This window comes from Lucilia sericata, unplaced genomic scaffold, assembly GCF_015586225.1.
Source record: "Lucilia sericata isolate MDLA Ls3-8-SP2 unplaced genomic scaffold, ASM1558622v1 Contig000122F_arrow, whole genome shotgun sequence".
NCBI lineage: Eukaryota > Metazoa > Arthropoda > Insecta > Diptera > Calliphoridae > Lucilia > Lucilia sericata.
In genome coordinates this window covers 611577-672934 of record NW_023994154.1, presented here as the reverse complement: position 1 = coordinate 672934, position 61358 = coordinate 611577, and the positions used below count along the sequence as shown (strand labels likewise).

Genomic DNA, 61358 nt, shown 5'->3' with positions numbered 1-61358 from the left:
TTTTTTTATTGTAACTAAACGAATTTATTTATAATTTTTTTCTTTCCAAAAAAATAATAATGAGAAAAACTTTTAAGAATTTGTGCCAAAAATATCAATACTTTATGCTTCTTACTTATAAATTCCGTCTTATTATTAAATAAAATTAAACGAAAATACATACATAATAATTATGTACAGAAATTTGTTTAAAATGTTTTCTTACTTTTTTATTTGTTTTGCGTTTTTGTCGGTAAATACTATCTTAACAATTTATTCCTACCATACCTACATTTAGTCATTTTTGTTTAACAATATATACAGTCCTTTTGATATATGTACGTCCATACAGCCACGCAAGTATTACAGAGAAGATATTGACTACTGCACTCCACAGAAATTTCGGTTATACAACCTTCGAAAACTGTGCAGCGAAGGAATACTACTCCCGGAGAACTCTTTCTGTTTACACTGACCTTTTCCAAAAAAAGGGGAAAGAGTGGGAAACGGCATTTTCATCCTTGAATTTGGGATCAGGATAAGTTTTAGAATACAGAATGAATGTAGTCCTATGCAGGCTAAAATATCAGCCATAATAAGAGCAAATTATACCGATGGCCAAACTGCTATCAAATCTCTGATTGGTGTATAAATTACATCCATGCTAGTCCAGGAATACTGGGCTTCCTTAAATAGAATAGCGAGACATTCAATAGACGTGATCAAATGGGTACGTACGGTAATTTGATTGGTAACTGTGTGGCTGATGAATTAGCGCAAATAGACGCCTCAATGTCCGTTAGGAACATAGATATCTTTTGTAACATTCCGTTAAAAACATGCAAACAACAACTGGATAAAAAAAATTTATGAAGACAATATGGCACAACGAGCCAACTTGCACTATTGCCAGAATGATATGACCAAATTTAGATAGTAAATGCACGCCATATCTCCTTCAATTTTGTCGTCTTAATCTCAGCAATCTAGCTGCTGTCATCGCAGGACACTGTTTATTTGGGAACCATGTAAGAAACTTGGCCTACCCTACGACTTCTGCAGGTGCCAGGACGACGAAGAATCCGTAGAACATCATCTCTCCCATTGCCTGCTTTAGCAGACATTTGCTTCGATATTCGAATTTTCGACGACCAGTCAGAAATCTCCAGTAACAATTAATTCTTAACTCACACAGCACTAACCAATGGTACTTATATTATGTTAAATTAACTGATGCACCAAAGGCAATTTAAAAAAGGAATACGTAAAACATCGAAGAAAATTTTTAAGTGATTAATTTTTACAAAAAATTTACAAATAAAAAATCGAAAAATATCCAAAATTCTGCATAAAATTATCTTCTTTAACGGTGGTAGTTACAATTATAAACAATTCTCAATTTCACTTTAGAACCGGAAGTAATTTTGAATATAGCCCCTTGATAATCGTTTTATCAACAAAATATTTACATGATCTATATCACGGTAAACATACAGCATAGAAATATCTCGATTATAACCAAATCCAATTAGAATCTTGTGTACGCTTATGAAAATACCGAAATTTTTTCTATTACATGCCAGAAACTGTCTTATTTAACCCTAATACCTTCTTATAACATCATTAGACATGGTGGTCAAAATCTTTCTATATTTACAAAAACACACAATTTAAATGTAAAAAAATTTACACATATACTATTTTTTTATTATAAAACTATAGTTTTATTAAACACCATTACTAATTTACTTCTTCTTGGCATTTTCTTCTTCATTTTCAGCGTTTTCACGGGCTTGCTTGGCACGGATGCCAACAAGACGAGCATCAGAACGAGCCTAAATAGAAAAAAGTAAACAAAAATTAATGAAATTGTCCCAACATTTAGTTTAAAGAAAAATAGTAATATGTTAAAAAAAAGCAGGGCCATCCATACCTTGCGCAAAGTAGCGAAAGCCTTGAATTTCTTCTCGTCCTTGGTAACTTCACGGAATTCAATGGTGGGTTCTTCCTTCTTAATAGGCATAACCTTGCCCTTAAGTTGGGTAGCCAACTTGCATTCTTCAAGAGAAGATTCACCCTTGCGGATCTTCTTCTCGTTGATGGGGAAGAGAATCAATTTGCTCTTGTATTCCTTCAAGCGTTGGATGTTGCGTTGACGGGATTCGATGGATTTGTTCTTGCGTCTGCGATCAACAGCGATGCCAACAGTTTTGGCAAAACCAGCAGTAAGACCGGCACCCTAAAGAGACAAACAAAAATATTTAATGTTTACATCTTGCTGGTTGGGGGGAAAAGTGTGTCAATATTTAGACACCTACCTTCAATTCTTCCAAAGTGAAACCGCGACCAGCACGCAACTTGGTGTGATAACGGATGGTGGGGCATCTGACTACGGGACGGAGGGGACCAGCAGCGGGACGGGGGAAGACTTCCTTGGCTTTCTTAATGCGGTTATTGCGCCTGCGGATCTTGCGGGCGGGTTGGTTGAACCAGGTCTTAACATGACGTTGCCACCACTTGTGGAAGTGAGCATTTGGAATCATATTATTTCCCTTACCCATTTTGTTGTTTAGTCTGCAATAGTTATAAACAAAAACGCACTGATTAATAACGTTACAATACAAATTCACTTAATAGGAACACATTTACGTTTATTCTCCATATAACCACAAAAAAACAAAAATAATTTTCGTTCAAACACCACGTGGTTGTCTCATGAAATTTTAACACAAATTTTCATTTTTCTTTACTAAAATCCATTATGTTTTATGCTTAGTTTATTAGTAGGCACTTCTTTCATTTAATTTCATTGAAATTTCAACCAAAACTTTTTTAATTTTTACATATTTTTTAAAAAATCACCAGCAGAAATTTTTTACAAACCTTTTCTTCCCAACAACGAATCAAAAAGGAAAAGTGCAGCCAACTTAGCAATGTCGAAAAAACATTTTTCGAATAACAGTCGATTATTTTCGAACTTAACATACAACCCTGTGTAGGTATAGGGTACGAAAAATGCAACTATGTAAGTAACCGATAACTAAAGTTTTTTGAAAAAAATAACTAGTAGATTCATGAATTTTTAACAAAAATGTATTTTAAAATAAAATTTACTGTTAGTCAGTGCCTGTGTTCTGTAACTTTCGAATCGACAAAAACATCGGGTGAACACACGTAATTCAAATATGTTTTGGTTCAATTTAAAAATTATCTGAATCATAGAACTAACAAGGGAGAGACTCTTTCAATGTTTTTTCTCGACTCGAAAACTACAGAGCACAGGCACAGAATAAATCGAATTTAGTCGAAAAATCATAATTTTTCAGAATACGAAGATTTTCGGCTATTTACATGTACACAACACGATCATAGACGAATTTGCCAACAAGAGCATAAAAATACAAACATTCATTTCTGGGGGACTATGTTCTAAAATATGTATATATAAATTGACTGTCGAACTAGTTAGAGTACAATATTCGGAATCTGAATCTGTGAGAAACTATAATTGTGTATCCGAAGTCGTTAGTTACAAAGCGCCACTTTAATTATATATAAAGTAAAAACCTGAATCTATGTGATAAAAGTTAATGAAAATTCTTGCAGAAACCCTGAATTGTTACAAATTAATATATTAACGATATTTCAATCTAGCACAATTATACCAGAGTGATAAAGGCATTTATTTAGAGAATAAATTCCTATACAAACAATTTTTGGATTTAACGAAAGGGCCTGAAAATATATCTGTCGTTATACTGGGCTTTTCCTGTATTGTTAAAAGTCGAATGATCCGTTTGGATTATTGCATTGGCAATATCAACATTATTTATAATTTTGTTTACATTTTTATTACTTATTGCTATTTTGTATTTATAAAGAAAGATTTATTATTAAAAAATTGCAAAAAGTAAATACAATTCTCATACATAAGTAGGGTTCTATAGTTGAAACGAAAAGTCGACTTTTCGACTTTTTGCATTTAGTTAAAAGTCGACTTTTCGACCTTTCGACTTTTTCCATTTTATGAAAAGTCGATTTTTCGACTTTTCGACCTTTTTCATTTATTTAAAAGTCGACTTTTAGACTTTTCGACTTTTAGTATTTTATAAATGGTCGACTTTTCGACCTTTCGACTTTTTCCGACTTTTCGACTTTTTCCGACTTTTCGACTTTTTCCGACTTTTTTCGACTTTTCGACTTTTTTCGACTTTTTCCGACTTTTTTCGACTTTCCGACTTTTCGACTTTTATTTACAAAGTCGACTTTTCGACTTTTTTCATAGACGATAGTCGAGTTATCGACTTTTTTGGAACAAAATAGTCGACTTCGACTTTTCGACTTTTTTCGACAAAAAGTCGATTGTTCGATTATTCGAAAGTCGATTTATAGAACCCTATACATAAGTTAATTCAGGACTTTTCGAATTATTTACAAAAAGTGTTTCTAAACCACAGTACTAAAATCTATGTTATGAAAAATATGAGCCTTTTTCATTTTAGTGCTTTTCAACCCTGAACAAGTTGACAGCCCTGTCGATATTGATAAAATTCGATGACGCGATTGCAGACGAAAAGAAAATTATCTATTTTTTATAAAAAAAATTTGTGTTGACAGTTTAAAAACAGTAAAACGAAAACATAAATATTGTGGAAAAAATGTCGGATCCTTTGCAAGATCCTCCGGTGACCCCACATATAGCACAGCTAAAATTTGCTAAATTACACAGTCCCAAAATGAAAAGTGTGTACTGGCGTCATTTTGGATTTCCGACAAATGAAGACAACTGCATAATAACAAAACAAAATGTAGTTTGCCTTATTTGTCATAAGGTTTTAACTAATCACGGCAATACCACCAATCTACGTGCTCATCTGCAATATCGTCACAAGGAGGTTTTCAATCAAATCATACAAGACAACGGAATACAGGTGCCACCGCGTAAGCCACAAACAAAAATGTCACTTAATGGCAGTGGGGCGGGCGGCATGAAAATCAAACGTGAACCGGTCGATAAGAAACCGAAAATTAAAGTTGAATATCATAACTCGATGATGCAGCAGCATGACACCTATTCGAATGATGCCTCTGTAAGCGGCAACGATGACCATTCGATATTGTATGAAACCGTGGTGCCGATGACTTATGAAGACGATGACATAGTGGACAGTAATCATTTTACAAAAATCGAAGTTAGCAGTGCCAACGATGTCAAACCAACTTGTAGTGATTTGCTACAGGTGGGTGGCAGTAGTAGTAATCGTAATGTGGAACGGAAATATCGCATTAGTACTGTCAATAATATGTCCACAGATTTGGCAACAATAGATAATTATCAATTGCAAGAGGCGCTAACAAATCTGGTGGTCGATGACTTACGAAATGTGGAGAGTTTATTTGATGCCAGCATGTCGAAATTTATTCGAACTATATGTGGTAATGTGTCCATACCTTCAGCGAAAAAGGTAAGTAAAGACGGTTTGCAAATGTTTAAAAAAATTGTCAAATTTTATGAAATCCTATTCCAGATAGAATTGTATATAAAAGAATTGCACAGTGATAAATATACCACTCTAACGGATCAAATAAAAGTTCATTCACAAATTAAACCCTATTCATTGGGTTTCGAACTTTGGTCTAATGTGGAACAGAAAAACTTTCTATCAATATTTTTTAACTATTACCACAGATGCACCGCTATAATTTGGTAAATCAGATCTATTGTACCATAGAATATAATAAATTTACCGCAATTGATACAATATTTGAAGAGTTTAATTTACAAAATTGTACAGCGGCCATATAAATTGTGATGATTATTATTTAAAGCATTTTCTGGACGGAAAGGTAAGATTGAGTTTAGTTGTAATATTCGAAAAGTTAAAAAACCAATTTTTTTTGCAGATATACCCATTATCTACTCGTATGATACAATTGTTAATCATTGTATTAAAAATGTTATAGCATTACCAGCTGTAGCCTCTATTATTGAGGAAATCAAAGATACTATAATGCGTTATAATGTGGAAATTAACTCCAAGGTTAGTATTAATCTTCTTTTTTGATTGTTTTGTTGTTATTTTTGTCAATTTAGGAAGTGAAATTCCCCCCCCTAAATGATGACTTCCCATGGACTTATTATGAGTTACTAAAGTTTTTTGCGGAACTTTATTTTGGCCTGAGGAATTAGAAGTTTTAGTAGCCTCGGCTAAAGGTCTTTATGATATACTAAGTACACTTTCTGTAAGTGGATTAAAACGAAAACTATTTTTTTTATTATTGCTTATTTATTAATATAAATTGTTTGATTTTAGGTGACTTTGGATACATTAAAGGGTGAAGATATACCACTGAGTAGTATGTTGTCACCGATTACATCTAAGGTTTTAAACGAAAAAGCTGGCCATACATGAAAGTGATGACAATTTTGTGGAAATTATTAAAAACACCATCAGTAATACACTTCATAAATTGTGAGTATTTAAGTATTAAAGCTAAATGTTAAACACAGGCCAACAAATGTTTAAGCCAAAGACTACAACTGACATCAGAATTTACTCATTACATTAGGTATTCGAGATGTTGTTTCATAAGCATTCAAAAACCCCCTTTTGTGGTAATATTTTAGATGTTATAACAGACCAAAGGCAACATCGTTTATAAATGGCATCTGAAAGTCTAATCTGCCGACATTAAAATAAAGCTCTCATCTCTATTATATCTGCTTCCTTCTTCGAGATATCTTAACTTAAAGTTTCAGATAGCATAAATAATTTTATAAACAAGGGTATCACTGTCATATAACGTCTCAACTAATGCCAAAAATGGGGTTTTTTCAATCTTTATGACACGATATCTCGAAAACTCGGATTCAGATCAATCTTGTAGTAAGGACTACACACTTTGGTCTCTGGGTTAACAATTGGCAAACATTTTAAGCACGTTTTTTTAATCATCATACACCACTACTGGCCATCTTCTTTATTTTCAGGGGTCTTATCGGATAATCACTTAACCATTTCAGCATTATTAGATCCTAGATTTCATCGTTTAATAAACATCAACAATTTAAATAATTGCATTAAAATTTTAACCAGCAAATACGATAAGATTACAGAATCACAAGGTATATCGCCAAGTATTTCTTCACCCAGATCCACACAAAATCGAGTAAAATCTACAAATACCAATAATGCAGTAAAAAAATCTAGTATGTTTACTTACTTCACAATCGTTTAAAAGCAAACACTTATAAAATTTCTACTTTTCCTACAGATTTAGAATTATTTTTCGATTTAACTGAAACTCCAGTGGAACAGCCAGTCACGACCTTGCCCAATAGTGTAGAAAACGACTTGAAACGTTTATCGCACCGATGTCTACTGCAGCCTCGATGAATCGCCCTTTTTGTGGTGGAATCGTATGGGTCATATGTATGGCTCTTTAAAACATTTAGCCCATCAGTATCAATGTGTGCCATGTGTGGTTAATATGAACTATAGGAAAAATATAAAAGAACAAATTTTAGACAGTCAAAAACGTTACATGTTAACTGGCAATCTTATAGATGCCATATTATTTTTGCATTATAATTGAGTAGTAAACATTTAATATATTATTAGATATTTTCTTATGTAAGAATTTTTAGTTTTAAGTTTGTTTTTGACCATTTGAATGAGGAATACATGCTAACAAATACATATGATTAGTTTATGTACGGCTGCTTATTAGTATGTATGATGGTTTCTTAGTTTTAATACAGATATTGTCCATATTTTTAAATAAAAATTCTAATTAAATTTGAAGAAAAATATATCATTTCTTAATAAAATAAATTTCTTAGTTTTATTATTTACAGGATCAAAATATTAATTAACAACATTCTTATAACTACTTTAACTTAGTCTTATTATTCTTCTTTTAAAGGTTGTTGTGGCACAGTCTCAGGATTTGTATTAGTTACAGTTTTAGCTTTTGTCTTAGTCATGGTTTCGAAAGGTTCACCAATAGTTATAGGCAAACGATCACCCCAACGACCAGCTTTGGCACATCTATAGGCGGGTCTGTAATATTAAAAAATATTATTAAATGAACATGATTTCCTAGAATAATTCCACTAACCTGCCATGTTTAGATTCGGTAAATATAATTTCTTGTAATTTGCCCTCTGACGTGCACATTCTGCAAATGGCATGTTTCGAACGTAATAGTGTAGGACGTACTATTCTCGGCCATGCTCTTGTACTATCTTCTGGTAGTCCTTTTTTAAGTATCACATAACTAAATCTGGCTGTTGCTGTACGTTTGCTATTTTTGTTTTAAATTTGTTGGCACAAAATTAATTTCGAAATTACAGGGAGTACGATCTTCCGGATTCGAAAGGCGCGGACAAATGTTGTCGTGTGGACACTAGAAGTTAAAACAGTAACATTACATATTTGTTTCACTATTTAGGAATTTTCTACTTACCGGTGCAAAACATGACCCACTAAACTATGCTCTTCAAAGGATAAAACCAAATCTCTGGCCTCATTTACCAATTGGGAACCACGTCTTGTGCCCTCTTCTACTATAATCATATAACCATCACATTTCTTCCACAAATTTAATATCACACTTAAACGGTTTTCTGAGCTGGCTAATTCGAACAAGGAATGGGAGCATATAACTAAATCATACTTGGTCTGCAAAAGAATAAAATAAAAACATTAAATTCTTTATTAAAAAGCCTACAAACTTTACTTACTTCTAATCCGGGCAAAAACTGACGATAGAAAACATTTTTCAAAGTCATTTGTTGATTTTCATTGCCATCCCTTAAAATTAATTCGGATAATTCATTCATATGCCTGGAACTGTCAACATTGAAATATTCGAATATGGAATCTTTCCATAGGCTACTACTGGCCCACATACCGGTGCCCACACCCGAACCAAAATCAAAATAACTTTGTGGCTTAAATTCCGAATCACGTGTCTTGATTTCCTGTAATATGCGCATTAAGACACCATACTCATGTGCCCCTCTGGCCACTGCATACACCAGTGCTTCATATTCTCCATACTGTACCGGTTTCCAGGCAAATGTTCGTTCCCTTAAACGTCTTTGCAATAATTGTTCTCTTCGCTGTTCCCATTGTTTACGTTCCTGTTCGCTGAGATTTCCCATTTGTTCTAGCGGCATTATAGTTTCTATCTCCTCCATAATCTTTTTCACTTTTACATTAATTTCCTCTGCTTCTGCTGGTGGATGACGGGATGCTATGAATTGGTTTAATTTCTTACCGTCCTCCATAAGAGTTTTTATGGGAAAGTCACCCACTACCTTTTGCAGAGCTTTCTCGATATTAGCCGGCAAGAGCGTGCGATTAAATTTCATAACTCCGGGATGCTGCCTAGCTTTTACTTCATCATTTTCTATTTTACGCAATACATTTTCGTCAACTTCTACCGCGATTTTGCTAGTATTTCGCTTTAACTGTTTAAACACCATTAATTGTAAAGGTTTTGTAATGTTTTTCATAGATAAATTCATATTTTTTCTATTAATTATTTATTCCCTAAACACTGAAAGAATTGAAAGAATGGGGAAATTAAAATCCAACAGCTGATTGTCAGGCGAATCCACACAAGGTGAAGTCCAGCCGTAGGTGGAGTTTGACAGCCGTCATAGACTTTTGTAAACAATTATCTGCTGTTTATGTATATGTCGTCATCCTGCATGAATTTGCCTTCGTCTTGTTTGTTTACAATCGGGGTATATTCAGTGAGAATGTCAACAGAAAATTAATCATTAAATTATCGATAAAATGCACCAAAGATAACATTTCTAAATTTATTAAAAGTATGAATTAAACAAATATTAATATTATCTAAAATAGAGGACCAATGCACAAAGTATAACCAATATATAAACCTAAATATCCAAACCATCTCGTATTTTAATTATATTTTTGATTGTAAACCTAGCAGAATGAAATTGTTGTCTGTACTAGAGGCACTAGAAGAACTTTAAATTCTGATTAGAACTAGATTTAAATATTTATTTATACTTTCGTATTTTGTACATATATTTGAATCTGTCTTGTTTTTTAAAGGTAGTAGTTTATAATTAATACTATTATAAGCAACAATGATATTTTATCGTTAAGTTTTCCTTTTACAGTGTTACCAAGCCGTCTATGCGGCGATATATAATTTAATATTTTGTGTAATGAATTTGGTACGATATTAAAGAGAATGAATGCATTCTTTTAAATTTTATAACATTTAAGTAAAAGGATAAATTTTTACTTTTTAATTTCGATTTCTTGCAGATACAAAATCCTAAATTTCTTAATTTTTCATTAAATTTTCATTGCATTAAAGGCCTTTAAATAGTATTTTGGTAATTTTCTAATTTCCGTTACATTGGCAACCATACTCTATGGACAGCTCATAACAAATCTGAACGAAAGTAAAACTTTTTCATATTCCGCTATTCTCGCGAAAAATATTTGATATTTTCAACTAAACAACAAAGAAAATTATTGTTTATTTTGTGTAGAAAAATTTGAAAATTTAATTAAAACGTTCTAAAGTTGGAGAAGTTAAAGAAAATATCATAAAAATGTATTACATTCGGTATTTGTGTAATAAAAGTGCCAGAGAAAAAATTGATTAGTATAAAAAAAGTGCCACCGAGAAAAATCAGTGTATGAAGCAAAATAGAGGAAGAAAAAAAAAAGAAGAAAACAACAACAAATACTGTGCCAACCAATTAGAAATTTAACACCAATTAAAATACCACCAACAAAATAAAAAAAGAAACATTTAGCACATTCAATCAAATACAGATTAAAAACTCTGAAAATTATAAATTACTAGTTTTCACACAAACTTTTTATTTCTTTTTTTGTTAATACATTTTCGCAAGAGATAAAGGTTTTTTTTAGTTAAAAGTAATACAATCGCTTTGGCAGAAAAACAACAACAACAAAGGAAACAAATACACACAGCAGTAGCGGCAGCAGCAACAGCCGTAGCAGAGCTGAGCAGAGAGGAAAACAAACATCAATTCGAAACTTGAATAGAATAGAATATGTGTCAGAATTATTCATTGCGAAGATTCTGCGAGGAGTGGCGTATCTGGATACGACCTTTACTTATTATAACCTATGGCATATTTGCGATAATCGTAGTGCCTCTGCTCATTATCAATTCCGTCAAGGATGGTTTTCAGCGTCGTGATCAATTGATATTAATTGGTGGCTTATTTGTTTTATCAGCAGTGCCCATATCAATTTGGCATATTATTCAGCATGTTGTACACTTTACAAAACCCATTTTACAAAAACACATCATACGCATATTGTGGATGGTGCCCATATATGCCTTAAATGCTGTAAGTACTCCCTAAGTACACCAACAGCTTATTCCAGGATTTTATATTTAAATATTTTTCAGTGGATTGGTTTATTCTTTCCGAAACATTCAATCTATGCCGATTCGTTACGTGAGTGCTATGAGGCCTATGTGATTTATAATTTTATGGTCTATTTATTAAATTATTTAAATTTGGGCATGGATTTGGAAGCGACCATGATGTATAGATCCCAAGTACATCATTTCTTTCCTATGTGTTGCATTCGTCCCTGGACCATGGGTCGAGAATTTATACATAATTGTAAACATGGTATTTTACAATATACTGTGGTGCGGCCAATAACTACATTCATAGCGGTGTAAGTATTTTTGCAATTTTCAAGTTCAATTAATGATAATATTTATGTACGTTTTGCATGTATTGCGTATCTATTATTAATTTTTTTTCTACATTCAAATATATTTCATATATTGTTCAATTGATTTTATTGTTTGTCGTAACATTGTCTAACGTTTAGCTATTTTCCTTAAGTGGTCATCAAATTCTTTGCTTTTTAACAAACATATGTACGAGATACCGAGTATTGACGATTAATATACATACAATTATTCGATTAGTTAGTAATTTCCATCGTTTGTAAGATTTTTTAAAATTTCATTTTACTCGAAACTGCGTACCATGTTAGGAAGGTATTTTTAAATAATGATTTATATTGAAATTGATATTAGTTTACAAGGGGTGTGTACTATGAGATATACTCCCACTCGGAGACTCATGGTTTTCATTGTGATTACCTTCAAAAGTTAGTATTAGATAATCCAAAACAGGATGTAAACAATTTAAGATTAGGAAAAGGGGGATTGAGATTGAGAGAGGAAGTTTCAGGGAAGTGGATCTTCTCTCTGATAGTTGAGGTAATTTGGTAGATGACATGCCAATTGGAACTGTTTAGACAAGCAAGTCATTATGTTGTCTCACCTAAAATAACCGAGTTTCCTCATGTAGATGATCTTTCCTTCCAAATAAAGAAAATGTTATTTATGAAATTCGCCTTTTAAGTTTTTGTACTATTTAATCTTCAGGTGGCTTTATAATCAAATAAAAAAATAATTAATAAAACTTTAAAAAAAATGTATTTTTAGTATTTGCGAATTATGCGGTGTCTATGGAGAAGGTACTTTTGCCGGAAATGTAGCATTTCCCTATATAGTTGTTATCAACAATATCTCACAATTCGTAGCCATGTATTGTCTCGTTTTGTTTTATAAAGCCAACAAGGTAGGATATTAAATAAACAAATATTTAAAACCTACAATTAAAAAAATAATTTTCTTAACAGGAGGATTTAAAACCCATGAAACCTATACCAAAATTCTTGTGCATTAAAGCGGTAGTTTTCTTTTCATTTTTGTAAGTACAAAAAAAAACGTTTCCATGAGAAATTATTATTAATTACTTAATTTATTTTCATTATTAGCCAAGGAGTGTTATTAAACGTTTTAGTTTATTATAAAATAATAAAAATCTTTGAAGCAGATGATTTGGGTGAGGATGCCAATTTGGCCTCAATGTTGCAAGTAAGTTCGTTTTTAAATAAAACATATTAAAAGCTAAAAAGAAGTAAACATTTTCTGCCTTTTACAGAATTTCATTATTTGCATTGAAATGTTTATAGCAGCAGTGGCTCACATTTATAGTTTCCCTCACTATCCATTCCATATTAACTCTCAACAATATTGGAATAATCCAAATCATAACTGGTGTCGGGCTTTTCTATCCATGATCGATATATCCGATATACAAGAGGATGTATCCGAACATTTAGGTGTTGTTACCGGCACCATAAGTCGTCGATTCCAAGGTCGCAGCGCTTATCAGCCTTTATCGCGTGGCACTAGACGTTCAAGCGGCGAGTACTTTAGACGCCTAGATGGTGAGGACTCAAGCAGTAGTCAGCAACTGCTAGTTCCGGACACTGATAGCAGTGATAAAACAGGTAATAATAAGAAAAGAAATCCATATCAAACGCATTATGCTAAACCGCTGGCCAAGGCCAATCGCTATGGAGCTACAGATAGTCTTGTGCTACCCGTTTGTGATGCTGCAATAACCAATGATTCTCAATCTCAATCCCAATTAGCAGGTAACCGTCCCACCACTTCCAAAGCTTCCATAACAACTGCAACTGGCAACGAAACTAGTAGCAATGCCGCCGCCATCATTGCTACCAACACTAACACTCATCCCTCTGCTACCCACTCCAATTTTGGCGGTATTAGTATACAAAAACGCGATCCAACCGTTAGAGACTTTCCGACACATTATGGGGCGCCCGTGGCGGGTGGTACTAGTTTTCTGCAGGCTCGTAATGTTACGACAACACACGCTCCCAGTCCCATTCCAGAGTCCGTTGATGATTTTGCATCATTTATCGGTTCCTCAAGATGACAGCGTTATGATAGTAATAGTCAAAATTATAATCCATCCGCTAGTGAATCGATTTCTATAGGGTTTTCCAGTAGCCTTAAGTTGTCGACGGGTGGCAGCCTCAGTAACAACAGTAATAATTCATCTGATTGGTTAAGTTCGCCCGATGGTGTGGGTCCAAAATTATTATTAGATGATGATGATAATAATGATGATGATGACGATAATGTTGGCGATGATATTGACGTAGGGCCAACATGTTCTACTATGCAACAACAACAACAACTACAACTTAGCCACCCACATACTGAATCTAACGAATACATCACTTAAACTCACACAACAACATCACCACTAACAATCACGACAACTAATACAAAAAAAAACACCAAACACAATCTACATTTTTTTTGTAATTACAAACAAAATAATTATTAATGCTACCAAATGATAGAAACGAAAACAAATCTACTTAAATACAGACGTACAGATCGGACGGGTGTAGACTTTAGGGAAAAAGAAAAACGAAATACCCGAAAGCAATTGTTATTGTTTTTTTTTTATTAATCTTTGTATTTTGTAACTTAAATGTTTGTGTTTCTTTAGAAGTCTCTTGATTATCAACAATTTACCAATATTATCATTGATTAGTGATAATAATGTGTCAAAAAAATTTATAGATTTTATGACCAAATTCAAAGTTTAATATTCTTTAGAAAATTGTTTAAATTTATGAATATTGCAATTGGTTTCTTGGGAACAAACTCTGTTTTTAAGCCTGTTTTGGCTAAAAATTCATTGCAATCATCATTCCAATATTCAAATATCAAAATCCATTTAATTCTCTTAAAAGTTTCTCTTATTTCTCTCCATTTTAAGGGAAAATTCCAAGTTTGATAAGCTATAGATTTTGTCTTTCTTTATTAAAAAATTTTTCCAAAATTATCACGAGAAATCATCTAAAATTAATGAAAAATTCCAAGTTTTAAAAATGTAAAAATTATGTTCGAAAAACTACATCTTTTATTGATATGTTCGAAATTACAAATATATATTCGAAATTATGAATTATATTCTAAAATAATTAAGAGATTATGATAATTCCTAAAAAATGTATTAAGAAAATTTTCAAATTTATATTCAAAAATTCAAACTTATGTTCTAAATATTTTTATTTTATTGGAAATTAATTTTATTGCGTTTTTTTTTTTAAAGATAATCTTAAAATTTTCATACATTTTAATAGTATTTTCAATGTAGTTTCAAAATATGCCATTTTTAAGTTATTTTCGAAAATTCGAAGTTATAATCGAATGAAATTTAAAGCTGTTAAAATGTTATTCTAATTATCAAATTCAAAATTTTTATTCATTTTAATAGTATTTTCAATGTAATATCAGATTATAACCCTGTTATGACATGTTCGAAAATTCGAAATTATTTTCGAAAAATTGTTAACATAATCTCTAAATCCTTAGGATGCATGGAAATATTATTTTAGTATTATTTGAAACCAATTTTTTTACATTTTTCAATTTTGAACATAAAAGTTTTCCAAAAAGATTTCGAAATATTCATGAATTTTCAATATTAGTTTCAAAAAATAAAAATTTTAAGATATTCCCCCATATTCTGCATTTCAAATACGTTTCCGCATTCAGTTATGCAATATTCGAAAATAAGTTCGAAAATTCGAAGTTATTTTCGAAAAATTGTAAAGGCTGTTAAAATAATCTCTAAATCCTTAGAAAGCATAAAAAATTAATTTTAGTTTTTTTTGGAACAAATTTTATTACATTTTCCAAGTTTCGAACATTAAAATGTTCAAAATATTCATAAATTTTTAATATTAGTTTCAAAAAATATGAAATTTTTGAGACATATCTTTTCTGCATTTCGAATACGTTTTCGTATTCAGATATGATGATCGAAAAAACAAGTTGGAAAATTCGAAGTTATTTTCGAAAAATTGTTGAAGCTGCTAAAATAATCTCCAAATCCTTAGGACGCATGGAAATTTAACTTTAGATTTATTTGGAACCTAATTAATTACATTTTTCAATTTCGAACATAAAAATTTTCAAAAAATATATAAATTTTTAATATTAGTTTCGAAAAGTAAACATTTTAAGATATTCCCCATATTTTGTATTTCTATAACGTTTCCGAATTCAGTTACGCAATGATCGAAAACATTTTCGAAAATTCGAAAGTTCTTAAAATAATCTCCAAATCCTTGGGAATCATAAAATATAATTTTAGTCTTATTTGAAACTAAATTTATTACATTTTTCAAATTTCGAACATAAAAATTTTCAAGAAAAAATTTATAAAATTCATGAATTCATGAATTGAAAATTAATTTTCAATATTACTATCAAAAATAAACATTTGAAGATATTCTACCATAATCTGCATTTCGAATATGTTTCCGTATTCAGTTAATTCGAAATTATTTGAAACTAAATTTATTACATTTTCAAATTTCGAACATAAAAATTTGTAAAAAAGTTTTTTTTTTTTTAAAAAAGAAGAAGCATTACCACGCATTACGGATCGAAATGCAGAACATCAAAGTTGCCAAACGGAGAAAATTTCGATTCGAATTGATAAGCAGAATAGGGCTGATTAACTTGTAATTTTTTGTTTTGGAAAAATTTTCATTGAAACATTTTGATAGCATGCTGTTGTCTTTATAAAAAATTCGGTACTTGCCAGAACCAATATTCAGATTTTAAACATTAACCGAAAGCGTATATTCATCAAAAGTATTTTTAGAAAAACTACTATTGAATATAACGGTCTAAATCTATGTATTTGGAAGCAGTACTTTTTTAAAAAGTACTTATTTACTTTTTATATAAAAAAAACAAACATTTAAGTTACAAAATATACAAGTAAACCCCTTTTTTACCTTTATAGTATATTATCACTTTGTTTATAACTTAATTTTTGCTTTAATGTTTAACTTAAGAACTGCAATTAATTACAAAATTATAATTTATTTTTTTAATTTTTGGGGATTTTATGTGGTTTTTATGATATTGTTTTAACTACTTTTTTTAAAAAAGCATCTGTTTTAATTTAAAAACAATTTCAGTTTAATATAAATTGTTTGATTTGATTTTATTAAACTAACCAAAGTAGTTTTAAGAAAGCAAGACTTATTTTTTATATATAAAATAAATTATGTGTAGGTATTTATATAAAGAAACAAAAACTGTAATTATAAATTAAAAAAACTGCAAGTGGCCTTTGTTTAAAAACTATTAATAATTCAATTTCTAACAAGCTAACATTAAAATTCTCATTCAAAACAAGAAAAGAAAAAAACTAAAAGTTTCATAAATAAAAAAAAACTGTCTTTAAGACAAAAGTGATTTTCAGCGGCTTTAAGCTAAACAATCAAACATTTATACAAAATTTATTAATAATAATTTTTGTATTTTAACAGATGCATTTTCAAATATTGCTTTAGGAAAACTTTAAAGTAAAAGAACAGTTAGTAAAACAAAGCAATACAATAACTACTTAATTTCTTCACACTCTCCTTTTTGTATTGTATGTGTAAGAGAAAACAATGATAACATTTTGAAATCACTTCTATTAACTGGTGTTTTTAAAGAAAAACAAAAAAACTTAACAAGAATTATGTTTTGAATTGTTTATAGAGTCGTGTATATTATTAACAATTTTTATAAATAGTTAGTTTTAGCTTTAGGTTTATATAATACAAAAACAAATTTATATGATTATTTTTATTTCCTTTATTTTTTTGTATTTATTTTAAATAAATTTTTAAATTGGAAAAATAATAAAAAAAAAAACGAAAAAAAATTAAAATGTTTGTATTTTATTTAATTTTTATTATCAAAATATAAAGGGAATGTATAATTTTTTTTTAATTACCTTCTAATATAATAAGTTCTTTTATGGTTTATTTATTTCTTTTTTGTAATATTAATACTTTATTTTGTTTTAATTTTAGTTAAACAAGTTTAGTTCAGTTGTTTGCAACATTTTTACAAAAATTATACTAATACAGACATTGCTTTTTTTCATATTTTGCATTTAATAATGGGAGGGGGTTTTAAGTACATTTTTTATTAACATTTTATCTTTTAAATCGTCATTTGTTTTTAAAATACAGAAAAAAAAGACTTGAAACACACTTTCATATTTAAAAATTTCGTTAAGAAAATTAGTCATTTTGTTAACAACTAAAAACACAATAAAACTTTTACAATTTAATAAATTAAAGCAACAAAAAGGCACAATTTTGTTTTGTTTATTAATAAAGATTTCTCTTCATTTTAGTAACATTTTATCAATATTTTATCTATTTAGTTTGTTTGTGTTTTTTTTATTTATTTGTTTGTTTAATCATCTGTCATACATTCATGCATATATAAGCAGTCGCCAAACCACCCACCCATTCATACGTCAAATTAAACTTATCAAATAATAATAATAATAATAATAATATATAATATGTAACTAACTGGTTCCTGTGTACCATGGACTACTAAACTGCTCACACTACTAACTCAAAACTCACTCGTAACTCCCTGTTGTCGTTGTCTACGTCGTCGTTTTTTTTTTAACATTAGTTGTTGTAGTTTTGTCGTCCACCCAATTCTAAAAGGAAACGATCTGGATGATCCATCCAATCAGCTGCTGTTAATTTAACTGTACGTTGTCGTTCGGCTTCTTTAATTTGCCATTTTTTAATATCCAACTGCACTTCACGTGATGTCTTATCTCCACAGCCCCATACCTTGAAAAATAAAAGAAAAACAATAATTATTTTAAAAAATACCAAAAAAAATGGAGTAAAAAAAGTATAAAACAAGAATATAATTAACAAAATTGTTTTTTTTTTTTTTTGTTTGTTATGGAAGCTTTGTTGCGTGATAACTAATAATATACATAAAATCTATTTATTAATTTATTTGTTTATGAGTGATGATGATTTTACTGTTTTTTTGTTTATTTCTTATACAAATGTGAATAAATTTATACCTAATAAATTGAAAAACTAACGAAATTTAAAATAATTATAAGACAAATAATAACTGCATATACATATACACATACATTATAAATATATAAAACAAATGTTCTATTATAATTAAACGAATTATATTAAATTAATTGAAATATACGAAATAAACCAAAGTGTATAAAAAATAGATCATGAGTTACAGGTTTTTTGTTTTCATTTTCTTCTTTTATACCAGTCAGAATAAGCTTCATTAGAAAATATGGTCAATCTGTCTTTGATCATTTAATGGAATCAGTAATAAACCGATTTTAAACATGCTACAACAGGTCAATGGTATCCTGTCACAGAATACCATTTCGATCGAAATTAACTCTTCAAAGAAAATCCCGAGAATCAGTCATGTTAGTTTCTATAAACTTGCAACGCTGTATTCTTCATTTTTGAGCTGAGTAGTAGAACCAACCCATCTAGTAATTTCTCATCTTGAAGCTCTTTCAACTGATTGCTGGCTCTTTCTTGATAAAGAGTTTTGTATACATTAGTAAGTTTTGATAGATAATTGTAAGCCCGATTCGTTAACTAATTGAAAGTATTGTTATGATTGTTCCCAAATAACCTTTAGCAAAATTCAGCGGGTAAATCTTAGATCAGTGAATTTGTCTCATTAGTGGAAGAATGAGATAGGTAGATAGTATATAGAATGATAGATAGATAGATAGATAGATAGATAGATAGATAGATAGATAGATAGATAGATAGATAGATAGATAGATAGATAGATAGATAGATAGATAGATAGATAGATAGATAGATAGATAGATAGATAGATAGATAGATAGATAGATAGATAGATAGATAGAGATAGATAGATATATAGATAGATAGATAGATAGATAGATAGATAGATAGATAGATAGATAGATAGATAGATAGATAGATAGATAGATAGATAGATAGATAGATAGATAGATAGATAGATAGATAGATAGATAGATAGATAGATAGATAGATAGATAGATAGATAAATAGATAGAGATAGAAGATAGATAGATAGATAGATAGATAGATAGATAGATAGATAGATAGATAGATAGATAGATAGATAGATAGATAGATAGATAGATAGATAGATAGATAGATAGATAGATAGATAGATAGATAGATAGATAGATAGATAGATAGATAGATAGATAATAGATAGATAGATAGATAGATAGATAGATAGATAGATAGATAGATAGATAGATAGATAGATAGATAGATAGATAGATAGATAGATAGATAGATAGATAGATAGATAGATAGATAGATAGATAGATAGATAGATAGATAGATAGATAGATAGATAGATAGATAGATAGATAGATAGATAGATAGATAGATAGATAGATAGATAGATAGATAGATAGATAGATAGATAGATAGATAGATAGATAGATAGATAGATAGATAGATAGATAGATAGATAGATAGATAGATAGATAGATAGATAGATAGATAGATAGATAGATAGATAGATAGATAGATAGATAGATAGATAGATAGATAGATAGATAGATAGATAGATAGATAGATAGATAGATAGATAGATAGATAGATAAGATAGATAGACAGATAGATAGATAGACAGATGATAGATAGATAGATAGATAGATAGATAGATAGATAGATAGATAGATAGATAGATAGATAGATAGATAGATAGATAGATAGATAGATAGATAGATAGATAGATAGATAGATAGATAGATAGATAGATAGATAGATAGATAGATAGATAGATAGATAGATAGAAGATAGATAGATAGATAGATAGATAGATAGATAGATAGATAGATAGATAGATAGATAGATAGATAGATAGATAGATAGATAGATAGATAGATAGATAGATAGATAGTAAGCGGTTAAGAACGTGCCATCGACTCTAAAGAGATAGATAGCTGTTTTATTGTATACATATGCTACTGGCTATATATGGTCGCCACAACAAGCTAATTAGTAGTATATACATGGTAACAGTTCTTAATATAGTGGAGAGACGTTGGGAGAATGATTTTTAAAACAAACTTTTAGTATGATTAATCGCTGCATCATATATGAGGATTCGCAGTAAATCTGACAAGTACTTAGACACAGCAAATATTTGTATTAGAATTTAAAATAAAACAATAAGTGACGTATATAACAATAAAAGATAAGCAAAATTATTTAATTAATTTTAATTATATTAAATTACATACATATAACTACGTATGCGGAAAACTAAACATGTATGCATTTTGAAAAAAATATAAAAAAAAATTTATAAAAAACTTACCTCAATTGAAAGTAGAACAGCAGCAATACCCTTACAATCAACATTTTCAAAATGTTCATCCACTGATAATATGGGTTTTCTAGGATCAGAACCAGCACGTAAACCTTTAGGATAACCGCGTATACTGGTGTTTAAGTATAAAATATTAGGTTTCTTTTCCAACATTGAAAATCTAGAAAAAGCAAACAATTTTTATTTTAATTAAAGACTTCTGAAACAATCTTTAAACTATTACATACTTGGGCCACAATTGTATGACACAGCTGCCCTCTCCGCCGGTATACAAATGTGTTTCTTTCCATTCAGCCGGCGAAGCAATCAAATATGTTTGATCATCTTTAGTGTGTATAAGAATCAAAGTGGGTCCCCGGTAACCGAGAACGTGATGCAAGAAACGATTTGCCCCCAAACCATGTTCATTGGAATCATACAACAAAGTCCAGTGAGAAGGCATCATAGATAGTTTTTCTATGAATATTTGCGATGCAGATGCTTTATTAGCTGTGGGTGAAGTAACCTTTTGGGGTTTTGAATACAATGGTGGCAAGGCACCGGCCAACAACCAGGCTTGTGATAATGGCATTAAAGAGGAAGAGGCATCAACACTATCAGACGAACCACCATTAGCACTATTTAACGATGATGATGAAGATTTATCGGCAAATGGATTACGTTGCTCCAAAACGGGAGTTTGTAATTCAATACCGCATGATTGTGCGTCTTGTTCGAGACCACGATAGGCGGTCGATAGGGTGTGAACACAATATTTATGCACCAATAATACTAAACGAATTAGATTCTGTTCGAACCAACGACAGACAGAACCGAGACGGAGGGGAGCGGGCGGAAGAAGAAAGCGAGGGGGAACGGAACGGAAGGGGCGAGGAGCGGGAAGGAGAAAAGAGGAGGGAGGAGAGAAGGGGAAAACAAAAGCGAGAGAGCGAGCGAGCGAGCGAGCGAGCGAGCGAGCGAGCGAGCGAGAGCGAGCGAGCGAGCGAGCGAGCGAGCGAGCGAGAGCGAGCGAGCGAGCGAGAGCGAGCGAGCGAGCGACGAGCGAGCGAGCGAGCGAGCGAGCGAGCGAGCGAGCGAGCGAGCGAGCGAGCGAGCGAGCGAGCGAGCGAGCGGCGAGCGAGCGGCGAGCGAGCGAGCGAGCGAGCGAGCGAGCGAGCGAGAGAGCGAGCGCGAGCGAGCGAGCGAGCGAGCGAGCGAGCGAGCGAGCGAGCGAGCGAGCGAGCGAGCGAGAGCGAGCGAGGGAGCGGGCGAGCGAGCGAGGAGAGAGGAGCGAGCGAGCGAGCGAGAGCGAGCGAGCGAGCGAGAGAGCGAGCGAGCGAGCGAGCGAGCGAGCGCGAGCGAGCGAGCGAGAGAGCGAGCGAGCGAGCGAGAGCGAGAGCGAGCGAGCGAGCGAGCGAGCGAGCGAGCGAGCGAGCGAGCGAGCGAGCTAGAGCGAGAGCGAGCGAGCGAGCTATCGAGCGAGCGATCGAGCGAGCGAGAGAGGAGCGAGAGCTATCGAGCGAGCGATCGAGCGATCGAGCTAGCGAGCGAGCGATCTAGCGATCTGAGCTATCGATCTTCTATCTCTCGATCTATCTATCTATCTATATCTATCTACGATCTATCTATCTATCTATCTATCTATCATCTATCTATCTATCTATCTATCTATCTATCTATCTATCTATTTTGTTTAAAAAGACTTACCGATGGACATATTACAGCATTACCCGAATGTTGCATGGCAATTGTATAGCAAATATGCAATAAGCGGGTAACACCCTCCTTATCAATAAAATCTGGATTATCCTGTTGGGCATACATTTTAATATAACATTCCAATGCCTTGGCATCATCCATTATGCCCAAGAAACGTTCACATTGTTGACGAAACGCTACAGTGCCCAAGTGAGCGGTAGTGGCTCGCGATGTTGTATGCATTAATTTAAATAGGCGTTGACCCAAATCGGTGTAGTGGGGAAATACTTGCGACTAAAATGAATAATAAACACTTGATAAGCAAATAAACGTAACAAATGTCAAATAAAATTCAATTAACACAATTTTCCTCTATTATTGAGTTCATTAAAGTCAACAACTTAAATCATATAGTGAGGTTTTGGCAAACTAAACACACAACTCACCACAAACACCTCCGCCGCAATACCATTAACGCCACACTTAGCCGAAGATTTCTCTTTAAGTATCTCCGATAGTTTTTCTATGGGCACTAATTGGGTAAAATATTTCTCGGTAACATCTGAACCCGAAGCAGAACGACTCATAGTGCTTTCGACCTTGAGCATAGCTGCCGCAGAGGAATGTGGTTTACCATTCACCTGCTGGTGAGCACTTGCTTTATTACCTTTAGCTTTCCCATCGGGTACTTCACCGCTACCCTCTCCGCTGGCACCACCTTCCGATTTCGAAGTAGAATTTCCCATGTCAAGCAGTCAGCAGGGGATTCTTTTCACTTAGGTATTTTGCTAAAAACTTTAAAAGTTTAGTTTGTTTTTCTTTCTAATTGTCAGTGCCGCACGTGAGTGTCAACAATGGAATTGTTTGTCCAAACAAAAGAATGATACAGTTTTCCTTCTTAATAGATATACGAAATGCGCAATATGAAATTGCAACAAGACCGTGGATAAAAAAAAAATTTAAAAAATAAGAGAAATACTTTATCGTCGTCTTCGTCAAGTCACACAAAATTTCTAAAAGTCAATTTGTTTCTTATCTCTTCACATTCGTAACAGTGTTGTTGTGATTGATTGTAGAATGAAAAAGTCAAAGCAAAAATAAGCAAATATTCATTATGTGAGTAATCGGTAATTGTTGTTTGTTTTGAAAATATTGAAAAAGTAACTGCAGGTTTACGGCAAAGTATAATGTTTACGGTTTTAAAATATTTTTGGAAAATCTTTTTTTTTATTTAAAGTTTTAATAGCGACACCAAATGAAAACGACGGATTTTATAAACATTAGAGACAGAGAAAACTGGATTCATCAAAATGGTCAAAAACAAAGATGTCTCTAGTTAATGACATATTGTCAATTCCAAGAGGTAAACTACATAGAATATGCTAGTATATGTTGTACAGATTAGAAAAAAACTTTCCCTAAAAAAAATCCCCTTAAAAGAGACAGAGAAAACTGTATTCATCTAGTCAAAAACAGAAATGGATTTCTCTACTAAAAGACATATGGTCAGTTCCAAGATGTAAACTACATTGTTAATATAGTATGTAAACAGCTTTCCGTACAACAAATTCATCCAAAATGGACAAAAACAGAAATGGACTTCCCTTTATGAAGACATGTCAGCCCTATAAAGGTAAACTACATGGAGAATGGAATTATACAAAGTATAGATTAGATTAAATCTTTCCATGTTAGAAATTCCTTGACGAGTTTGTGAGAAAACTGGATTCATCCAAATTAATAAAAAACAATCAATCTATAGTATATTTAAAGTGGACCTGGCATGTTAAGGTAAGATTTGCGTTTCTGAACAAAATTTAGAAAAAAAATTAATGTTTTAAAATAAACTTGTTTAGAATCCAAACGTTAATTTTGTAAAACTTACCTTCCGATCCCTAATACAAACAAATTCGCTACCACCAAATTTTTACAACATTCTTCTTTAATTCTTAATTTCAAGAATTTTTCTAATAATTTACATTTGGTCTAATTATTAGTTTTTGTCATAATTTAAATTACCATTAATACAAAAATTTCTAAATCCAAATAAAAGGTAAACAAATGAAAACGTGGAAAAAATAAAACATAAAACTTAAATTAAAAAACACATAACTTTTCCTTTGTCTTTCGTGTGGCCTGTTCCCTTGACAAGGACTTTTCCTCACGCTGCAACTGATTCAATTCCGCATTTTTGGCATGCAACTTTTGTTTTAATTGATCGTGTAACTGAGAGCCACTGGCATTACGTTTTAGGGATTTCTCGACTTCGGCAATTTCACGTTCCTTACGACGTATATCATCGGCCACTCGTACAGTTTCTACATTGAGGGACTTGGAGGTATGACTTTGTAAAGATGGTTTCTTAGTTTTTATGGCTTCAGTGGGTTTGCAGGTGGCTAAAATAGTGTCATTAATGAAAGAGAATACATCGGTGGATGATTTTTGAGATTCTCTAGCATAAGCTTTGGCATTTAACTGCTCCTGTTTCTTTTGATCTTTCTGAAGCTTTTTCTCTACACTAAAAAGATCTTTATCTCCGTTGGCAGCTTCGCGTAGTTCCATGCAGTGATCTAAAGAACGACCAGGTGGTAGAATTTGAGCTGTTACAGGAGTAATTATTCCCCGGCCGTCGGAGCCTAAACCGGTGCCATAAACATAACCCATTTTAGCCATTAATTTGGAGCCTATGCCCTTAAATGGGATAAAGAGTGTGGTTATAACATCTATTTTTGATTATAAGCTTTATCTTACCTTTGTATGTTTTTCCCAATTTCCCAAAGGTTGTGCTAATTGGTAAGTGAATAAACTGTTAAAACCTAAATTAGAATCCATTGATGTTTTTGGATATTCCTCTGAATCGCTTTCTGAATCACTAGATGAACCACTAGATAAATCTTCATCTGTTATCATAAAAAATAATGCTATTATCCAATAAATCTTTAAAATTTAACGCATAAACATACCATGAAATATCGGCAATAAGTCTTCAAAATTAAAATCCTTTTCACGTTCCTTGTGCTCTCTTACGTTATCCAAACGTACTCGACACAGTTTTTCTACAAAATTGGCACACAATACTCGACCTCGATGCCACAGACGATCGTTGAGTTTAGCCAAAACTACACAGTTTCTAGACAAACGTGAAAAGTCTGGAACGGTATATTCTTTTAACTCAGCTGCTGGTATAGTTTCTCCATGTGAAAAATGACAATTAGCATCATCAAACCGGCAATTGCCTTCAAAGTAATAATTACAAGGTAACATTTCTCGATGGGTTGGATTGGTGAAAAGTACACGCAATTTAACATCAACATTGCCGTCCTCGTCTATGTAAGCCTCATCTTCTATGCCACATATTATGGCATTATGATAACCTACGGCTCCCCATGTGTGTTTATGGGGAGCTGAACACTTTTCTCCTATCATTTTCTCGAATTTATTCTTCAATTCTTGTAGTTTTGAGCCATCATCACGCTTTTCATCTTTGCTGATTTCATTTATTTCCCTCATAAATTTTTGCATTTCATCATCGTCATTTATGTGTTCCTCATTCTTTGTTTCTTCCTGTGCAACTTGTGTCAATGCTATTAGCTCTATAATACTGTCTTTCAACGTCTGCAGCTCCTGTCGTGCACTCTCATCCTGTGTTGTCAATAAAGCCTGCTCTACAGTCAGCAACTACAAACGTTTTTAATTCGTAATCATTAATTTTTATTAAGTTTAATTATTAAAGAGATACCTGTAGCTCATATTCTTCCATTTTTTTAAAAAAGAAAATAGTTTATTTGGAAAAAACAAATATAAATTTAGAGAACTTGTCCAAAGTGATTTTTTCGTAAAAAAAGTAAACAAAACAATGATTTCATATACCGGCACTGAACATACTCTTTAGAAATGAAGAAGAGTGCTCAGCTGCAAATAATAAGGTTGCCACATTAAAGCTTAGTTAAACCGTTATTTAAATGCAGATTTAAAATACAATTGATAGGATTTTTGTTTTGAATGTTTTGATTTACTATGTGGACTTTGCTCTAAGTCGCAATTCAGATATCAATTAAAAATATTATGCACTATTTCGTGTAAGATTCTATGGGAAAATCCATACTTATTCTACTGAGAAGAATGCAGAGCATGCGAAGATGTCCAGAAACTCAGTTTCCTTGACGTAATTCCTGAGAATTTTACAATCAGTGTTTATGAGGGATATTATGCTCTACATTCGTCTGAATCCGCACGTCCAATATTGTATAGTTGTGCCCGTAATCCTGTGTGTCCATTCAGAATACGTAGCATTAGACTTGCTCATTTTGAGGATGCTTCTCGTCCTGCTTTCGTTAGGATTAATGAGGTTCTACCTAGCGTTTCATTATTCTAAGAGACCTTGTGGGTTTCTCTCACCCATATTTTTTAATTCTTCCTTCGTTGTGTCAAATGATTTTGCGTTCGTCAGTTTAACTAATTCGAGCTCCCTTCCCTTTAAGGCTATTATATTCGCTCTTCTGTTCACGACTACTCCTTGGAGGCCTGGTATCCACATGATGTGAACCATACTCGTTTAGAGCTTTCTTACCACCATTTGTATATTTTGTTTCTGGGTCTTCCATAAAGAACTTTATACGTCAAGGTAAAGGGTACAAAATGCCATCTTGTGGTGTACCGCGAAATACAGCTGCTTATTAATCTGTTCCTTAGCATGAAGTTGACCCAGTCATGGAGCACCCGGTCATGATAAAACTGATCTAAGGATTGGAAAAGTGTATCAGAGTGCACGTTATTAAAGGTACCTTCAATGTCAATGCATAACTCTAGTGCATATAGTGGACAACTTCGTTTAACGCGGTTTCCAACGATAGTCCATTATAATATAATCCGGCCCTGCAGCCTTGAGTATTCCCAAGTTTACGGATCTTCCTTGTTACCCAGGGTTTCTTCTGGGCATATCTCTACTCTCGCAGAGGGCAGCTGTTCTCGACCGATTCAACCAAGGCACTTGTGAACGTTTCTACTTTGGCGTCTATTTTGATATTGAAAAGTGTCCTGTAAGGTTCCGAACGTTGTCCAATTAGTTTTAGACTTATTCCGATGTACATATGTTGAATTTTATGTACCGATGGTCTGAAAAGGAGTGCTCGTCCTTAACTCTCCAATTCTGAATTTCGTTTATATGTTTTCTGAACATATAGTTATATCTAATTCATCTCCTTTGATTCTATCGAAGAAGAAATCCATGAGGGGTTGTTCCCTGCTTGGTGTTTGTGGAAGTTGTCATCGCAACTTATTATAATTTTCTCATTTTTTCTTTGTGCTTCTTCAGCCAGTTTCATCAGATCCGACGTAGTGTCAGAGAATCGAAGGGCAAGTAAACAGATGCAAGGTATATGTTGCCACGATCTTGCTTCAGCACCGTTGTAACCGATGTCAACAATCCTGGTGAGAGGAGAAAAGTTGGAAATTTACTTGATTTAGTTACTTTACTAGTTATGACTACAAGAACTACAATAAATTTCGATCTTGGCAAAATTCTAAGACCGGGTTTTTGAGTTGGCAATCAAATGGCAATTAATAATTAGATTAGTTAATCTAAAAATAAATTTAATCCAATGTTAATACCATTTGATGTTTTTGAGTACAAGATTAAACTTCGCAGTGTTGCCATACAAAACAACAGAAAATGTCACTGTTTGTTATCAAAACAATGCATATTTTATAAAAAAAGAAGAAGACAATTGTAAATTTAATATGAAAATTAATGAAAACTTAAATTAAAAACAAGTTAGAGTGCTATATTCGGCTATGCCGAATCTTAAATACCCTCCACCAGCTACTTTTTATTGAAACCCATCTAACTATCTAATTTTTAGATAACTTGCCAAAATTTTTGTCGAACTAATTTTGATTAGGTCCAAAAAAATGTATATTCGAAAATATTTTAATAGAATGATGTAGCTATACACAGAATATGGGAGTTGTGACCAATTATGGACTGATCAGGAAACAATTTAGTATATAGATTTTTATGCAGAAAAAGATCAAGTCTAATTCTACTTCAATAGCTTTATTAATCAATGAAATATGTGAGTTTAGGTAACTTTAGGAAGTGGACTTTATATAGGAGCTATGAGCAATTAAGGGCCTATCCGGAAAAATTTCGCAGAGTGATTTATGTAAAGACAAAACATATTTGTGTCGAATTTTCTCAAATTAACTTTATTTGACAATGAAATATGTGTGCTTAAGTGACTCTCAGAAGTGGACCTTATATGGAAGCTATGACCAATAATGGACCGATCCGAGAAAAAAGTGGTAGAATGATTTATATGTACACAAAACTTATTCAAGTCGAATTTTACCCCTATAGCTTTAGAATTCAATGAAATATATGCGTATAAGTGATTTTCGGAAGTGGACCTTATAAGGGAACTATGACCAATTATGGGCCTATTCTGGAAACATTTCGCAGAGTGATTCATATTTGGACAAAACATGTTTGTGTCGAATTTTATCAAGATAGCTTTAGTTGATAATGAAATATGTGCTTTTAAGTGATTTTCGTAAGTGGACCTTATATGGGAGTTAGGACCAATAATGGACCGACCCGTAAAAAATTTATAAAATGATTTGTACGTACACAAAACATATTCAAGTCGAATATTATCCCAATAGCTTTAGAATTCAATGAAATATATGCGTTTAAGTGATTTTCGGAAGTGGACCTTATATGGGAGCTATGACCAATTATGGGCCTATCCGGAAAAAAAATCGTAGAATGATTAATGTTTAGGTAAAACATATTTGTGTCGAATTTAGGTAAAACATATTTGTGTCGAATTTTATCAATATAGCTTTACTTGGCATTGAAATATGTGCTTTTAAGTGATTTTCGGAAGTGGGCCTTATATGGGATCTATGACCAATAAGGGACCGATCCGTAAAAAATTTTGTAGAATGATTTGTATGTATACAAAACAGATTTGTGTCGAATTTTATCCCGATAGCTTCATAATTCAATGAAATATATGCGTTTAAGTGATTTTCGGAAGTGGACCTTATATGGGAGCTATGACCAATTATGAACCTATCCGGAAAAAATTTCGTAGAGTGATTTATATTTCGACTAAACATATTTGTGTCGAATTTCATCAAAATAGCTGTAGATGACAATGAAATATGAGCTTTTAAATGATTTTCGGAAGAGGGCCTTATATGGGAGCTATGACCAATAATGGACCGATCCGTAAAAAATTCGGTAGAATGATTTGTATGTACACAAAACATATCCAACTCGAATTTTATCACAATAGCTTTATTCATCAATGAAATATGTGCGTTTAGGTGATTTTCGGAAGTGGACCTTATATGGGAGCTATGACCAATTGTGGACCGACTGAGATCTACGTTGACAGTATAATTTCTGTTCATATTAGATTTACATGTACAAAATTTCGTGTTGATACCGATATATTTGAGGGAGTTATTAACGATAAACTAATTTCCGGGAATATATAACTTTGTATGGGGGCTATGGGAAATATTGGATCGATTGTAAAGATTTTTAATATAATTGATCACTACCCTGAGAAAATAATGTATGACAAAATTCATCGAAATATCTTTGGTAGTTTCTGAGAAAACTTCAAAAGAATTATGAAAAAAACGTAATTTTTTTCGAGGTAGTCTGAAACTTTTACTCATAACTTTTTACGATGTGAACCGATTTTGCTCATTTTCAATACCAAACTGCTTAGGATAATAATAAATATTTTGGGTGAATTTGGTTTATTTCCTTTGCTTAGTTTTAACGTGAGCGTGTTTTACACAGACAGACAGACAGACAGACAGACGGACAGACGGACAGACGGACATAGCTAAATCGACTCAGAATTTGATAAGGACCCAGAATATATATACTTTGTTGGGTCTTAGATGAATATTTCTTGGTGTTACACACGGAACGACAAACTTATATATACCCTCTATCACCACTGATGGTGGTGGAGGGTATAACAAAACAAGTTAGAGTGCTAAATTCGGCTGAGCCGAATCTTAAATACCCTCCACCAGCTACTTTTATATTAAGACTTTTCTAATTGGTCAAATATTTGTAGAAATAAGTTATCTCATGTTTTAAATTGAAAAATCCCAAGATTTAAACAGCTTAAATCTATTACAATTCCAAGATTTATTGAACATTACAAACGCAATTTTCTGTATATTTTTACAGCGCTTAGCGATATTTAGTAATTTGCACACATGCATACGTGTGTGAAAATTAAAGGATTTTCAAAATACATATATATAATCTACACAAATTGATAATGCAACTAGTTAAATACGGTTAAAGTGCTTTCAGGGGCAGGACCTAGATATGACCAATTATAGTCCGATGGTAAAAAATTCTTTAAGCTAAATTTCTGTACATAAAAGCTATATTTCAGTAAAATTTTATATCTATATCGTAATTAAGTAATAAGTAATGTGTGTTTAAGTGATTTTCGGAAGGGAACCTTGAATGGGACCGACCGCACCTATGTTATGAGCCGATCGTGAGAAATCTTGAAATAGAATTTTTGTATACAAGACTAATATTTGTGGCAAATTTTGTATCAATAGCTTTATTTGGTAATGAGTAATGTGCGTTTAAGAGATTTTCGTAAAAGGACCTTGTATGAGAGCTATGACGAATTATGTATATAAAGACAAAATTTCAAAATTCTGTATCTATATCATTATTTGGTAATGAATATTGTGCATTTAAGTGATTTTCTGGAGAGGACCCAGTATGAGAGCTATGACCAAATATGGACCGATCGTAAAACAATTTTATAGTGTAATTTATGTATATAAGAGCAATAATTTTGCTAAATGTATGATATCAATATTTGGTAATGAATTATGTGCGTTTAAGTGATTTTCGGGAGGGAACCTTATATGGGAGCTATGACCAAGGTTGGACTAATCGTGAAAAAATTTTGAAATAACATTTATGTGTACAAAAATAGTATTAATGCCAAATATTTTATGGGTATCACTATTTCCTAATGAGTTATGTGCCTTTAAGTGTTTTCTGAAAGGCACCTTGTATAGCAGCTATGATCAATTATGGACCGATAGGAAAACAATTTCACAGTAATATTTCTCTGTATATGAGCAATACTTCTGCCAAACTTTATAGTTAGTAATGAGTTATGAGCGTTTAAGTGATTTTCGGGAGGGGACCTTGTATGGGAGCTATGACCAATTATGGACCGATCGGAAAAAAATTTCACAGTAATATTTCCGCGCATATGTGCAATACTTGTACCAAATTTTATATGGATATCTTAATTAAGTAATGATTTATGCGCGTTTAAGTGATTTTCGGGAGGGGACCTTGTGTGGGAGCTATGACCAATTATGGACCGATCGGAAAAAACTTTCACAGTAATATTTCTATGTATATGGGCAATACTTATACCAAATTTTGTATGGATATCTTAATTTAGTAATGAGTTATGCGCGTTTAAGTGATTTTCGGGAGGGGACCTTGTATGGGAGCTATGACCAATTTTGAACCGATCCAAAAAAAAATTCACAGTAATATTTCTATGCATGTGGGCAATTTTTATACCAAATTTTATATGGATATCTTAATTAAGTAATGATTTATGCGCGTTTAAGTGATTTTCGGGATGGGACCTTGTATGGGAGCTATGACCAATTTTGGACCGATCGGAAAAAACTTTCACAGTAATATTTCTATGCATATGGGCAATACTTATACCAAATTTTATATGGATATCTTAATTTAGTAATGAGTTATGCGCGTTTATGTGATTTTCGGGAGGGGACCTTGTATGGGAGCTATGACCAATTATGGACCGATCGGAAAAAACTTTCACAGTAATATTTCTGTGCATATGGGCAATACTTATACCAAATTTTATATGGATATCTTAATTTAGTAATGAGTTATGCGCGTTTATGTGATTTTCGGGAGGGGACCTTGTATGGGAGCTATGACCAATTATGGACCGATCGGAAAAAACTTTCACAGTAATATTTCTGTGCATATGGGCAATACTTATACCAAATTTTATATGGATATCTTAATTTAGTAATGAGTTATGCGCGTTTATGTGATTTTCGGGAGGGGACCTTGTATGGGAGCTATGACCAAGGATGGACCGATCGGAAAAAACTTTCACAGTAATATTTCTATGCATATGGGCAATACTTATACCAAATTTTGTATGGATATCTTAATTTAGTAATGAGTTATGCGCGTTTAAGTGATTTTCGGGAGGGGACCTTGTATGGGAGCTATGACCAATTTTGAACCGATCGGAAAAAATTCTCACAGTAATATTTCTATGCATATGGGCAATACTTATACCAAATTTTATATGGATATCTTAATTTAGTAATGAGTTATGCGCGTTTAAGTGATTTTCGGGAGTGGACCTTGTATGGGAGCTATGACCAATTTTGGACCGATCGGAAAAAACTTTCACAGTAATATTTTTATGCATATGGGTAATACTTATACCAAATTTTATATGGATATCTTAATTTAGTAATGAGTTATGCGCGTTTATGTGATTTTCGGGAGGGGACCTTGTATGGGAGCTATGACCAATTATGGACCGATCGGAAAACACTTTCACAGTAATATTTTTATGCATATGGGTAATACTTATACCAAATTTTGTATGGATATCTTAATTTAGTAATGAGTTATGCGCGTTTAAGTGATTTTCGGGAGGGGACCTTGTATGGGAGCTATGACCAATTTTGAACCGATCGGAAAAAATTTTCACAGTAATATTTCTGTGCATATGGGCAATACTTATACCAAATTTTATATGGATATCTTAATTTAGTAATGAGTTATGCGCGTTTAAGTGATTTTCGGGAGGGGACCTTGTATGGGGGCTATGTCCAATTATGGACCGATCCAGAAAAGTTTTCTCTGAAAGAATTCTATTGACATAAGATTTCAATTTGTAAAATTTTCTGAAGATATCGACATTGTGATGGAAGTTATTAACGAAAAACCCATTTTCCGGGAATATGTACTTTTGTATGGGAGGTATATGAAATTGTGGACTGATTCTGGCAATTTTCTGCACGGATCAAGATCTTGTGTAGAAACGAATGTATGGTAATTTTCATGGAATTATCTTGAATAGTTTTGGAGAAAATTACATTAGAATGTGAAAAAAATGCTTATTTTTTTCGAGGTTGTTTTAAATTTTGATTCATAACTTTTCCCGATGTGAACCGATATTGCTCATTTTCAATACCAAACTGTACCGGATAATAATGAATATTTTGGGTGAATTTGGTTAAATTATATTGCTTCGTTTTAACGTGAGCGTGTTTTACACAGACAGACAGACGGACGGACGGACGGACATAGCTAAATCGACTCAGAATTTCATAAGGACTCAGAATATATATACTTTGTTGGGTCTCAGATGAATATTTCTTGGTGTTACACACGGAATGACAAAGTTATATATACCCTCTATCACCACTGATGGTGGTGGAGGGTATAAAAATGTATTTTGAAGTGTCCATAATTTATACTAATCAATAAATAGAACATTTTAATGTTTATATTTATAAAAATTTTATTAATTTTTTTGCATCAGCTGTTTACACTTTTGCATTTCGTGCTTAAGATTAAACCACCTCCATTAGGCGCTTAAACTTGCAAACAAAATTTACTAATTGAGTACTCAAAAACATCTTTCGAGGATTAATTTTAATTTAATCGCTAATCTTTCACCTAAAGATTGGCTCTAAGTAACTGGAATTATAATTTATAAATTAAAAGTCCAAATATTCAATTCCATTTTTGTGTGATGATGTTACTAATTTTAAGCCCAAACAAGGACAAAACATAAATTAGTGTTATTTTAATTATTCATTAAATTAAAATATTCTATGTTCGTTAAAGAAACAAATTAACAACCACAAAAATCAAAGAAAATTTCCTTTGGATGAGTATATATTGATGGCAGTTGTAAACATTAATGCCCCACTATTCCACACCCTCACCCTACATCTTTGCTATTTGCCTTAACATTGATGTGTGGTATATATGTAGTTACATTTGTATTTGTTAGCGATTGCCTTTTTCCCTTCAAACATTTAAAAGAGAAAACTATTGCGCATCACCCCAGACGCCACGTCAGAAACACTTCTGGACGATTGTCAGACAAGAACGCACATTTTACAAAAACAAAATACATTGATTTCGAATTTTCGTCTTCTAGAAATATACTTTTAAGTTACTTCCGGATGATAGTTAGAAGAGTGCATCCATTTTGCTTAAACAAAAAACCATGCCTGTTGATTTTTTTTCATCTGGAAGTATACGTTTTAGTGACTTCTGTATGAGAGTTGGGTGAGAACACACATTTTACAATAACAAAATACATTGTTTCCTAATTTGTATCTTCTTGATTTGTATGTTTATGTCACTTCTGGAAGACAGTTTGAAGAGTGTTCACATTAATGTTGTATTTTAATCATCTGGAAGTGTGGATTGTAGTCACTTCTGTACAATTGTCAGACGAGAGCACACATTTTACAAAAACAAAATACATTGATTTCTAGTTTTCGCCGTCTGGAAGTATACTTTTAGGTTACTTCCGGATGATAGTAAGAAGAGTACAAAAACAAAAAATATAAATACTCCATTTTTTAGCGTGAAAAAAAAAAATAAAAATAAATAATGCAGAAATTTTGTTAAGTTCAGCGATGTTTTGTGTTTTGTTCAGTCATGTTCAGTTTTAATTATTCATCGTAAAACTTAAATGAGTTCTTGAATTTAATGTTCATAGAAAAATAGTGTAATTAAAATATTGTGAATCTTAAGTAATAAAAAACAATATGACAGTGTTGTGTTAAAAATCAACTGTTAATAAACATTTAAGAAGGTTTTCTTAATTGGCGAAGTGTATTAAATATATACCAAAAAGTATAAGGAAGGATTATATAAATAAAATTAAAAAGTAAGTTGTCATATTAAAATACTATTTTAGGAATATGTTAACAACTCTAAACGGCTTCCATTTCCATTATTTTTAAAAAAGTCTAATATGTTTCATTAAAAATGTTTTTATATTAAATTTCGACTCTCTCTTAATTCGTTTAGGAGGTATAAGCATTTAAAGACTTTTTCAAGTTGTACATTTCGGCTTTCATTTGATGAACATTGCATTTTTAACATATTTAGATTTATTTGAGTTAAATCTTAATTTTCAATATTTTTAAAACTATTTGCGCGTTTAGGTCTGGAATCACTATATTGAAATTAATACTACTGTTTTATACATAAATTATTTTTTGACTTGGGTCACTCGACACGAAATTGCCCATATAAGATATTTAATATTGAAATCAGATAGTTTTAAACCCACCTTTTTTAAATAAATACAATTTTATTAATTTCCATATAGCTTTGGATTTAATTATTCTAATTATAGGTACTTTTTTAGTTATTAACACCAGGTCTTTCTATAACCTATCATATGATACTAATATTCTTAATATTTAGCATGCCGTTCCCAAGTTATTGAACCTAAGTATTAGAAGAGAGCAAACAAAAAATAGTATTGCAATATTAGTGTCAAAAGCAATATCCCGTTTAGGGTCGTTAAGGTGTTTCTATCGTTAGTGACTGTAAATAATTTAAAAAATAATCCATGACTTAGTAATTTCAGATCTTTATAGACGGTTTAATTCCAAGTTATTGAAAAAATGTTCATGAAAGGTAATGTTTTTATTGATTCAAAACAATAAATAAATAAATTAATTAATTTTTAATTATTTTATTTTTTAGAAAGCAGTAGCTAATATTGTACCCCCTATTAAAATACTTCTAACCGTATTAAAATATAAAAAAGGGATCTGGTAAGTTATATATGTCTTATTTCATCATGTGGTTCCATTAAAAATGTCGATTATTTGCAGAAAATGTAAAAAATGGATCTGACCGTTTAAACTTTGGTGGTAAATGTATTGGACATGAGAGAATTCTATTTTTATTGCTTCCTAAAGTATAACTGGTAATTTCAATAAATACAAAAGTATGTATATTCAATATTAATTATAAGATTATTTTGGTTTATTTCGTTGAAGGATTAATGCGTTCCATAATATAACTCTTACAATTTGATGGGATAATCATAAAATTGATGAAGAACTACAAAAATATTTTAGAGTCCAACGTTTTACAATTTTTGGAAGTATACCAGTCAGCAGTTGGAATATTAATACAGATTCCCTGAAAATTATCTTATTATAAGGTAATAATTCTAAATTTTTGATACATATGTACATTAGACCGACTCACTCTGTATGGAAAGCAAAAACGTGTTTTTGTTACCCCTCCCAAAATTTACCTTGCTTTGTTTTATGATGATTCCCAAAATATTTTAAGTGACCGCTGGACCAAATTAAAAAAAGGTATTTTGGAATTATTTTTTTTAATTTTTGTTTGTTTTGAAACAAAATATCCAATTCGGGGTATCGTTTAAAAGGTATTTTAAAGTCGCGTCCAATGATGTATTAATCATAAATAACCGTTTGCTTATAATTATCATATTCCAAAATATTTAAAACTGTTAGGTTTTTACTAAGAAAAATTAAATATATGCACAATTTTGCAAATTTTGCGCACCACTAGACTTGGCTTCAAAAAACCTTTCAAATGATACCACATACTGTATATATTGCTTATGAAATGCTGTATAATTTAAAACAAAATAACTAAAAAGGGACTTTTTTGTAACCGGTTCAGCTCACGAACGGCCATCGATAGACTAGAAATATTTTGGGAACCATTATAAAACATAACAAAGATTTTTTGAAGCTGGATAAAATATTGAATTTAACATGAAGCTCACGAATGGACAACAATTAACCGAAAATATTTTGGGTAACATCATATTACCTAACAGCGAATATTATGAGGGGGGTAACTCAAGCACCATTTTTTGTGAGTCGGTCTAATGTACATATATTACTTTTTTTAGATTAGTTGTTAAATCAATTATATTTTCTACTATTTTAATTTCAATTAATTCAATAAAAACTATAAAATTTCATTTTATTTAGATTTATTTTTATAGATTTTATTTTGGTGAGTATACAAATAGAAGAAGAGAAAACTCATCTTCTAGAAGACGAGAATACTCATCTTCTAGAAGAAGAGAATACTCATCTTCAAGAAGAAGAGAATACTTTTCTTCTAGAAGAAGAGAAAACTCATATTCTAGAAGATAAGATAGGAACACTTCTAGATGATACAAAGTAGTCACTTCAAGAAGTAGCTTCCTAGTTACATCTAGAAGAGTCTTTGGCAATACCTTACTTCCAAGAGTCATCTAGAAGTTTCTTCTGCGGGTCTTCCAGAAGTATCTTCCACGTTACTCTGAGACGTTCCCCAGCTCGGCATCAGTTCTTCCCGACTGGTGACAAGAATTCTTATACTTCCGCAACATCGCTGGCGAGCTTTTAGCACGTATGGAAGTTTCATACGGGTAACTTCCGCAATAGAAAATGTTTGTAGGGTTGTGGCCTTTAATACGTTTTTAATGCTGTTTGTATGTGTGTTTTCTAACTACATATTTAAGTTTTTGACTGGTTGGTAACACACCTTGTTAAGACCAATCCTTAAAAAACCAACTATAGATATAGTTACACACGCATACAAACATAGAAATATTGATGTGTTGTCTCTTAAGGAAAATGTTGTTTTTTCAAGCCTCTTTTCTGTAAATTTAATAAATATTAAATATTCATATGTATTTAGAATAACATGTTCCAAATTTACTAAGAATTAAGGAAACATTTGCATATAGGTTCAGAATTTCTCTAAAATGTACAAAAAATAAGAAGAATAATAATGGGATGTTGGGGTTAAATCCAATAATCATGTAATATAATCAAGAAGCTTTAACAATGCAAAGATCATTAGGGAGTTTTCTCATGTTCTTCTTCTTGGTTGGTTAATGTGGTAGTTCACTGCGCGCGAGTCACGTAGAGTCGAAGAGACACCGTTTTGAACGAACCACTCCACTCGTCAGATGTATTATTGTGTTAGTGTTAGATCTAGCCTGTAGCCGTGAGAAATCTCAGGATTTCATTAAGCTTAAACCCAGATATCTCACCAAGGTTAGATATGAAGTGACTGCTTAGAAAGCGTTTCTCTTAACAGCTAGAGCAGGGTATTCGCAGAGAAAATGGAAGACCGTTTCTTCCTATTCCCTGTCTTTGTAACTGCGACAGTGTTCATTGAAGGGGAGCCCAAGCTAACTTGCATGTCTGCCTAGCACCCACTGTCCTATTAATACTGCTATCAACCTCGATATATCCCGTCTGTGTCTTGGATATTCCACCTATTTTCAGCTTTCTGAAGAAAGAATCTGAAGATACTAGTCTTGATAAAACCTAACGGAGTTGCTACTGAAACGGCGTTGGAGATATCAAGTGCAGATCGCGTTCTGGCAAGATCATCTGCTCTTAGAACCATCTGAAAAGATTCTGGTGATATATTCGCCCGTTAGGTTACCCCTACACCACTCGCTCCTGAAAGGAACTCTGACTTTGTAAACTCTATCAAAGTCCGTGTGTGGAGTAATATATTGGTTCAAGATTTGAGCTAATAGGCTTAAAATCTTAGCGTGTCCATATGTTCTTGATCTCCAAGCAGATATGGCCATTATATGCAGATCTATAGGTAGGATGTGCAATATATTGTTTAGAGCTTCTGAAGGACTAGTTCTTAGAGCACCTGTTATCCCAGTGCATGCTGATCTCTGAACTTTGTATAGCTGATCTACAATAAACTTCGTCTTAGTTGAAGAGATCCGTATGTAAGAATAGGACCTACTATAACTGTGTACATCTATTTAACTATGTTGGGGCTAAGTCCCCATTTAATGCCAAACATCTTACGACAGGTGTAGTAGGCGACCGTTGTCTTCTTGACTCTGTGCTGGATGTTGAGTTTCCATGAAAATTTGGAGTCTAGAATAATTCCTAGATATATAGAATTGTTTGATAAGGGGATTTCGCAGTTCTTTAGATTATCAAGGGCTTGAATTGCAGAAGTATTTACGTTATAGAATGCGCCTTCTATGCCTAAGAAGGCTCCCATAGTATATTGTTTAAATTCGAGGGATCTTTCTATAACTCTGACAACCTCATGTAGAGCTATCTCTGTAGATCGTCCTTTAAGGTAGGCATGTTGCCTAGTTGAAAGCCGCGATGAGCTATCTAGCCGTTGCCTATTATGTGAGTCAATGAGTCTTTCCAGAAAGACGAAAGTCTTTCGCATTCCCATGAATTCTTTTGCCAGCTTTGGGAATAAAAACGACCTTAACCTTTCTACAATTTCCAGAACATGGTTGAGAGAGAGGCTGAGCGTAAATATTCTATGAAGCGAAGGGATAATACCAATCTATCCCTGGTGATATGAATGGTGAAATGCTGTCAATCGCCCACGAAATTCGTTGGAAAAGATATTATTATTGTTTCTTATTGATTATTATTGACTCTATCGGGTCCTACTTTCAATGGCGATTTCCTCGACAGCATCTTTGCAACCGGGAAAATGACTATTCAGTAGAGATTCAGCTGATGATTCCGACCAAGTGTCGTTCTCCCTTTTAATATAAGGAGGATCAGATTGGCCTTTAGCAAGAATTTTGCTGAGTCTAGCAGCAAAAGAATTTTGCTGAGTCTAGCAGTATAAGAGAGCTATAGCGACCGCTATAGCTCTCTTATACGCTCTTAATTTGTCACGGTATGAATGCAATGATTTTTTTTTGTAGCATATATTACGTAGTTCAGATAGCTCCGAGTTCCACCATGGAGGGAAGCTTTTCTTTGCCTTAGTGATTGGATAGGAAACTTGGAAAGCTTTACTTACCACTTTGTTAAATGTTTCTCTAACCTTTCAAGAGTAGCGATTGAATCTTCAACAACTGGAATGTTCTTTAGCATATTTTTGAGGATCCCTTTATACTTAAACCAATTGGTTCTTCTTGGGTTCATATAAATCGTTTTTTTCCGTCAAGTTTTGTATTCTCATATCAAAGAGAATCCAATTATGATGTATTAGATCTGTCGTTAATGAGTGTAATATTTAGTACTTCTTTCCACCCATTATAGTTGTCCGAACTCGGAAAAATAAATGTTAGTTTGTTACCAGAATTACATATACTTAGTTTGTTAGTATTAATGAAATTGAGTTGGCATCTTTGGTTCGATTTCCACCTGAGGCACTGATAAAGGAGTGCACAACCGGCCTGGTAGGGGTCTAGGTGTATTTCTTTGGATTTGATGTTGTATATACATACATCCTCCATTCAAACTAACTAACTATAATGGTTTAAAAAGTTAAGTTAAGATATCTCAAAGAAGGAAAAAACATAACAGAGCTTAAATCTTTATTTTACAGCTGATATATTGGACGCTCTTATAGCGTCTCGCTTCTATGGACTTCTTCAATATATATAGCATGGACTAGTACGACAATTTCATCCGCAAATTCTGCATACGGTTGCTTCCTCAGATTTTTATACCCACCATCAAAAAAGATGGGGGGTATATTGATTTTGTCCATCCGTGTGTAACACATCGAAATATTGCTCATAGACCCCATAAAGTATATATATTCTAGGTCCTCGTAATATTCTAAGACGATCTAGCTATGTCCGTCCGTCTGTCTGTTGTTGGCACGATAGCGTCCACAAAAAAAGAGATAGGAAGATGAAACTTACCCAAAATATTCTTTATTGATTAGAAAATTTTGGTATTGAAAATGGGCTAAATCGGTCCATTATTTCACATAGCCCCCATACAAGTGTCCCCCGGAATACTGTGTATAAAGGTTAAAACAGTCACAAATTCGTTGATTATGTCGCAATTTCGACAAAATTTTGCACAAGTCAGTTTTTTGCCTCCAGAAATCAAATTCTGAATTATGGCGGACATGGGACTATAATTGACCCTATCCCCCATATAAGGTCCCCTCAGGAAAATGGTTTTAACGCCCATAACTGGCTTAAAAATAACTCTATGACGATGAAATTCGGCACAAACAAGTTTTATGGGAACCCAAATCTCTAAGAAAAATTTTATGATGATCCGTCCATAATTGACCCTACCCCCCATATAAGGTCCCCTCAGGAAAACGGCTTTAACGCTCATAATTGGCTTAAAAATAACTGTATGGAGATGAAATTCTGCATAAACAAGTTCTATGTGAACCGAAATCTCTGAGTCAAATTTTATGATGATCGGTCCATAATTGACCCTATCCCCCATGCAAGGTCCCCTCAGGAAAATGACTTTAACGCTCATTGCTTGCTTAAAAATAACTGTATGGAGATGAAATTCTGCCTAAACAAGTTCTATGTGAACCGAAATCTCTGAGAAAAATTTTATGATGATCCGTCCATAATTGATCCTACCCCTCATATAAGGACCCCTCAGGAAAATGACTTTAACGCTCATTACTGGCTTAAAAATAACTGTATGGCAATGAAGATCGGCACAACAAGTTTTATGAGAACCGAAATCTCTAAGCAAAATTTTATGATGATCCGGCCATAATTGACCCTACCCCCCATATAAGGTCCCCTCAGGAAAATGACTTTAGCTCTTCTTTTAAAGCCAAAATAACTATACTGAGATGGAATTCTAAAGAATAAGACCTGTTAGGACATAAATCTCTATACCAAATTGTATGATAATCGGTCATTATTCCACATATAAGATCCCTCCCAGAAAATTACCTTCATGCTCCTATAAAGACTACGAATAACCATACAGCGATGAAATTCGACATAAACAAGTCTTATAAGGATTGGTTCATAATTGACCTACATAAATGTGTTTTTGTTTATAAATATTTTTAATAGTTTAGTAATATAATTAATTAAGCTTAACTCTCCTATTGTATATTCCTAATGTTTGTATTAGTATCTAGGTTAGGTTGAAAGTAGGAAATATTAGTAATATTAGATCCGAAGACTCCTAACTAGTCAGTTGAGCACTTCTATTCTTGGAAAGTATTGTTAGAAGTCCATAATCTCCTAGAAGTTCCCTACTTTCATTGTCGATTACCCCCACAACAGCTGACAGGGAAAGGGTTCATGCGTTTCAATGAAATTTGCTAACGAAGGATTTCTCTATCTAGTATAAAATTCTGTTTTTAAGTATTTAGAAAGAGCTTATAGGTTGGCCAGACTTTGGTGTCACGATACTCGTCTTTCCATGTTTGGAAATAAACCCTTGCTCTTGCTGTGTACCTATAACTGTTTAATTTATTAGTTAAAAAGATGTCAGTAAAGCGTCCTTGAGGATGAGTGTGAGTTTGCAAAGATCTGAGAATAAATCAATCCTTTAGTCAACATTAATCATCTATACTGATTGAACTCGAAAAGCTATTTAAATCCACTTCTATAATATAGTAATGATTTCTCCAATTTTCCTATATACTATTATTGTTAAAGAATTGTTAAAATTGACGAACATCGATTATTTTCGATTCTTGTTTTGCTCAGGCAGGTCCTACACACACACAGAATACATACTTACTTATACATATGTATCTAATACAATGGGCGGGGGTTGTTCGATCTCGTCATCGGTTAGAAAGGTTTTTGTTTCTTTTTCTTTATTTATATATGTATTTCGCGCTTTTAACTACACATTTTTCCACACATTCACGAATATACACTTAGCCATTTTTTTTATAGATTAAAAATATTTGTATGTTTTTGGTCAAACTGCTTAGCTTAGTTCAGTTCAGCTCATCATCAACATTTTTGTTGCTGTTGTATATTTGTATTTTACTTTTTTTTCTATCTCAATGTTGTTAATTTTTATTAAAAGGGAGAGTTCATTTCACATGACAACATTAAACAATACAACAAAGACAACAATAACAACAATTTATAATGTTCTTTAGTATAATTTTTGTTAGTTAAACAGTTAAATTTGATTATAACGAACATTTTGCAAGTTTTATTAAACTCCATATATAAAGGAATAGAAACTCAATAGTTCTTTAAAATTGTAACCGTTATATTAGATATTTATTTACGATAATATTGAAATCAAATTCGTTATAATCATATTTCACTGTCATCGACTATTCTTTTATATTTTTTACTCAGTTATATTATTTTCAATGTGTGTATGTAAATCGGGGATTGGCCGACCGGTCGTCCAGTCAAGTTGACTTGTGTATTTTTCTCTAATATATATTTAGTACAATTCCATTTAAAATTGCCATTTAAGAGCAAAAAAGGTGAAAATTTTCATTAAATGTAATATGAAACGAATATTTATGATACTTTGACTATATCTACATCTAGTACATTATTAACAGTTTAGTTTTGCGGAGAATTTCTCCAAAGGGTTAACTAATCTAGTAATTGTCACCATATTTTGTTTCACCTTTTTCTTATGGTGAAAAGAATCGCTTTTTCCGATTAAAGCACAGTTTCAGTTTCAACCCACGAACAGAGATAGTTATTTGTCAAATTACCAGTTTGGGCCGCAGAAAATAAATAGATAGAAGAAGATATGTTTTTGTAAGATATTCCTTTCCGGCTTGGATATACCTATTGACAATCTGATAAAGGAAGCGGTACATCTTTCAAGTTTCAAAAGACGGAAATACCAATACATTTAGAAGAGCTGCTACCGGTTCAATTATAGATTTGACCTTTGTCAGTACACACATAAGTAATAATAAGGTTCCATATACAAGCACTTTGCTGAAGTCATCATCCTGTTGAGATGGCAACAGCGCCGAGAACTTCCCTGAAGTATAAGGTCTACTAAATCAGTAGTAATCTCCTGTAGGGCAGAGTAATCTTTCTTGGTCGTTCACCAACTTATATCAATTCCATTCTCTGAGACCATAAAGGACAATCTACGGAATGACAGGCAACTACCAGGTGTCAACCTGAAAATTCCCCAACCTATACTGGCGCCCTACTACGTGAAGAGTAAGAGAACGGGTTCTGGAATCCAGCATAAGTTGCTTTGTCTCATCACCCAGTGACATCTGTTGAGATGGCAACAGCACCGAAGAGAGAATCCAAATACATATATATCGCATAGGATATATCAGTCCTTAAAGCAACATTCTCTTTCCGCGAATTTGTGTTTAAACCACAGACACAACGTAGATTTCGAAGAAAACTCTACCAACTGACCAGCCAGGATAAGTAACAAGAGCACGCACGAGGCCATGCCTAGTGCCAGAGTATATGGTTCTCTGGTTCGACCCCATGTCCAATCTTTTGAAGGAAAGGTCGAGAATACATTTGATGATCACCATTTTATAGTCCCGGTAGACAAGAGGTATTGGTAGCACCTCTTTTCTCCGCGATATTGCAATAACACCAAGATGGAGATTTCACCAAGGTAACATGTCCCCTGGGGGATCCACAAACAGACAGTACAGATAACGAACGATTTCTCTCTATATATGTTTACTCCAGCGTCAGAGATCCTCAGGACCGGTACTGGAATACCATCTGGAGTGGGAGATACCTATTAACGGCACTAGTTCGAATGAATATGTTTGGCATAGTTACTAATATCTACTATTTTCAGCGTGGCTCTTGGCAAGCATGAGTTACTTGCGAACTATTCAGCTAAAAGCTTTAGCATCTTAAATCGAGTCGGAATTGAAGAACTAGCATTGTCCTTTACTCTTTTTATGAATGACCAGAAAGTTTGACCTTCCCGTTTAGCATCCCTCAGGGGCATGTTACCTTGATGACCCTTCTTATTTTGGTGTTATTGCAAGCCTGCGGTGAAGAGGTGCTACCAGTACCTCTACTCTGCCGCGACTATAAGCTGGTGATGATGAAACGTATCCTCGGCTTTTCTTTGAATGATTTGACATGGGGCCTAACCAAGGCACCGGATAATTTGGTACTTCGGGTGGCCAGTTGCCTGCAGGACTTTGTCCTGGGCCACGTAGTGGCCCAAATTCGCGGGAAGAAATGCTTGGTTAAAAAGTTTCTATCCTAGAAACTAGGAGCGGTACAAACCACAGGCTGTGGATTATAAAATGTTGGATTTAAGCTGATAATGAAAAGATTGGGTATGAGTTTGGTGTTCGATACAAGTATCTGATGGTTGAGAGGGATTCTGAGTGTTTTTGAGGTGTGACTGATGTAGTGAGATGTTTAACGGAACTGAGTGAGATCTTCGACGAAACTGAGTAAGATGGAGTTGTTCACACCTTAATCTTTAATTTATCGGCGATTTTTGTGTTGGAGTTTACTCTAAAACATGCACAATTTATCACAAGACAAGACTTATTGGTCACTGAAATAAGTCTTGTCAATTAAAAATGCATCCATGCTTCGGACCACCTATTTCATCTCTAGGTGCTGTTGCCGAAACAACAGAGCCATCTCAGTAGTGTGGTTGGTCGATTTTAAGAGGTTAAGAAATGCACTAGTGTGAGTCTTTAGACGATGAAAATGTTCTAGGGAAATGAGCATCCTCATAGCAACAAAAGTGTTTTGGGGTACGCCTCTTATATTGACTCTAGTGATTGCCTTTTCCTTTTCGGGGCCACCGTGAAATAAGCCGACAAGGCCTTATGCTCCTCGACATCTTGTAATTAAAACATCGAATTATTGATTGTATATCGCACAAATATATTAATGTATAATCTGTGTCCCCGACGATGTAGTTACATATGTCTGTCTCTCTATCTGTTGTTGTTTCGATAATTTCCCAAAATATTTTCCATTGATCATGGACCAATTGTTCGATTGGTATCAAATTTTATACACTTCTGTATTAAATTAGGATACAAAGATTACTTACTTGCAAGCAGAACGACAATATGTTATGATAAAAATTACGCGTACAAAGAGGACAATATGTAGCTATGAAGATTATAGAATATACATTTGTATAACTGGCAACAACAAAACACATGTGTATAGCTGTATTAACTATTGGATTCATTAGCAAATTTAACATTTATGATCTATTTATTACATGTTTACTTATACTAGCATATTAATATGTATGGACAGAAATGCACGGTTATAACGAATTTAATGCTTTAATAAAATTACCTAAGTTTTGACCAAACTCGGTTGTGGACATTTTTAAATGTCAATATCTTTAATAATTGTAAAATCTAAACTAGTTCAACATTTAATATAGATGTGTCCAAATATTTAGAGTTAATTTTACCCAAGTTTTACAGTTTTAACATTAGAGCCATTAGAAAATGAATAGTTTCTTTATCAACTGGGGTTTGGTTATCGCTGGTGAGAATTTGTATCTTTAATCTTCACGAAAGTTCTTTTTGCAATTAGTTCATGGATTTAAGATAAATTAAGTACTTTGCAGATAAAATGATGTCAACTAAGGAAATAAAGGGTTCATGGTAAATAATTATAATTTCATGAGATTAAGTTGTTAATTATTTGCCAGATAGTTTGCCTTTTCATTTTTAATTACTCCTTAATACAGTTTCAATACTTTTTTTTATAGAAAACCTAATCTTCCTAAGAATTTCAGCATGTTATCTTCACTGAAAATATACGGAGAATACATTCCATATTATTAGTACCTATTAGCATAAGTGGCCCCAATTCGAGTCTTTCTCTTATATGATTTTTAATTTCTTCTCGAACAAGCTAATTGTTAATATCTTTTGAAATTTTGTTGAAGGAGCACGCAAAGAGTAATGTCCTTATCATTCATGAGTTGATGTAATCCTGTTATCTATATTGTTTTCAAGGAGTGAAAGGTCAGCGGAACAATATGAGAAATTGCAGAAGGAAGCAAGAAAACATATTAAATTTAAAACTAATTTATTATTTGGACAGTGTATATTAGTGTTTAGAAAACTTTCGCGAATCCCACAATGCCTTCCGAATCGAAAAAGTTATGTTATATAAGCTCCTTAATAGTAGTGAATGGGTTAATGGCCTCAAAGGGTTAATTTTCGCTTAATTTTGTTCTAATATTTGCTCCAATTTAATCTTCAAATACAAGGCTCCTGCTTTCGCTAATTCAGTATCTACACAGTTTCCCATCAAATACACTTGTTTCCTTACCTAGTATGACTGCTGAATGTCTGGCCATTCTGTTTAAGGATGCCCGGCATTTCTGGAGTAGTGTGGATACACATTTATCTGGGACTGTATTGCAGCTTGACTACCGGTTTAGATTTGAATATCTTCTTTTGATATTCTGTAATACTCCCCCCCCATCTTGGTGTTATCGCAATCCAGCGAAAAACAGGTCCAACCAAAATATTTAGTCAGTCTAAACTACAAACTGGTGGTGTCAAATGTATCCTCTGCCTCTCCTTGGAATGATTTGACCTGGAGCCGAACCAGGGAGCCACATAATCTGGTACCAAGAGAACCGGTAGCCTTCAGGGCAGAGTTTACGACTTTGGATTGTCCCGGTTATTGGAGAGATCCCTACGGGATGCACCCTTACTCACGGGAAGGTAATCTAGATTGAAAGATTGATGCACGGTAAAGTCTATAATTCGGGATGATGTTGTCGAGACTGTGGGACTAATCGTTCAAAAGTGTATATGATACGGGATAGATGTAGGGGCATGCGGGCATCTCCCGTCCGTATACCTAGAGTGAGTTTGTCGGGTGTTTTTCTCAATGAATGTGTGGGATAAATAAGAAGTCTGCTGGTGGAGGATGTAAGATATACTATACAAATAATATGATTGAATTTTCCTTCCTTGTCAGGGTTTACTCTGTTCATACCAGATTAAAGTGTGTTCTCTATGAGTAAGAACAAGTCTTCGGCTTATTTGATAGATTCGTATCAAATTGGTCTATTGAATTCAGAAGATATAGACTATATATAGGATATATAGGACTATATTAATTTTGAGCCCTAAAGGTTATTTTGATTCCGAATTCTGGGATTAAAAGGCTACATATAACTTGATTTGCTTTTTTGCAAAGGTTGGGAGTGCAATAATCGATAATACCTCTTCTATAACATCCGCATGACCCTATGATTTGTGTGTCCATAAGCATTCAATCTAAAAGCGTTGCCTAGTACTAATTGTTGTTCTTAGGTGTTCCGCTATATGGATTTACATTTTTCCTAGAACTTTGTCAAGGAGTAATCAGTTTTCTTTCTTGTAAGGATCTTGTATCGAAGAAATACATTTAGGCCACTATCGGTCCAGTTATACGCTCCTTTTCATGGAAAATGTTTGTTAGTAAAAACAAAAATCTTTTATAGTATTTATAGTCCGATGTTCAGAAACTCAGTTTTCTGGACGTAATTCCTAAGAATTTTTCAATTAGTGTCCGTGAGGTATGTTATATTCGAAATGCTCCAGAGTCTCACTGTCCTCTCTACATGTTATACATTCGTTTGAATCCTTACGACCAATTTTGTATAGTTTTCCCCGTAATCCTGTGTGTCCACTCAGAATACGTACCATCATACTAACCTCAGACTTGCTCATTTTGTGGAGATTTCTCGCGCTGATCACGCTAGGGTCACACCATATGATATTTTCTGGTCCACATACCGTTTTATTATTCCAAGTGGCCTTTTGCGACTCTCTCATCATCATATTTTTAATTCAGATCTCGTTGCATCGAATGGTTTTGCGATCGTCAGGTTAACTATCTCGAGTTTCCTCTCTTTTAAAGCTAGTACATTCGCTCTTTCGTTGCCAACTACTGCCGAGTGGCCTGGTATCCACAGATTGTAAACCACATTTTCGGCTAAAGCTTTCTTACAGTCCTATAAGGTCTTAGATTTAACTTTAGCACCTTTTATCGCCCTAATTGCCTTCTGGCTGTCGGTTAATATGTTAAACCCTGTTGGCGCCATATTTATTCTAATCTAATTTATGCATTCCGTTATTGCTCGGGCTTCTGCCTGGTAGCTAGTGTTGTGATTAAGTAAACGGTAATATATATATGTTTCTGGGTCTTCAGAAACATATATATTCCAATTTCAGCTTGACCATTCTATTTGAGATCAGTGTTACAAAGTTCCCGACATATTCTGCATCTAGTATGCGATCAGGCACGTCTGATGATTGTGTATAGCCTTCCAATGTGTCCAGTATACATTGATGACAAGTCCTATATCCGATTTTGGTCAGTTCGCCTAAAGTACGTATAGCTGTAAGTGCCGCCCTATATCTTTAATATGTTTCGATGGGTTTTATATCTAGCAACTTTTCCAGATTGAAAGCGATTATAGTTTTAAAGGAAAGCTTTTTAGATCTTTTTAATCTAATCTAATATTTATATGTGTAAGTTATCATATAAAATACTTTTTCCCCAAAAAGTTTAAAATTTTCGAAAAAATTGATCTAAAAAATAGTGCCAGTTCACTTTAATACAAAACCTAAAAGCGATCAGTTACTACTTAGAAAAATTAAATAAAAACCAACCATGAATCACAATGGATTTGAGCATGTTTCTATAACACGTAGCGTCTATGAATGAGTGTCATATGTTAAATGAACCCCCAGGACATTGATGAAATATTTTGTTTGTTTTTCGAACAACTGACATCCTTCGTTATTTTAAATATTATTGTATATATTTCCTAAACATTTCATATATTCATTTGTGGTATATTTTACAATTTAATTTCTATTTAGACTTTAGAATGATATAGCGATGTGACTTCTAACGCATGATGACGTAGTCATTGTCAGGAAAAATAAGCCATAAAGGTGGATAAAGGAGCGTATAAAACAAAGTATTATATCACAAGGATACAAAAAAAGCATAGACACACATACACTACATAAACATACATACATACGTATGTATATGCATATGTGTGAATGTAGTACGTGGAAAAGGCGATAAGTGTCACATTTAAAACTAGGGTTTGGCGCCTCACATTACATGGGGTTGAAATAAAAATAAAAAAATTCAACAAAAATGATGATACTCAAATACAATGATATTTTTGTTCTTGTTTTAAACAAAAAAAAAGTAGAAAAAAGATAGAAAAGTCAGTTAGTCGATGTTAGTTAAGAAGGTGCGACCAATTCACAACAACACATGTATAGATGAATAGATAGATGGAATGTTCCCAAAAATTAAACGACTGCAAAGAAAGCATGCGCCAAAGCACAACAACAACAGCAGCAGTAGTAGATAACAATATTCTATCTAAGCCCATATACTAGATAGACTAACAGACAGACTAGCTGACTAACACTGACATACGTTAGATATTTTCTAACAACAACAACAACAAAAAGCATTTCAATTAACATTTTCTATTACCGCGAATTTACGTTGAATATAAAAAACAACATTGGTGGCAATATAATAGTTCTAATACACGTATCATGTGGCGGGCGTTAGTCAGTGTGTGTGTGTTTTGTGGCAAAATTATTTGTATTAAGGTGGGTGGGTCATCCACTAAACTATTCACTAATTTTAATTTCCATCAGAAAAAAAAACAAAACCTACAAAAATAATGTGCATTTAAAAGATGCGCAAGTTTTACTTTCCATCTAGTCCGTCTGTCATTAATTTTCCTATTTCGAATCGACAACTAAAACTCTGTCCGTTTTGAATATCAGTGTTTTTGAAAGCGTTGAAGAGCAAGGTTCACTTTGGAGTAACCAAAAAGTTTAAAAATTATTTAAATATTAAAAAATATATATATTTAAAAACTGTTACAAGGAATATAAAGTTTTAAAATCCCCCAAACAACGATTTATTTCATTCGCACCTGTATCTTGCTGAACCGTTTCCAGATTTCATTTCCGGTTGAGCAAAATTTCAGGTGTGTGAGAAATTTATCTTGAATACAACATTTTGGGGAATGAGCAAATTAACAAAAGTTTTTAAAAAACAAACTGTTGAGCATTTTTATTAATGGATCAGTGTATAATTACAAAATTGTTCGCTAAGTTTAGAATCAAATAATCTTCTTAAATTGATCTTCCATTCCCATATGAGATATCGTACGTTAAAGTTTTTTCCCTAAAATAAAGATGATATCTAATTTTGTTGATTAATTTATAGTTGTGTGCCTCCGGTGGATTAGTGATTAGTGTTCAAGTGTTCGATTCCCACCAGAGACACTGGCAAAGGAGAACACAACATGCCCGGTGGAGGCTTAGGTGTATTACATGTTCTAGTCTGTTAGACCGGAAGTTGTGGGTTCGATTCCCACCAAAGACATTGGTGAAGTAACGCACAAAAGGTCCGTTGGAGGCTTAAGTTTATTTCTTCGGATTTGATGTAACATAAAACTTACTAATACCTTTTTATATGGATTATATAGCCATCATCTGGGTCCTTATTAGATTCTAAAACAATCTGGTCAGGTCCGTCCTCTGTCAGTCCGTCTGTCTTCCTGTTGAAAGCACAGAATGATGATTGGTCTACAATTTACTCTAGCCTTCATGCTAAGGACCCTCCAGAATATGTATGGCTTATTTATTTATTTCGAACCATATTTGACATTAACATCGTAAGTAAGTCCGCCCGTCTTCCTGTTGAAAGCACAAAATGATGAAAATGATGGACAATATCGGTCTACGATTTACTCTAGCCTTCATGCTAAGGACCCCCCAGAATAGTTATTGCTTATTTATTTCGAACCATATTTGACATTAACACCGGATGGACTGACAGGTCCGTTCTCCTGTAAGTCCGTCCATCTTCCTGTTGAAAGCATAGAATGATGAAAATGATGGACAATATCGGTTTACGATTTACTCTAGCCTTCGTGCTAATGACCCCCAGAAAAAGTATTGCTTATTTATTTATTTCGAACCATATTTGACCTTAACACCCATATAAGATCTACCTCTGAAAATAACGTTAATGCCCATAAATTGCACAAGAATCAAAATCTGTGTGCCAAATTTTAAAAGGATCGGTTCATTGTTGAACCAACCCCACCAACGAAAAAAGAGATTTGTTTTAGGAAACGTTTCAATCTTTTAAATTCTTTACAGCTCTGTTCACAATTAACCCATTAAAGGTTTCATTCCGAAAATCGGCCTGATGTTCATGTAAATATCAATAAAGAAATGTATTAGTCTTTTAAATTCTATAGAGCTCGGTTCACAATTGACCCAATAAAGATTCCATTCCGCAAATCAGCCCGATGTTCATGTTAATGTCAATAAATGATAATAAATTTTGATTAATCAAATTAATAACATTAACTAATTAACTTCGGTAGTGTAAAGAAAAGAGCCTTACAGATCGTAGGGAGGAATAATTCAGTCCACATTCTGTAAAAATAATAATTCTAAAATAAACTACAATGCAGAAATTCTCTAAATGTGTTATTAGCAAAAAAGATAATAAATAGGCAAATTTCCTAAAAATATTAGATGATTTGATTTGATCTAGGTTTGATTGATTATAAGGGTCTTTCGGACTATCTATACATTTCTGTATAACAAACGACTCTTAGGGACATACACAAATGTTTTCATTAATTTTTGAAGAATACAGGGAAATAAGACAACATTTACGACATACATATGTATGTATATGTAGAGGACCCATGCGTGTCTCTAGTTATGACAGAGAAAATAATTTGGAACCATTCGAAAATAATTGCTAAGCATCTCTGTGGATAACATTCTCTTTATTAACAAGAACCAGATTCCTAAATTACTATTTGTGGTATCAAGCATCAGAGTTTTGGATCTAAACTTAGCAAATTGAATTTATTTCTGAACCTACTTGTAACTGTACCGGATCAAGTTTGTCAATTTCTTTTGGCGAATTAGTCTTGTCAAAACAAAGTCATAGCGACTTTATTGTTGACTATATCGGCTCTACTTCGATGACATTATAAATATGGGGTCTTTATAATAAATTTTTCTTAAGTTTCATCCAAATCGGTTGAAAGCTAAATGTGTTAAACTACGGTTTTAAATGTTGCAAAATTATTGTAAATATTGGAAATGGCGATTAATGTTTATCAATTATAAGATATAAAATGGATTCCGGGCACGGATTCTTACCATCTGAATGGGATTTAATTGCATACTAATTTATTTTAGATATTCCAGAGACTGACCAAGGTCAAGTGCCGGGTTTAATAAAGTTTGCTTACCGATCATCAGAAAAGAGTTAACATTTTAAATGAAGAAATAATTTTCGAAACTTTCTACATTTTAAAATATCTCATTTTATATTTTTATCGCAAAAAACAGCTGATCCGTATTTAAGTTAAACATAATTTCTAACAAATGAAACCGGTATCACAAATTGACAATCACAATATATATGTACATACATAAGTATTTTGTATTCAGTTAAAGTGGGTGCTAAAATTCCCAAAGCAGAATATAAATTTGTTTAGTTTTAGATCTATTAAATTCCAAAATAACAAAAAAACATTATAATGATGATGTTTTCGGAAACAAGAGTTAAATAAAAACAATATTTGTATATATTTGTTTTTATTCCGGCCTTAAGCCCGGAATGCTAATTTTATATGTGTTTTTATAAATATAATTTTAAATAACCAAACATGCATACATACATACACATAATATGTGTATTATTATGCACTATCATCTCTAGAAAATAATAATAAAAACAATCTTTAAATTGTGCTATTAACAATTAAAATTATCAGCAATAATTGCCATTTTTTTTAAAAGATTTCTTGCGTGTGCTTCTTGCTATAGGGGGCCATCATACAGCATGCGATCAGCTGATGATAATGTTATCAATCACGTTTATGCTCTAACTATTTTATAAAAAAAAATAAAAAAGGGCAACGATGATAAAACTTTTTTTTATAATTTTCGATTCCGAAAATTGATCATTCAGCTATCTTGACTATATTTATGCAATTTAGAATTGGCGAATATTAACGATAACTGATGATTGAGATTGAGTTTTCATTTTTGTAAAGGCCCAAATAGACTATACAAGCGGCTTATCAAACATAGTTTTTCATTCGCACACACACTACACAAACATTGCTCGTGCAAACACCGATTTTTTCGCGTTTTTGTGGACTTTCAAAGATACAGATCTCAATTTTTCTTAGAAATGTAAATTTTTTGAAAAATTTTTTATTAATGAATATAAACCATACAAATGGTTTGACAAAAATTCAATATGTTTGTGTAAAAATCAAAATTTTTTAATTTCTGTACAAACAAACAGCAAGCATTTGTACAAACACGAAACACCCTCATACATTACACAACAGGCTTGCACAAACGTAAAATATTGCTATGTTTGTCAAGCCGCTTGTGTAGTCTATTTGGGCCTTAAGATAATGTAAAGGTTTAAATGTAATTTTTTTTCAGACGATAGTTTCAATATTTAACCAAAATCCATTTCGAACCAGAATCACACTGATAGGAAATTTGAGTATATGGAGGATACATATCGATTACTTTGACTCTCATTTCTCAGCTAGTATAACGGGTACCGAGGAGGGACCATTAAGGGAGAAAGGGAGGCTATCAGAGTTGGTGCCGTATTCAATACAATCCATTGTACATATTCCGTGATAACATGGACTTCCTTCTGGAAACAAGTCTTGTGATTAGTAAGACGGTAGTATATTTAAGTTTGTCCATTTTGTCTCTCAGTTTAGAGGTATCCGTATAACTACAAATAAGATGAAATCACAGACCGTATTGGACTGTAAGGGAGCCACAACCGAATACTCTTCCAGTGGCAAGCTTTACATTATAAGGGTACCAGGATAATCGCCAATTAAAGAGCGAAAGTACTTACTATACAGCAGAAAGAGTTTGAATAAGTTAAACGGTTGAATATAAAACCGTTCGACGCAACGAGGTCCGAATTAAGTATAAAGTCAAGAGAATGCCAAGCGACCACTTGAAGTAAAGGAAGGGTGTCAATTGGCAATGAAAGAACTAATATATGTACTTACTATATGGGCAAGAAAGCTTAAGGAAGTCAACTTGATTAAAGCAAAACCTTTCGCCACAGCAAGTGCCGAAGGTCCAATACGGTGATTCTAAAGAGATCTGGAGAAGCATTTTTAAAATGAATAAGTCCGAGATTAGGGCACATTTAATCAAATTTGGACGAACAGTTTCAGATAAATATATAAAGCATGTGTGAAATGCTGGAACTGTTCATTTGTCATTGCTAGGCTTTCGTCGAAATTAGTTCCATATACCTTGAATCGATGTTATTTTTAATATTAGATTTTTCAGGAACAATGATTGGAAAATTTTAAGGAACTACGTCCAGCAAACTGAGTTTCTAAATATTGGACGATAATTCATTACATAAATCGTATACAATAGGCTCTAAGTATATTTTTGCGGAGCTGACTATGCACCACCCAAAAATCTTGGAGCATATTGACTTTCTCAGCTTACGCCACTGCAATTACGCACAAATTGCGAAGTTGTCACAAGTTCCTCGCCGGCAGCACATGGGTTATGAACAAAGATATGCTGTTCCAGTGTGCTCACGATTGCTTAGTGACACCCAGTGGAAACAATTGAAAATGCCCAAATGCTGCCCTAAGGACTGTAACAGGCTATTTACAAATTACATCGGAATTATCTCAAGGAATACAACGTCATGTTAACTAAACAGTTCCTCCTGGGATGTCAACCAAGTTTAACATAACACAGTTGGATGCTTCCTTGAGGCATATCAGAAAGAACCTTCGTATATACGAATAGAACATAACTAGTAATGTACAGTATCCATTAGATCAGACCTCGTATTCGACAGCATTAAATTATATTCATAGATACGCCACCGATTACGCGATTGCAGGATAAGGCATGAATGTCGTAGTTGGAGGCCGCCTATTGCAGACAAGGAAGAAAATCTACCGCGGAGAACTAGACCGAAATGAAGCAACAGGCTTAATGACTATTGTAATCGTAATTACCTCATGAAATACAGCGTCATGTTAACTAGACAGTTCCTCGGGGGTTATCAACGGAGGAGACATCTCAACTTTAACATAACACAGTTGGATGCTCTTCCGAGGCATGTCAGGAAGGACCTTCGTATATGCGAGTATAACATATGTAACTAGTAATGTACAGGATCCATTAGATCAGATCTCTTATTCGACAGATTTAAATGATATTCATAGATAAGCCACCAATTCCGCGGTCGTATGATATGGCATGAATGTCGTAGTTGGAGGTCTCCCATTGCAGACAAGGAAGAAAACCTGCCGCGCAGAACAAAATCGGCCCAATTAAGATCGGGATGGAGCAACAGGCTTAATGACTATTTGTCGCACCCAAAGTGTATTTTTGCGGATCTGAACCTAAAACTTTTTGAAGCAAAAATGGGTGAAATCTCCTCTTTATACATATAAAGAAAGTTGCCGAATCTTTAGAGGTATGGCAAATTTTATTCATTCTTGTGTGCTTTATGGTAAACAATTAAAATTTTATAATTTTTGAATCACAAATTGACAATGCAAATACTTTGCTTTTAAATAATTTATTATTAATGTTTTTTTGTGAATTTTCAAACTGCGCAACGATGAAAAAATAAAATATCAACAAATTATGGACTTTGGTCTTAAGATTAGAAGTGACGCATCACAATGCCACCAAGAAAGTTTTAATTCTATGTTTTATTTTATAAAATTTTTTATTTTTTGAAAAAGTAAAAAAAACACATATCATTACATACTAAAACACACATACATAATAGTATTTATCGATATGTAAGCGTGTGCGCTAAAATGTTCTATGTTGTATGTAAATATGTAGGTATATCAGAGGGTGGTGTCTAACAATTAAATAACTGCGAAGTATGTATGTTTGTTTATATATACAAATGTTTATTTGTGGAAACACTAATAAAAGAATAAATAATTTAAAGGTTCTTGAGCAACCAGCAACAATAATACAAACAAACTAGAACCCACAATAAGATAGTATTTGAGTTAGTACAAGTACTTGTTGTACGTGTAAACCTCTTAAAGAGTGAATGAGTGAGTATGCGTGTATGGAATAACACTCATTATTTTTGTTTTTTTTATATTTATTTGTATAAACATGTCATTGCGACAAAGCAAAGTGATTATTTTATTGTTAGTGCTGATATCTTAAAATAAAAAAAATTGCCATTGTTTTTTTTGTATTAGAATTTTATATTCTTTACTAATTTTTGAAAGTGTTAAAATAAAAAACAAATTTTGTAAATATTATGCCGCTAAGTTCAAAAAAACAAACAGGCGAATACAGTGTTTGACAAACTGTGAAAGTGACAGATATTAGAGATGTGAGATCATGTTTATTTTGTAAAGAAACTTGCTAAAGAGAGAAAAGATGAGTTTTGCAGGGGTTTCACAATTAAGAGCGAGATGTTGAAGAGCTCGATACAATTCCACTCACGGTATGAGTGCCACTACTTATGTTAAAGTGGTCTTATTACTAGTGGCCTTTTCCCATTGATTTTCTTATCCTTAACGTAATGTGTTTCTTTTTAAGCCCTATATAACTTACGAAAAGGTTAACTATCGAAGGGACTGTCATACTTCTCCAACTTTTTGACATTTATGATCAGTAAACTCTGGAAAATCATTATGAAAAGTTAGAAGATACTTGAACAAGGCTACCAAATTATCTTAATTTACTTAGCAGGTCCTGACTGGTTTATTCATAAACATTGGCCCGTGAAAGATGTGTTTCCACGCCTTAAGGCGTCCGCATTAGATTTATTGAAGTCAAAATTTGGGGATAATTTGAATTCGTGAAGTGGAACTGTTAATTTATATCCAAGGTCCAGCAGTTTGTCCTCTCTCTATATATTTCCTGTGAAGTAACTAGTTTATCAGCAACAATGCTCGAAAAAGTGACCCAAAATTGGACGCCCAGAATGAGAAAGTTGTCAAATATCTAGTAGGACTTTCAACTATTAGAAGAGAGCAGGTGAAATCGCTGCTCGCTAAACCCCAACTATATGATGAATACAACAAGACTCGAATTTTAACGGTTTATTTACCCTTTGTCCCCGGAAGGTTTACATTCCCTAGTCTTAACCCATAAGACATTTTTAATCTACTTGGATGCAACCCTATCATAGTCCTTAGCCAGGCGAACTGTTGATTTCGACTTCGCCGTAAATAACACAACTATGTACTATAACCGAAGCTTGAAAGATGCAGACGTATTCGGAAGATAAATGGCAGATCTGTGGTATATTAAATTTCAAAGATAGCAAAATTTCAATGAATCCAACTCACCTGGTTGTTGAAGATTTTGAGCCCGCGCCCGCGTTCCTGTATTTGTTGCAGTATTTATTTCAAAAATAGATTATAAAAATATACATACATACACATTTGCAATAACATTTAAAAACAATTGATACGTATAATCAAAGTATTGTTTGTGTGCAAATGTTTACGTCATTTGCGAAACAGAAAAAAATCTTAAATTTTTATCGTATTCCTAATACAAGTAGTAAAGTCATTAAATTTGAAATGTTGAATTATTTGAATAATAATAAACAGGTTAAAAATACTAAACTGGAATGTTAAAATTTCCTTGTCGATTTTGGAGGTTAGTGCGTGCCATCACAGAATGGACATATAAGAAAAGATTATAAAATTTTTGGATCGCTCAAATCAAGAGTAGAAATGAAATCTTTTTAAGAAATATCAAAAGCTTTTAAGTTGACCAGAGCTGTGATTTTCGGACAGAATAGGAGATGATATCACCACATTGAATCAACAATTATAGAAATGAAATTGTTTGAATCGATGATTATAAAAATTAGATTTTTTGAATGGATAGTCGTTTAAATGAGTTTTTTTCATCACATTGTACGATCTTCTTTGGGGAGAGTCTTTAAGCGGTGGTGAAATATATCACCACATTTTGATCAATGCTCCTCCAAAAGAGATTGTTTGAAACGGTGATCGCGAAAATTATATTGTTTGGGTCGATAATCGTCCCAGTTGATTTGCCAAATCAATAAACTTAATTTTTTTAATTCAATAAAATCAGATTCAGGGTGTATATTTAACGTAACGATTACTAAACGATTTGATTTTTCCTATTATACGAATGATTGTCTAATCCAAGAGAAAACATAAAACTGACCAATTGCTTTTACCTTATCTGTCTAAATAATTTCTGTATTTTTAAAAATGTCAAACCGTTTGCAAAACACTGAAATTATTATTGGAAATAATCATACTCAACCACTATCAATTATCAAATTGAAATGAAACATTTAATAATTTGATATAGAATTTATTTATTGTTATAAAATAAAAATAATAATGAATTATAAATTCGATAACTGTGGACTCTAGACTGTAATTAACGCCGTTGCTGGGTCGTTTTACTAAGATTGCACGTTAAATGTACAGTGTATACGGTTGTATATACATAATTGAACACAAGGCGGTAGAAGTTTATTTAATCGTTTCAGCTGCAATAAAATTTTAATATGAATAATTTTTTTTTTATTTTAATACTTGTGTTTTATTTGTTTAAATAAAGAAAATCTATTAATTAATTAATCATTATCGTATGTAGTAGTTAGTTAGTAATTGTTGTTATAGGAGAGTGGACTGAAAAGTTGTTTTAAAGTTTAAGAAAATAGACTCGTATTTTTCTCGGTTGACGAACTTGAATCTGTTCCGAATTCTGTCTCAAAGGGTGCTTTACTGATTTCCCCCCGATTGTTCCCAGTTGTCAATGGAACAATGGATTTCTATTATAAATTTTAGTGCTACTTGATATAGATCCAGGTCTGCATCTAACTCCAGAGTAGCGGTACAGTCCTACCATAAGCAAAGACTCTCAAATCTTCAGGAATAACGTGAGAGTTGAGGTAATTGCCATATGTCTGAGTACAGGACGGTCACCACTGCTTTAATAGCCGGCTCTGCTACTGTGACCGACAAACTGACTAGACAAAATAACTTACATTCGGACAGTACCTTTTACTACCTACCTCTTCGACATGCAAGGAAGATGAAGATTTGCCCATGGAATCTGAAAAATACCAATCGATCTTCGAAGGCTTTTGACACTGTTAAGGAAGGTTTCGAACGAAAAGTTGAACGAAAAAGTAGACAGAACTAGGTCGCTGAGTGTGCGAGATCCGTAGTTCTTGATTGCCAGGAAGTATGAGAAAATACTGCATAATACTACTGTGGATGTTAGGTCAATATGATCAAAACCAGAGCAGACATGTAAACAGGACTAAACCGAAACCCTATGTCAGCACGAGATTGTTTACAAACACCAATCCACAGACTCTTGATATAGACACATCATCATTTAAAATGGCCACATTAAGATCAAATATGCATCACAACGGAGTAGCAACATAGAGAAGGAAGAGTTATCCAACGGGCCTGTATAAAAAAGGCGCGAATATAAAAGTATTGAATTTTCTTGATTTCACTATGGAAATGAACAGGAAACCCAGGAACATTTTCCCTTGATATTATGATGATTCAGATTCTCTGCTTTGTTTAATCAATTCTGAAAGAGTTAAATACTTTTATAATATACATATGTAACGACCAAACGATTTATTAGATCCTTTGTCAATATCGGGCTT

The 61358-nt window shown here is 33.0% G+C and overlaps 6 protein-coding genes across 8 annotated transcripts; 2 read left to right on the top strand and 4 right to left on the bottom strand.

Moving 5' to 3' along the window:
• Positions 1 to 1679: 1679 nt before the first annotated feature.
• LOC119600807 (60S ribosomal protein L13) lies at positions 1680 to 3010 on the bottom strand. Its single transcript, XM_037951361.1, has 4 exons — positions 2863 to 3010; positions 2298 to 2553; positions 1913 to 2218; positions 1680 to 1814 (listed from the first exon to the last, which is right to left on the bottom strand). The coding sequence occupies exons 2-4, from the start codon at positions 2538 to 2540 to the stop codon at positions 1725 to 1727; spliced, it is 639 nt and encodes a 212-aa protein (XP_037807289.1). The 5' UTR covers positions 2541 to 2553; positions 2863 to 3010; the 3' UTR covers positions 1680 to 1724.
• A 1496-nt stretch (positions 3011 to 4506) lies between these two features.
• Positions 4507 to 7794, top strand: LOC119600811. Its single transcript, XM_037951366.1, is given in 13 exon segments — positions 4507 to 5444; positions 5508 to 5660; positions 5662 to 5675; positions 5677 to 5780; positions 5783 to 5836; positions 5884 to 6020; positions 6074 to 6140; positions 6143 to 6222; positions 6294 to 6371; positions 6373 to 6452; positions 6972 to 7189; positions 7255 to 7343; positions 7345 to 7794. Coding segments are annotated over 13 exon segments (2112 nt in total). The 5' UTR covers positions 4507 to 4637; the 3' UTR covers positions 7576 to 7794.
• On the bottom strand, positions 7795 to 9637 carry LOC119600813 (methyltransferase-like protein 17, mitochondrial). The gene is given in 5 exon segments (XM_037951368.1): positions 7795 to 8042; positions 8101 to 8295; positions 8297 to 8388; positions 8445 to 8663; positions 8726 to 9637. Coding segments are annotated over 5 exon segments (1449 nt in total). The 5' UTR covers positions 9515 to 9637; the 3' UTR covers positions 7795 to 7888.
• A 1422-nt stretch (positions 9638 to 11059) lies between these two features.
• Positions 11060 to 17454, top strand: LOC119600809 (transmembrane protein 184C). 3 transcript variants are annotated; one of them, XM_037951365.1, is made up of 7 exons: positions 11060 to 11362; positions 11425 to 11702; positions 12487 to 12622; positions 12684 to 12754; positions 12822 to 12921; positions 12989 to 13340; positions 13488 to 17454. In XM_037951365.1, the coding sequence occupies exons 1-7, from the start codon at positions 11060 to 11062 to the stop codon at positions 13790 to 13792; spliced, it is 1545 nt and encodes a 514-aa protein (XP_037807293.1). In that variant the 3' UTR covers positions 13793 to 17454. The 3 variants fall into 3 exon arrangements, with proteins under 3 accessions (XP_037807293.1, XP_037807292.1, XP_037807291.1); XM_037951364.1 differs by having other exon boundaries at positions 13485 to 17454; XM_037951363.1 differs by having other exon boundaries at positions 12989 to 17454.
• A 919-nt stretch (positions 17455 to 18373) lies between these two features.
• LOC119600812 lies at positions 18374 to 23822 on the bottom strand. The gene is made up of 5 exons (XM_037951367.1): positions 23232 to 23822; positions 22790 to 23079; positions 21336 to 21980; positions 21097 to 21268; positions 18374 to 18548 (listed from the first exon to the last, which is right to left on the bottom strand). Exons 1-5 carry the CDS (start codon positions 23529 to 23531, stop codon positions 18378 to 18380), a joined length of 1578 nt encoding a protein of 525 aa, XP_037807295.1. The 5' UTR covers positions 23532 to 23822; the 3' UTR covers positions 18374 to 18377.
• An 880-nt stretch (positions 23823 to 24702) lies between these two features.
• Positions 24703 to 26629, bottom strand: LOC119600808 (zinc finger CCCH-type with G patch domain-containing protein). Its single transcript, XM_037951362.1, has 4 exons — positions 26525 to 26629; positions 25749 to 26463; positions 25537 to 25685; positions 24703 to 25476 (listed from the first exon to the last, which is right to left on the bottom strand). The coding sequence occupies exons 1-4, from the start codon at positions 26543 to 26545 to the stop codon at positions 24883 to 24885; spliced, it is 1479 nt and encodes a 492-aa protein (XP_037807290.1). The 5' UTR covers positions 26546 to 26629; the 3' UTR covers positions 24703 to 24882.
• Between the last annotated feature and the right edge of the window lie 34729 nt (positions 26630 to 61358).

Coding starts and splice junctions, on each gene's coding strand:
- LOC119600807 (XM_037951361.1), bottom strand. CDS start 2,540: ATGGGTAAGGGAAATAATATGATTCCAAATGCTCACTTCCACAAGTGG. Junction 2,219..2,297: donor TCACTTTGGAAGAATTGAAG/GTAGGTGTCTAA, acceptor TTGTCTCTTTAG/GGTGCCGGTCTTACTGCTGG. Junction 1,815..1,912: donor CTTTCGCTACTTTGCGCAAG/GTATGGATGGCC, acceptor TTTTCTATTTAG/GCTCGTTCTGATGCTCGTCT.
- LOC119600809 (XM_037951363.1), top strand. CDS start 11,060: ATGTGTCAGAATTATTCATTGCGAAGATTCTGCGAGGAGTGGCGTATC. Junction 11,363..11,424: donor CCATATATGCCTTAAATGCT/GTAAGTACTCCC, acceptor AATATTTTTCAG/TGGATTGGTTTATTCTTTCC. Junction 12,623..12,683: donor TGTTTTATAAAGCCAACAAG/GTAGGATATTAA, acceptor TTTTCTTAACAG/GAGGATTTAAAACCCATGAA.
- LOC119600812 (XM_037951367.1), bottom strand. CDS start 23,531: ATGGGAAATTCTACTTCGAAATCGGAAGGTGGTGCCAGCGGAGAGGGT. Junction 21,981..22,789: donor GTAATATGTCCATCGGTAAG/TCTTTTTAAACA, acceptor CCTTCCCGCTCC/TCGCCCCTTCCGTTCCGTTC. Junction 21,269..21,335: donor GTCATACAATTGTGGCCCAA/GTATGTAATAGT, acceptor TGCTTTTTCTAG/ATTTTCAATGTTGGAAAAGA.
- LOC119600808 (XM_037951362.1), bottom strand. CDS start 26,545: ATGGAAGAATATGAGCTACAG. Junction 26,464..26,524: donor TGGAAGAATATGAGCTACAG/GTATCTCTTTAA, acceptor AAACGTTTGTAG/TTGCTGACTGTAGAGCAGGC. Junction 25,686..25,748: donor CTTATTGCCGATATTTCATG/GTATGTTTATGC, acceptor TTATGATAACAG/ATGAAGATTTATCTAGTGGT.